The 61,158-nt window shown below is 40.4% G+C and overlaps 4 protein-coding genes and 1 long non-coding RNA gene across 10 annotated transcripts in view; 3 read left to right on the top strand and 2 right to left on the bottom strand.

Moving 5' to 3' along the window:
* Positions 1-2,060: 2,060 nt before the first annotated feature.
* ccdc3b (coiled-coil domain containing 3b) lies at positions 2,061-14,886 on the bottom strand. Of its 2 annotated transcripts, XM_036002553.1 has the most exons (5): positions 14,000-14,886; positions 9,868-10,042; positions 3,122-3,763; positions 2,888-3,009; positions 2,061-2,838 (listed from the first exon to the last, which is right to left on the bottom strand). In XM_036002553.1, exons 1-3 carry the CDS (start codon positions 14,350-14,352, stop codon positions 3,470-3,472), a joined length of 822 nt encoding a protein of 273 aa, XP_035858446.1. In that variant the 5' UTR covers positions 14,353-14,886; the 3' UTR covers positions 2,061-2,838; positions 2,888-3,009; positions 3,122-3,469. The 2 variants fall into 2 exon arrangements, with proteins under 2 accessions (XP_035858446.1, XP_031179434.1); XM_031323574.2 differs by having other exon boundaries at positions 2,061-3,009.
* A 707-nt stretch (positions 14,887-15,593) lies between these two features.
* Positions 15,594-16,519, top strand: LOC116067243. The gene is made up of 3 exons (XR_004109159.2): positions 15,594-15,666; positions 15,762-15,900; positions 16,009-16,519. It is a non-coding gene; the product is annotated as an uncharacterized LOC116067243 (long non-coding RNA).
* A 5,971-nt stretch (positions 16,520-22,490) lies between these two features.
* On the top strand, positions 22,491-34,429 carry vamp3 (vesicle-associated membrane protein 3 (cellubrevin)). The gene is made up of 5 exons (XM_031323603.2): positions 22,491-22,619; positions 29,998-30,076; positions 31,462-31,620; positions 32,639-32,690; positions 32,902-34,429. Coding segments are annotated over exons 1-5 (309 nt in total). The 5' UTR covers positions 22,491-22,617; the 3' UTR covers positions 32,919-34,429.
* Positions 34,430-43,736: 9,307 nt separating this feature from the next.
* per3 (period circadian clock 3) lies at positions 43,737-58,171 on the top strand. Of its 5 annotated transcripts, none has more exons than XM_031323523.2 (21): positions 43,737-44,138; positions 45,769-45,926; positions 46,068-46,186; positions 47,273-47,471; positions 48,048-48,099; positions 48,531-48,679; positions 48,827-48,905; positions 49,004-49,110; positions 49,912-50,068; positions 50,279-50,387; positions 50,664-50,792; positions 50,880-50,985; positions 51,100-51,211; positions 51,341-51,480; positions 51,591-51,752; positions 51,977-52,228; positions 52,337-53,262; positions 53,378-53,564; positions 53,783-53,969; positions 56,386-56,536; positions 57,095-58,171. In XM_031323523.2, exons 1-21 carry the CDS (start codon positions 43,867-43,869, stop codon positions 57,215-57,217), a joined length of 3,876 nt encoding a protein of 1,291 aa, XP_031179383.1. In that variant the 5' UTR covers positions 43,737-43,866; the 3' UTR covers positions 57,218-58,171. The 5 variants fall into 5 exon arrangements, with proteins under 5 accessions (XP_031179383.1, XP_031179390.1, XP_031179375.1 ...); XM_031323530.2 differs by having other exon boundaries at positions 45,766-45,926; positions 52,358-53,262; XM_031323515.2 differs by having other exon boundaries at positions 45,766-45,926.
* Positions 58,172-60,179: 2,008 nt separating this feature from the next.
* Positions 60,180-61,158, bottom strand: part of LOC116067203 (matrix remodeling-associated protein 8-like) — an 8,248-nt gene continuing 7,269 nt past the window's right edge. The window contains exons 8-12 of the mRNA XM_031323561.2: positions 60,973-61,131; positions 60,863-60,887; positions 60,669-60,751; positions 60,520-60,591; positions 60,180-60,384 (exon numbers count right to left, since the gene is read on the bottom strand). Of these exons, the coding sequence (XP_031179421.1) occupies positions 60,362-60,384; positions 60,520-60,591; positions 60,669-60,751; positions 60,863-60,887; positions 60,973-61,131 (362 nt within the window). The 3' untranslated portion in view covers positions 60,180-60,361. The remainder of the gene's footprint in view (positions 60,385-60,519; positions 60,592-60,668; positions 60,752-60,862; positions 60,888-60,972; positions 61,132-61,158) is intronic.

Raw genomic sequence — 61,158 nt, 5'->3', positions numbered from 1 at the left:
TGTTTTCCTTTTTTATCCATCACTTTGGTCTAGTCTGCGTTAGATAGATTGCCTTAGGATCTGTACAAACATTTATGATTTTGACAAAAAAAAAAACTATTTAACATTGATAATCGGAAAAAAGAATGACGCAGAATCATGAACTCTACGCTATGTTAGTATTTAGCTCAAAGCACCACTGTGTTGCCTCAGAGAGCCACTTGCATGGCTGTAGAGTTTAATATAACAGGGTTGACTAATTTAAAACACAAAGAGCTGATGTTCTTTTCTTAAAAGGAAACACCGGCTCTCCATGTGCAGACCCAAGTTATTAGCTCCAGAAATAATGGAGCCAATGACAGGTCATAGAGCTCAAAGTTAGAAACCTCTTTGGGGGATTTCTTTATGCGAAGCGATGACTGACAGACAGAGTCAAAGAATGAGTGTAGCTGCTTGACAAAAATTGAACAGAAAGGGGGGTAAAAAAGAAACAAACACATACTGTATTAACCAATCAGATGCTCTGGGCTTATCAATAAAAAAAAAGAAAAATTGAAACCAGAGCAGCCAGAGAAAGTAACAGCATTTGAAAACATATAACCAGGCTAGATAAAATAAACCATATCCACAGATAGCAGGTCCTCTGGAAGGGACCACCACTGTGCCGTCGTATTGCCTGACATCTGTTTTGCAGCTTGGCTGTGCACGGTGGTTTATGTTGAGAAAGCAGTGTGTGTATATCATCTTTGGCCCAGGTCCATGGGATTTTGACAGTTGGCTGCAGGCAAGGTAGTCTGATGCAAAGGTTTCACGGGGAGAACAAAGAGCTAACGAGGAGACAATAAAAGGAGCTGTTCTCTGCAACACTTTCTCTCTTTGGGACTAATCTCAGTTTCACCAATTTATTTTTGTATGACAAGGCCAGAATAAATTGCTGAATTTGAGATTAGTCAACTTTGTCCTGGAGATCTGTGTGTGTGCTACCTTTTCACCTTTGGGTATTCAATGTTGGAACTTTATACACTTTGGTTTAGCACCACAAACAAATACTGGGAAGGTGCATCTTCTCAAAGACCTACAGCAACTACTTCTTTGCTAAGTAGGTTCAAATGATGCGTAAGAGGGAAAGCTTGTAAATGTCTGCTTCATGTCCAGCTTTACTGCAGAACAATACTGCGAGAGAGTTCCTGACATATAGTAAAACATATTTGAAATGTGTCCATTTTTTTGTTTCTCCTCTTGCCATGCAAACCCTGCCTCTCGCTCCCTTGGTTCATGCGACGCCACCATATGGAAGAAATTTGGTTCAGCTCTCCTCGAAATTGTGTTGAAAATGTCATCTGCCGAGATGATTTTACATCTCGAATGGTCCTGTGTTCCCTCTAAAAGTGCTCCAGACCAAAAACTGGACAACAGCTTGAGAAATTGATGTTGCTTTAAAACTTGTACCAATTCTTTGAAAACCTTTGATTTATTTGCACTAAATCACACTAAACATGTTTTGCATGGCAAAAAGCATTTATCATGTGTGACTTGAATATATATCGAAAGCAGGAAGCGTTTCAATTGAGGTTAGAGAACTTTACTTGAGTTTGTTACTTTGTTCTGGTGTTTGGCTAGACACATTTATTTTAAAGTGTGTTGCGGATGAAAAGAGAGAATTTTTTTTTTTACTGTTGTTTGCACCTAAACCAGGAAAGTGGTTCAAATTGTTGCTTTAAACTGTAGCTGATTGGACAGGTCTTGAAAAGTCAATGAGGCAAATTAAAGATACAAGCATGAACACCAAGACTACAATCTGCATTTCTAGATTGCAACTACAAAAGAGTTTCATCCCTTTTCTCACGGTAGGGATTGTGGTTAAGCACAGGAAGCTAGTTTTCACAATATTTTTTTTTTTGTTTGATTTATATGTTGAGTGCTTTGTAGATGTAGTTGTTATGATGACTCAAGGAGGATCTAATCTGTGGATGTATTACTTCATATTAAAATAGTTAATTTCTATCAAATTCCACCCAGAAAAAGTAACATACAGCACAGCATATTATGAAGACTGTGACAACTAAAAATGACCACATAGGAAGTTTTGTAAAAGTCCATTTATTTATGAAAAAAAAAAAACTACAATACATGTGTTACACACATTATGCTATTGGCAAAGCAAACCATATGTTTATAGTTTAGAGGAAGCAAAATCATAATAGAAGCAAATACAGAAATTATAATAAATGCAAAACTTTCATTTCTGACACAGAAAAAGCCAATCCTGTACCACGCCAGGCTCACTGGCTGGATTTAATGAGTGCTCAGCACTCTGTTTTCAAATACAAAAAAATACACTTTTATTCAATACAATGTGTATGAACAGACTTGCATAAAGGAAGAACTTGGGAAAAAAAGGCACTCTTGGGAAACAATTCACTGAATTTAAAGAATCATACACTTTGGGATAGTTTCTTGGGTATAAATTATGCAAGTAAATGAAAAGCAGGCAAAGGTAGAAAAGTATGATGTGACATAATGTAAGGTCTTGCAGCTTTTTAAACTTTGACACAACTGCTTCTCTGTAACTATACGCTCACATACACAGTCGGAGCATTATGAGAAAGACATTGACATGTTCATATCACCTTGTCCAAGTATGGACCATTAAAAGATGGTTGATTTGGAGCATTTTGATGATAGTATTCCTGATGAGGGAGAAACTAATTCTAATATTTATACAATGCATAATGTGTCCAGCACAGAAAGAAACAACATATTCAATTTTCAATGCTTTAACATTGTCCTCACATTGTTCAACAGTGCATCAGCCAGCTCAGAGCTCGGTCCGATGTTTTGAAAATGTTTGTGCTGCCACTGAATTAAACTAATAAAAGACAAAGGTAAAAGTTGGTTCTGTCTGAACAGTTATTCAGACAGAACTATCATATTGGACTAATAGGGCGAAATAAGAGTTGAGGAGATTTAGATGAAGATTTCTTACTCCTGTGAAACTATTTAAATCATTTATCTCAGAGGCAGTTAATCCTTCACTTTATTTCATCTGGGGACACAAAATAGCTCAAGCCCTGCCCTCCCCCCCCACACAATCACACAATCACACAATCACACACACACACACACACACACACACGCACACACACACACACACACACACACACACACACACACACACACACACACACACACACACACACACACACACACACACACACACAGAGTACTTAGTATACGGATAAGGATGTAAATAGTAGATGTGCTCTCTTTATAGGTGACAGTCTCAATGGCACAATTCAATTTTACCAGGAAATAAAACTGGACAAATAAAATGGCCAAATTTGGTTGTGCAGGTGATGTTTCTTGAAACTTGGTATGTTCCTTTTGAAGTAAGCTTATTACTGTAATTAAGTTGAAGACATGGAGAATGTAATGAAATTACAATTAAGGTCTATGGTGTTACTCTAAATTGATCACCACTGTTTGTACTCTAGTTTTTTAACTTCTTGGAGAGGGCCTTTTTTAGTGGCTGGATCCTCCGGTCCTGGGTAGTGTCCTGATCGGGGTGAGTTTGGGCCGTCTTTGACTCGTAGAGCTGTTTGAGGCTAAGGATCTGCTGCTCCTTTGTTGTTTCTCGTTGGGCCTGGCGTAGCAGACGTTTCATGGTCTTCACCTTTTCCCTCAGGTGGTCGTTGGCTTTCTCCAGGGAGCGCACCTTCTGGGAGAGAGTCCAGACCCTCTCCTCTTCCTCAAACAGAGCCTTCTGCACCGCAGAGCACAACAACTGTGAAGATCAAATACATTTGAAATATCAGGAAAAGCGTGAGGAGCATGTGATTAAGTGTACTGCAGGGAAACGAGACTAACTGTGACCCATTTGAATACTGAACTGTCACATATTGATTAAATACTTTACGTTACTTGTATGAAGAAGGCCAACATCAGCATATATTTTGCAAGATTCCCAACAGATTTTCATCTCCCTCTGCCTTTTGAATGAAATCATATACAGAGTTTCATCCCATAACTGCTCATACTAAATACTAGTGTCATATTTAGTATGTTTTGTTTTAACATTTATGACGTAGCACATGTTTTTGATACTGGATTTCCTTTGCACATGAGAGAACACTTCTGGCATGCTCTTTGGGCTGACAACCAGAGCCAACAGCTAGTAAGTCTTTCAGCATATTTCACTGGTTATGTATAAGTGAGACAAAAAAGTGTTTTTTTTGGCTGCTTGTAGCCTAAAAGTAAAGAAAGGGGAAAGCGAAAAAAGTCTTATTTTAGGTTATACCCGATTTATTCAATTCACTTTAAGAGTTGCCATGTACTGTATGATCTTTATTTACCAGCCAATTAAAATTAGCCAAAGACAACAAACAGTGTTGCTCTAGGTCTAGGGACCAAGATGTCTCTGAGGGAGGAAAATTGGTTACACAACATGCTCTGCCTGTTTCAGCGAGACACCAACTAGAGATGAAACCCAACATGCCTGTGAACATGCAACAGACAACCTTTTCCTAGGTGAAAGAATTAGCTCCAGCTGCCTCTCACTGCATGCTTGTCTGCCTGAGTGTGGATTTCCTCCATAGATCCTAATGCTTCCACATGGGGCCAGCATGAAACACTGATGTATATTCCCTGCCATCAGATAACAACCGCTGAGGGTTTTGAGGAAATGTTAAAAATGTGCTGCTGGCTGCCGGCCCACATCACTGGTTAGTGCATTACTCTCTGCAATATTATCTGTGGATTTTTTCCATGTGCTCTTACTTATGTCCCATAAGGGATTTAAAAGGGCTATGAAACCTTATAATGCAAAAGATGAAGTTCAGGAGCAGAACAATCAAGTTATGTAGAGCAGGGGGCAGTGGCAGACTCAGGCTCTCTGAGGGGCACGTGCAAAAAAATGAAACGGGAACAGCTGCATGTAGTAGGCCACCAGTGTGCAGAAAGTTTTTTTAGCATGTAGGGCAGCCTATATAGCACTGCATCCTGTTTTCTCAATTTTAAGGCCACCCTAGAGGGCACTTCATCATGTTTTCTCCACTTGAAGGCCACCCTAGAGGGCACTTTATCATGTTTGATCAGTTGTTATCATGTCTACCCAGTCATTGCGATCCAGCTAGAATCACAGGATCACATATCACACGAAAATCCATCTTTTCAGGCTTCAAGTAATGTATTTGTGTCTGAACCAGCTTACTGAACCAATCAGCGTCTGGTGAGGAGCTACTGGCAGCTACGGCCGTGGTTTAGGTGAGTGTGATGGCCGCGACGGTTCGTTCAAAACAACAATGGCCAACGTGATAGACAGAAGGTACATCCAATCACCTGCCAGGTATTTTTTTGAAAGTCACTGCCTTTTTTCAGTTTCCAATGACGGCTTCTCCGATGGTTCTGTATTAACAAACCATCTGGCTCGTCAGGTTAGCAGTGTGGACAAATACTTAGGCAATTGCATTTGAAAAAGTCTTGAGCTGAGACTGAAACACAGCAGACACAATAAAATCCTGGCTCTGGTTGGAAGACATATTTTGCTCCTGATAAGCTTTTGTGTTTTATCAATGTGACATTTAAAACAGAAGACTTAGAAAGGTACTGTTGTATTAAACACACACACACACCCACACACACACACACACACACACACACACACACATAGTTCATGTTGTCAGTTCATGTTGTCATGTTGCCACTTGTGCATGTGAACCACCAATGTTCGCACACACATGCATGCACGCACACACAGAAACACACACACACACACACACACACACACACACACACACACACACACACACACACAAACACACATGTACATTCACACACACACACACACACACACACACATCGCTCGCCACTGCGATCTCGCACAATACTGGACCAATTTCAAAGATTTTTGGTCACTTCAGTCTATTAGACCCAAATGCACGGGGAAATGGAGTCCAGGTTGAAAAAAACAGTAGTTACCCTTTAACAGGACAGAATAATATACGAAGATACAAGCTTAATTAAAGCAGTGTAGACTACTGCCCTTACAGGAAAGTAGTCTTTCCTACATTAGTTTGGATATATTGTTTCATAAGCATTAATCAATCATCAGGGTAGGTTAAGTATGGGCCAGAGCATAGATGAGATATGACATGACGATTTTCCAACAAGGGTTTTGTAGATAAATATAGAGTGGTTACTAAGTCTCTCAATAATGGAAGGCACATTGAACTTATTTATCATATAAAGTGCAGCAGTGAGTATTTGAATTACCTCCGGTCATAAAGTTAGGATTTAAAGTTTTAAAAGAATCAAAATGCTTATGAATAGACACAGTCGCATATCCATGAATCATATCTCCATAATGCTTCCTACAACTCATGAGGAAGCATTGTTTTGTTTTTTTGTACAAAAAGTAAAGCTTCTGTCACAGTTTAGCAACAAGATCTTCTATGCGTTATTTGTAAATTTGCCATCATGTCAGATGCTAAGATAATTGATATGAATATTAAAGAGTGTGAAAGGAGAAATGCATCTATACCTCTGTATCCAAAAAACAACATACATTTTGTTTTATTTGCACTACTAATCTAATGTCATTAAAAGCCGTGTATAAAAAGAGAATTGTTATTTCTTAATGGCTGAATCAGAAATCAGGTATATTGTAAAACCATACCACTGGCATAGAGACAATTTGTCAATCAAACACAGAAAAGTATGGTTCAAGTTTCCAAAACACTGATTCCTACATTTCCCACAATGCAACTTTGTTACATAGCGCTTTCGTTAGAGCCCACCGGCGCCTTTCAAACTCAAGATCCCCAGTCTTTGACAGGCTCCAAAATGGATCCATGGGGCACACCCTCGGTACCCAGCAGGATTGTATCCACTCTGATGTCATCCAAACCTAACTGTAACGTGGACAAAACAAATGGGTTTATATACTAAGCTAGACCGAAGCCTTCTCTATGTGTTATTTTCCATCTCAGAGGAGGCATGCTTGACATCTGAGAAAAAGCAGACAAATTTTAGTTGGACCACGTTAACTGAAGCTGAACTCTTCCTTTGTATCCAGCCATCAAGTCAGGGCAGTGTTTGCAGCCCTTCAAAGCTAATATTTCTGCATTAGTGTTGGGACCATAAAACTGTGGGAAACTGCTTAAAATAATATTTTTATTGCTGATACTGTTTGGTGTTACTGTAAATCTGAAAATGACATCATGCCATCTGATTAACTTTGACATTGGATTATGTGATGTCATGATCTGTTCTGATGTGATTTTAAGTTAGTTCCAGTAAAAACAAAGTCTGTTTTTATTTTGTTAGGAGGAAATCTAATCATGAGAATGATTACGATGCAGCATTTATATCTAAATGTTGCTCTGTAATTACAGTCACAGGCTTGACCCAAAAGTTTGCTGTTAATGGAAATACAAACCACATTTTCATTCTCTTTTATCCATGGTGGATTTATGCTTTTATGACTAGTCAGCAAATGATTGGAAACAGAAGAAGACTGACCTAAATCAGGTGGATTAGGCCAAATGTTTAGAGTCATTAAAGGGAATAGCAATGGTGATTGACTGTAAACCATTTATATACTGACATATAGGTTCTGGGACAAGATTCAGGAAACCTACAGTGTCAGGGAGCACCAGGTGTTAGTGTTTGCCAAAAGTGTTTAGGTTAATGAGCTTTCATCAATTAAATAGTGGAGCTGAAGCATATTGATTCAGGTCATTTTGTCATAAGCATTAGAAAGAGTAGTGACCTTTAGATACTCTCACTCATCAATCTGATTCATTAAAGCGTAACTCTCGCCAAAATGCAACCTAGGGTCTTTTTGTGAATGTACCTGAGTCAAACGTTCGTTTAAAAGCATAATTAGGACGGAAACGCCACTTTTAAGATTTACCGTATTCTCGTTTTCAGTCAAATGGCCTTTTGAATGGGAGTGCTAGGGACACTACAATGATCGCATCAAAATCACTATTTTTAAAACACTAAGAAGGCTCGACACAACATGAACCTTTGCTCGAAGTATCACCAGGGGCTCTACACATGAACTTGAGCATTGAGAACATTGTTTGTGTATACAGAGTTTACTAAAAAGAAAGGTTTTGAACGACTTACTTTAGCTGTTGGTGTTTTCGCTACCATCTCGCCAGTCAAAAAGTGCCGATCGCCGAATGCAATGTAACAGGGAGGAGAGTAAAGATGGAAAGCTCCTAAAGCTATAAATGCACGGATAATTTGTTGTTTTGTCGTTAGTGAAAAACAATATTGACCTTGTAGTTGAAAAAGGAGCCTCATATAAGAATGACATTTCCTCCTATGGAGTCCGTTCATTCGCATTCGGAGATCGACACTTTTTGACTGGTGAGATGGTAGCGACCAGAAACAACAACTGCTAAAGTAAGTCGTTCAAAACCTTTCTTTTTACTAAACTCTGTGTACACAATGTTCTCAATGCTGGAGTTCATGTGTAGAGCCCCTGGTGATACCTCGAGCAAAGTTTCATGTTGTGTCGAGCCTTCTTTGTGTTTTAAAAATAGTGATTTTGATGCGATCATAGTAGTGCCCCTAGCACTCCCATTCAAAAGGCCATTTGACCGTAAACGAGAATACGGTAAATCTTAAAAGCGGCGTTTCCGTCCTAATTATGGTTTTAAATGAAAGTTTGACTCGAGTACATTCACAAAAACACCCTAGGTTGCATTTTGGCAAGAGTTACGCTTTAACTTTTATGATGTATCCACTTTCCCTGGTTTTACTTTAGTTAGTGGTTTTCTACATTTCCATAAATTATTTTCAGCATCCCCCAGAGGATGGACATGACATTGTTGCATGCAACATACAAAGGCAGTTGGATTTTCAAAAAAGAAAGTGGTCTGTCTTTACTCAATATTCTTACACTTAGCTTACCTTTCTTTATGCTTCCTTACTAAGTGCAGATAAAAAATATAGGTGGCCCCAGCTGTGTCGGTTAGCGTTACATTGCACAGCTAGAAATGAGTCAAGTTATTGGTTTCATTTGAAGCAGGACATTTTACATCCAAGCACAGTAATGATGTTAACACATAAATCAGACGATACGCAGGCAATTTTGTGATATCCCTGAAGTTGTGGTCTTAACCGGTCTTGAAATAAAATCCAGAGTCCTCTTTATCCAAGACCAAGACAAGGCTGAGTAAAAATATGGTCGATTCAGAGACACGACCGAGACATTCAAAAAGTGGTCTTGACCAACCGACCAAGACCGGTCTTGAGTACTACAACACTGCTTGTGGCTACACTTGTGTGCTAGTCTACACATGTAGACAAATACAAATTGTTGAACATCTGCATAAACTAGCACTTGGTATTTGATTCTGAGGGACTGACACACAGACCTGACTTTTGTGTTTTTTGAGCCATCAAAGACCATTGCAGCTGCACTGGACATGTCACCACATGATGTCACTTCTACATTAGAGCTGTTGTCTTTGGGCATAAGAAAATACTCCATTAAACAACAAAATGGTTTGCCAAAAAGCTGGCAAAAGATTTTTCCTTTAAACATAGTGAGTTATTTGTGTAGCGGTAGCCCAAACCTCAGGAAATGTGTGTTTGGTTTCCCATGCATTAAGAACATATCTCACTTGCCAGTTTCTTCATTGTATTCCTTAGAAAACAACAGGATGTAATATTGAATAATTTTATGTGGGCACTACAGTTTGGGTTATTGTGGTTCAATCCACTCTTTTTCCCAAACCATTTGTGTAACCATTGTAAATAGCCTACACAACAACATAATCAACTTATCATTAACTGAGTGTGAGAAAGGCACTTCAAAAGAGGCAAACAACACTAGGAACCATTGAATGGTGGTAGTTCTGATTGACTACATACCCTACTGTCCTCCTGAGCCTCCCACTCCGGGGCGTAGCTGTGAACCTGGGTACCAGACGTGCAGTTGGCAAATTGGAAAAGGCTGGCAAACATGCGGTGGTTATCTGCAGTGTCGGGGAAGATGGGGTCCTGGAAGTTCACTCCATGAGGGATAATGTTGTAGTTCTCATCCATCCTGCATGGCAGAAAAGGAAACGGTTGTATTGATACACAAAAAATGAACGTATAATTGTGCATGTGTAAAAACAGAAGCAGATGCAGATGCACACAACCAGAAGTCATTAACAACAAGAATATGCAATACTTATTCTTCATGTCATCAGGATTTTAAATTAAAGCACAGGGTTTTTCCTATTCATCCTATAAATAGTAAAAACACAAAAACATCTCTGCATAGTTGTTTGCAGAACCTCGTCTTATGCAAATTCAAGCACTATGTGGATGAGTCAAGCCAGCAAACTACAAGCCAAATGGATTTACTGTGCATGTTTCATATCTTCTCCTACGATGTGAAGTGTGTGAGGGAAGGAAGTCTTGAAGCAGCGTGTTCCCATACATCTGGATTCCATCTTGTATCCCTCGAGGGACATCAAAAGTTTGGTTGTCCTTATCAGAGACTGTGTGTGTGTGTGTGTGTGTGTGTGTGTGTGTGTGTGTGTGTGTGTGTGTGTGTGTGTGTGTGTGTGTGTGTGTGTGGAGGAGGGGGAGGGGGGTGTTGAAAGAGCACAAAGAAAGCTGATGTTTTGCTTCAACAGAAAAGGTCAAAGGTAAGGTGTAAGCACAGTGACCAGGAGGTCAGAAGGAATTGTGGATCCAAAGAACTTGTCTTGAACGATGGAAACATAACTAAACAGAACACAAAAATAAACTGAGCACAACAATAGTGACATAAAACCCCTTTGTATAATGTATTGTGAAAATGTAATACATTTTTTGGTATATGTTACACTGCAGCACAAATGCACTTCAACATATTAAAACCGTTGTAGTACTAGTGTGGCCGGGTTGGCTCAGTGGGTAGATCAGGCGCACATATACTGAGAGGTTTATGCCTCGACGCAGAGGTCCAGGGTTTGAATCCGTCCTGTGACGATTTCCTGCATGTCTTCCCCCTCTCTCTCACCTAGCTGTCCTGTCAAAAATGAAAGGCATCATTTCTTTACAGCGAACTAATGGCTCAAGCAGAACAGTCAATCTGTTTTATTTAGAGGTCCTGAGGGACATCCTTGGTTCTCCATGCTAGGCTCTGATTTGTCCTGTCCTGGGAGATTATACTCATGATGGATTGGAAAGACTATTTTGGTCTGAGATAAGTGTTGTTCTTCTATAACAGGAAATAGACATCCACTGGAGACTGCGATGAGAACTTTTTAGTTTTGGCTTGCTCATACATTTGTCTGGGACTCAGTGTCGCAGAGCTGCCACAACAACACTCCTTTGAAACTCTATACAGGTCTGTTTTAGGTTTATGACGGGGAGTCTAACATTCGCGAGAATGGCTTGGAGCGCATTATTTTTCAACTTTCATGAAAGTTGACATTTACTCTGAATAGTGATACATCTATACGAGGTTTAATACCAGTAGCTTAATAAAAAATTGAAGGAAAAGTTCCGACAGTTTGGGAAATCTTATTTGATTTTCTGAATATGAAGCAAAAACCAGTAGACCGTTAGCTTATCATAAAGACTGGAAACAGGGTAAATAGCTAGCCTGGCTCATCCCAAAGGTAACAAAAAACACCTAGCAGCACCTATAAAGCTCACTAATTAGCATATTGTATCATGTTTGTTTAATCGGTTCAAAACCGTAGGTGCAAAAACGATGTTGGACATTATTTATTACCCATCTGAACGATGTTTTGTTTCCCATAGATCAACATAATAATAATAATAATAATAATAATAATAATAATAATAATAATAATCATTTATACTTTATTAATCCTGCAAGGGAAATCACAATGTTTTGACTGTTGTTAGAACACACATTATACACAGGCCTGAAATACACACACATGCTCAGTACCTATACATGCACCAATGGAGAGATGTCAAAGTGAGGGGGCTGCAGCTGTCGATGGGTAGGCGCCCCGTTGGGGGTTCGGTGCCTTGCTCAAGAGCACCTTGGCAGTGCCCAGGAGGTGAACTGGCACCTCTCCAGCTACCAGTCCACCACCGTACTTTGGTCCATATGGTGGACTGGTAGATGGAGAGTGCTTTGTGGGCTAAAGTATGCTGCAAAGGAAAATGTGCATGAGCGTTCTTGGGGAGTTGATCCCTCCATTATATCCCTGGGAAACCACTGCTTTGGTTTACTGGAGCAATCATTGCTTCTTAATTATCATCAGGTCTGCATTTAAACGCAACTCTGTTGTGACTTTAGCTTCAGGGAGTTTCCGATGGTGGTCGCCAGGCTTATTATGGGGATAAGGTCCGGATGTTTTCGCCATCACAACATGCGGCAGCAACATCATCCCTGGATGTGTAATGAACTAAAACCAATGAAATCATCTTAAAAGTCTTTTAGCCGTCATCGGACATACACAATCACACAATGTGAGTGTGATTCTGTGCATATGATGTGTAACATATGCTATAAAGAATACTATAGTAGTTGGCCCTGCTGCAGACCCTCAGGAATGCTTTTCAGTGCCCCCTCTGAATATCTAACTCTTCATCTGTATGAGACAAAATATATCGGTAAGGCCTGTCGGCACACGTTCCCTTGATCGAGCAGCACACTTGTGTGTTTCTGCAAGACAAAAGGTGGTCCTATACCGACCGGGTTTACCTTCAAGCTGTTGGGAAATGTCTGGCTCTATAATTACACTGGCTGGAATGCAACAGACGTTTCCTGAGTAACAGTGTTGTTTCTGTCCAACACAGACATTTAAGAATTAACCTGCCTCATACTTTTTTGAAATCTGAGTGGAATGTTTGGCAGGTTATTAAATATATTATTAACCTGAAATCAATATGGTACCACATGGACAGATGCTGATTAAAAGAGAATATGTGTGGATAGTGCCAATCCTCTGTTTTTGACTGCTGAATGTTTCCTTATTGGCCAACGATTGATTGAATCCTCCGAGAGTCATTACTTCTTTTTGTAAGAGCTCTGTGCACAGGTTTGAAGACTTTCTGGTTTTCATTGTAGAGACAGGCCATGAGGAGGTGAGATTAAATCCATGGATTTTAAACTTTTTCGTACTTAGAAAATACATTATTGAGAAATGTACTGGAGGACTAGCGTTCAATTCAGTGTCATTCCCCCTCTGGCTCCTCCTATTTTATGCATCCTTTCAACTGTTACTGTCACTATTGAATAACGGCAACAATGCCAGAACAATTTTTGCAATGTAATTTCTTAGAAGAAATGAGAAATATGATTGGATGCATAAGTTGAATCAACTATACTAACTGGATATCTCAAGTTTTCCAGAGAGACTTTACATCACATGCATAAGATTACCTACCCCATTGTTTCACACGTTTATAGAGATTGAAATGTAGTAGGCTATGCAGTTTTCTTTCACAATCGGTTATTATCAAATCATTAACGTTTTGCCATTCATGGATGCAAAATGAATTCCAATAAAAAGGAGGCGGTCCTGTCATCTTTGCTGGCTGAGTTTGAGTTTATAAACTGTCTTCCCAAAACTTGACAAAGCTGATGCCTGCTTTTTAAGCATCCAAAGACATTTATGCAACATTTTTCAAGCTTTATCTTTAAGCTCAAACAGAAAATCTGGAAAAGCAAAGACACACAACTGAAAAAAAGAGGGTTAAAGTGGGTAATGCATGTCCTCTCTGAGCAACAGTCACATTGACAACCTTTTAATATTTTCAGCCCATAACAAATATTAATTTTCAGAAACCTTACCCTGATAGGGTAAGAGTATTTATAGGAGGGCATAGGCTACATCTATGAGATAAAGTGTACCCTAACTGAACAGGTTTATTTGTTTGGAAATGAATCATAAAAAAGTTTATTTTATGTACTGTAGGCCTAACTCTATTGATGCATGAAGTCTATCTACTCATTGTACAATAAAACTAAATGCATCTGTGACAATAAATCTTTTTCATGACTGATTCGATCAATAGGCTATGGGATATCCTGTCTTCTCACCTTAGAAAGAAGTAGTAGTTGTTGTTTTTGGTGACACTGTAGGAGAAGCAGGTGAAGTAGCCCAGGCCGGTGACATTGAACCTGGAGCCGGCGGGGACCTCCAGCATGCTGCCCCACGCCTGGTCGCACAGCAGCTCAATCTCGGCGGAGAAAAGCAGCTCGGTGTCGGACGGCAGGTCGTTATACACATTGTAAGACTCCTTGTGCAGTGCCAACACCTTGGCAAAGACTATGATCTCCGCTAGCTCGGCACGGCACGCTTCTGTCTGCGGTCTCCAGTCGCGGGGCAGCTGACATCCCCAGCTCCTATAAGGACCCGCCGCTGCCAGAATAAACACCCAAATAATCCACATGATCCGACAGAGATGAGACGACTGTGGGTCAGTGAGGCGCACCGACGCGCACGATGCTGCTGATGGATGAAATCACGAAAAAAAAAAAACTGCAGGGCTTTCACTCCATGCACATAGCCCACTTTCAAAAAAGCTGCCTCAACAGATATTTACAGTGAGTAAATAATGTTTTACACAACGAAATAGTACCGATTTCTGACTACGGTCTGACTACGACCGATGATTACTTCTCTGCGGCCCTTGCTTCTTCCTCCAGCCACAATACCTGCGATTAGTGGATCAACCCGTCCACACCAGCATCCCCTGCAAAGAATGTGCCTCTGACCTTTGAAATGAGACCAGGAGGTGTGCAAGTGTGTGCATTCAGGCCTCTGTGTGAATTTTCCAAAGTAAAACTAATAATTTTATATAAAATAGGCTAATAAATAGGCCTACAATTAATAATAGGCTACAACAAATCGTCCAGCTCCAATGTTGTGAGATAAGGTGGCATTTAATGCAACAAAGAAACGTCGTAAAAGTATCTACAGCCAATTATGAAAGACTACATTTGGAATAAGTCAGTGACGCCCTCTAGTGACAGCATGAACACATGCATGCTCAGTGGAGTTGACTTTAGAGATCTTTTCCACACTTATGGCACACTCCAGGGTCTATATGAAAATGTAAATGCGCAGGCCGGCTGTCCCATTATGTTGAGCTGGTGCTCAGGTATGGTAGGTTAATATGTTTATCAGCTGACTCCGATAAAAACCAGACAGAAGAGAAAGTTGAATCCTGTGTGAACCTCAGAACACAAAACACTTTCTATTTCTCTCACTCTATTGAACTCTCATAGTGTGTGTATACTTTGTTAGAGAGGTCACAAGCTTAGGAGGGACATATGTGTGTCATTATATATCATTCTAGTGTTTCGCTGAGAGGCAGAACTGAAATCTGCATTCTGTAGCTACAACAGGATCCTGAGAGTCAAGACACCTTATTCGTCCACTTTCTCATCTTCATTTCTTACCAATCAAACCCAAAGCTCCCTTCCATACCAATCAAACCCAAAGCTCCCTTCCATTATTTGCCAATCAAAGGAGATCTCATAGCCATTTCTTACCAATCACAAAAGTGATTCTTCCCGGTAGTTCACTTCGCTCCGTTGGGCCAGTGGCAGGGCCATGACCGGCTGTGTGTCGAGCAACGGCCAGCGAATGACAGCTCGAATAAGTCCCTAGAAATGGAGCCAATGAGGAGGCGCGTTTCCCTGGAAAGTTTTAGGCAAGTTTCGTTTCTGCAGAGGAAGATAGGAAGATTTCGACTTTGTTGGTAAGTTTGTTTACGTTTTTTTTTACTCTATTGTAAGTGTCATGTTAGCTTAGTGCATTAACAAGACATACATAGACACTGTTTATAACCTGCAGGTTAAGTTCAAAGTTACCGAAGGGTCCCCTCCACCACTTGAAAACGATTGCTCACTCACAGACTGAACTCTGCTTCATTCATAAAGCCTACCATTGATGATAAATCACTGCTAGGACACACCTCCACGGAAATACACTGGTAGGCTACACTTAATTTGTGTCTAAAAAAATCTCATTTGAATTAAAATGTTTTGCATCTACTTACATATAGTTTGATGTGTTTGTTTTATGTTTTTGTGATTTTCAGGTGAGCTCGTTGGGGTGGAGTTAGCCTATTTGTATCACCAGACTAGCCGTGCACTGGAGGACTACAAACGCACACTGGCTGCGTTGGAGACAGATGAGGTGTCTGTGGCCGAGAATGAAGGCTATGTTGAGCCTGAGGTAGAGGAGTAGAGGACTTTACTGTCCCCAACCTGGAACCTCCCCCACTCGCTGGTCCCACTGCCACGGCTGCTGACGGCCTTGACTCGGCGCGGGTTCTGCTGATGTAGCGCCTGCCGCGCAACCCACCAGCCGGTCCCCTGCGTTTGCCGTGCCATCCGGCTGGTCCCCAGCACCTGCCACGCCACTCACAATAGATAACGCGTCTGACTACCGATCAGAAGATTCTAGGTTCGACTCCTAGCTGGCTCGGCTTTAACATTTTAACAATTAGGCTACGTAACGTATAAGATTGTAGCCTGGGAACCAGACGAGAGGAAAAAGAGGAGAAAACTAAATTCTGTGGCACCTCTGTTTCAGTCTTCTGGCATTTTAAAGTCTTTAATAACTATAATATAATTTATTGTTAATTAAAAAAAGTTATTTTTGTGCATTTTTAGAGCAGGAAGACATGTCAGGATCACTGGTTCGAATCTCAACACCGGCAAGGTTGAGTTTTTGAATATGCAGAATAAAAGTGTTTGTGTTGCCCATTTAAACTTAAATTCTATCATATATTTTTTGTATCTCCAATATGTATTTTATTATAGCCTATTTAAAAATATTTTAACGTTTTTGCCAAGTGTTCCTTAAAAAAAAAATGTTTTTTCTGTCAGAGCGGTGTCTATAACTTGCAGTATTGATATTAAAATTTGTCTGCTCTAATTTAATAAAAAGTTAACTTAGGCTGTAGGAAAACTGATGGGAAAAATACAAACTTGTATTCACAATTGAAACAAAAATAATAGAAACAACGCAGAACACATAACAATTGAACAGTCTCTAACATTTACGCTTTATGATAAAACACAACGTGCAATAACATAACTATGTACAGAAATAAAAGAGTCAAGGTTCCCTACCTCTGGTTTGGGGGTGGTGGGAGTGTTGGGAGGTAGGAATAAACAATCATTTGTTTGTTTCTCTTTTAATTTCCTCCAACCACTGCTCCTTGGGAACAGCCTCTACAGAGGGGCAGTAAACAATGCCCCTGTATTGGCTGTGTCCCGTCTCAGCTGTCCTGAACTGCCAGCATTTTTTACATGCGTTAGCCTATGCAGTAGGCTACATGTCGGGTCAGCTTACAGTCAGTCTATGGCAGGTACAGGAGCAGGAACAGGAACTGGAACAGGAACAGGAGGGACAGAGGGCATGCTGACACCCAGGGCCTGTGGAGCTAACAAAGCACGGCCCTGGGAAGTAATTGGGCCCAGCATCACCAGCTGAGGGGCCGTGGGTGGAGCAGCCAGCTGAAAAGCTGGGGGGGGGACCGAGGGTGGGGCAGGTAGAAGCTGGGATCGCTGCTTCACAGCCGGCGGTGTCGCAGCTGTAGGCGCGACCTTCCTTTTTGTTTTCGCCTGCCTCACGGTGCTGCTGGGCAGGTGGTAGTGATGAGTTGGGCCTGTATGAAGAGGTGCAGACGGGAGGGGAAGCATATTAGCAGGGAAAGACCGTGGCGTGGAGTCTGAAGCCCCGGATCTGCAGCAGTCACACCAGTGGCCGAGTCTTAGGCCAAAGCCTGTGCTGCAGCCGGAGACTGAGTGGCAGCTGGCAGGCTGCTAAAAGCTAGGTTTTAAGCTTTGCTCTGGCAGATAACTCGCATTTGCGATTTGGTCTGGCGATGTCAGGCTATAACATCATGGAATGTAGGCTAATTAAAATAAAAAAGTTACATGGCAGTTGAAAATCAATCAAAAAAGAAAAGTTTGGCTGTGTAGGGTTAGGAACCAGTGGTGTACACTGACATCAAATTTAGCATTTGTTGTGTTTCTATATATTTTTATTAGGAAAACATTCTCATATTAAGATAATATAGGCTACTAAAAAAATACTCAAATAACTTGACTCTCTATGCTGAACAGGAATTAGACGTTACTCATGAAGGTTTGAATACTTTAGTAAATGTCGTGTGTGTACACACACACACACACACACACACACACACACACACACATATATATATATATATATATATATATATATATATATATATATATATATATACACCTCTAGGTGGCAGCAACATCAAGCATACACGTTTTGCTTTTTTCACTTAACTGGACAATCACATAGAAGGCATGATTTGCAGACCATTCAACACAAGTACAGGCACTGAATACATTTTTCACACGAGGATATTCTGATAATTATTTCATTGTTTAAAGCTCCATTACTTGAACTCTGAAATTATCCACTGTACTTGAATACAACTGTGGTAGTTACATTTTTTCTCTATTGCTCTTACGCCCTGTCAGTGAATCATAGTGAATCATAACACATCATGCAAGAAAAGTTACTCACCACAGCAAATAAAAATGCTGAACATTTGAAATACATCTTTAAAATGTTAAACTCTTTCCAAACCAAAATCTATTCTGGGGACTTTGCACTCTTCAAACACACACACACACACACACACACACACACACACACACACACACACACACACACACACACACTACAGATATTATGTGCGTTCTCCACACATTCACACATTTGTTCCCTTCCCACTGCTGACTTGTAATACAGTACAAATCCATCCAATGTCTGTTGTCCCCATGGAAGTGAAGCTAGGAGGGTGGTGGGCATAGGGATTTCTCAGGTGACAAACACAAAGTGCCAGGAGCTGCAAGGGGGCACAACATTCAAGTGTGTGAGAGATGAAGAGTCTGCATGAGGAGATGGCTGCAACACTGCTGACTATGATGCTCATGATCCCCTACATCTGCCAGGGAGGTGAGATGTTTTTATTACACAGCATGACTGAAAGCTCATAAGAAAATGCAACCTCTCGGCTATTATCTGATGGGAAATTAATGCATCTGTGTGTCACCTGTTTATGCGATAGCGCTGCTGAGAAAATCGACAGCGACGGACTTCCTACAAAAAATAAGAGATAAGCGTGAATCCGAGTGTTTTCCTGGAGGCTGCAGCTCAGAGGTCAGCGAGGCTGGAGAACTGATGGAAGCAGAAGATGTAGGATATGTAAGTTATTTGGTCTGTCTTTTACATTTGATGTCAATAGATGGTTCTGTATAACAAACATTTACCTGAAAATAGATTTTTACATATGTTTTTTTGTTTGTTTTTTTGTAAATCCTTCAACCAGCAGCTGAGGATGCATAGCTGTCACTCTGATAAACCAGGGTTTAGTCATTGTTATTTTCCAGGTTAAAAACCTGGAATTGCTACATAATAGATATTATCTTATATTATTTTTGGGACAAGTGGAAAGTAGTGAATTTCATTTGTCTTTAGGTTTGGGAGGAACACAATTATGTTTACAAATTATATCTCTGTAATGTAACTCATTACATACTTTGTACAAAACCAGAATCAGCTACAGTGAAGTTTAAATACAGTCCTATTCTAGCCCTCACTAACATACTTTTTATTCTTTCTATTAATTTATCTCAATGTTACCTTTCAAACTTACTCAGGTCAAGCTTTTTACTAAAACACAGTAAAAAAACCAGTAAATTTCAAAGCACAATTTGATTATTTTAGAAGTATTCAGACTGAAAATCTTTAGAATTACTCTCTGCAAGTTCTCATTTTTCAAAACAAGTAGAATTCATTAACTATAGACGATGTCAACAGGAAGGTTTCAATTACAGTAAAAGGGGGCCGTCACTCTGTTTGAATAGCTGAGTCTCTGCACAGAGGGAGATTCTAGCCAAATGAAATGAATAAAGACCATGTCCAGAACTTTGACTCAAGGGTTTAGAAGCACTCCTCTGTTCGACAGGGATAAGGTGTAACTCAATCATGCAAATCACTCAGGCGTTTACCATTACTGTGTTCCTACATACCAGGCTTGCAATGAGAAGACAGAGTGAAGGCAGGCCATTAACATCAACTTTGTTACTTAGTGCACCTGCTGCAAATATCAAGTAACCAGCATAAAAGCCAGTAGAGAGGTGGAATGTGATCGAGGAGGATTTCTGTCATGTTGCAGGACTTTTATGTTGTTCCTTTGTTTCACATAAAGTCATGCCATAAACCAATTTAGTTTTTTAAGAGAGACCTCATGGATATTATCAGCAATCACAGCTTGGTATTGTTGTGTATTATGTACTTTGTTTAAAAAAAATAAAAAAATAAAACAACTTCTTTATAGGAGGAGAGTTCCAGCCTGCTGTATAATGGAGGTGCTGCTCACAAAGAAATAAACCATGTAAGATGTAGTTTGGCTTTGAATCTAAACTTAATTTCATTTTTTTTTTTTTTTTTTTTTGTAAGTCATATTACAAAAAGATGTTTATGAATGAAGCCATTACAACACCTATGCCTTAAAAACACTTTTGTCTTGTAGCAGAGCCCTGGAGGGGAAGCCGTAGTGGATGAAGGATCTGGGATGTAGCCAAGAGGGAGAGCACAAGACGACATGTTGTTGTTGGGTCGAGGGAAGCTCGGCTTTCCCAAAAGCATCCTGGTACCAAGGGAAACTATGATTGATTGTATATCAATGAAAAACATTACAATTACCAATACACTATCAATATAAAATATAAAGTACTAATATTAACCTTTGAACAAAGGAATTATTCAATTAAGATGATTTGTTTCAAGGATTAACTTGCATGCTTATTTTTCTTTTGTTTAAGTTATAATATTAAAAACTGTGATAAAGATTGTTTTATACGTTACCTCTAGTTGTTATTGTTTTAGGTTCAGTACTTGATACTGTTACTTGTTACAGCTCAGTAACTGTGACTTTTGAGTTGGAAATAGAAAAAAAAAGTAGGTGTCCAGTATGTAAGAACATTTAATTGAGAATTTCTTGTAAACTCTGTTTCAATTTTGTACAACTTGTACAATTTTAAAAAGAGTTTAAAGTTGTAAGATTTTAAAAAGTACATCAATATTAAATTAATTTAGTAGTATGTTATAACTAACATTTAAAAATCTATTCGACCTACCATGACACTTCTGTGCACGTTAAGTAAAAACTATACATTTTCAACAGGAAGCTTTATATGGACATTTAAATTAATGTAGGCCTATGCATGTTGGCTCATTTTGTCTCATTTTGTAGTAAATGATATGGCTGGGTAATTTAAGGACTGTAACATTAAGGGTCTTCGTAAGATTGGGCCACAATGAACAGCTTCAATGCTCTTATAACTCATTTTAATCACTGTTCACTGTAATCACTTGCTAATGCTGTCACATAGTGTGTACAAAATTAATCATGGGAGTTTACATTTTTTTTCAGAGGGTTGTAAACAAGTTTGTCATCTCTTCTGCAATGTGGACCTGTGTGTCTTGTATGTTTTGTTATTGTTATAATGTTGGTATTAGTAGTCCATCTAATTAAAACAATCCAGGGAATTAGCACTAACCCACTGATTAATGGCTTTAACAACTCACTCACTGCCAGGAAAATAGCTCAGATCGTGTCCTGACCTGCAACCTGTAGCATTTATTTCATGTTCTGTGAAACAAAGAATATCATTGTCCTCTGTGTTGTTTCTATTTATAAGTCGGAGGAATGCACACAATCAAGAACAGTGGTCCAGCAGTGTGTTTCTTTCTCCATGTAGTCTATTTCACATTTGAAGAACTAAATCTACAGAAATATGTTTTGCCCATGTGGACTATTTAAAATAACGAAGTGTTCCTCTATTGCAGTTGTGAAATACGTGTCGAGGAATGCTCCTAACTTTAAAAATGTACAATGTAAAGTTTTTGTTCCCATCAGGTTCCTATGTCACATGATGATCACGGGCTTTGATGGTCGCTTTTTCCTCGCTCGCATATCTACTGGACAGTTGACCAATAGAATGAATAGAAGCACACTAGACATATTTAAACCGTTACTCTTCTATTTTAATGACAAATCTTATATATTTCCATATCTTCAAGTAAAAGCTCCCTTTGATGTTGATGTTTTGAATTTAATGTTCTGCGTTGACAAGGGCGACAGACTAGCCTACTGCCTCTTTAATGCTGCCTTCAGTTCTCACCGTAAGCTTACCCTTGTACACTTCAAGTAGTACATGTTAATACTTTCTAATCTAATAACAAAACGGACCAGATAACATGAGCCGGTTATTTTATGATATTTTATTTAGTAGCACAGTGTTACATTGTGCATGATTACACGGTGAATAAGGAATAATACAATCAGAAATAGGCTTAAAATTAATTTTTTGTATATTAATTGTGCTAAAAGTTATTCTATGGACTTTATTATCATAATATAAATTGCCATCACATCTTGATACAATGAGTAAAAAAGAAAATTCTCACTTTACTGGTTTTATTTAGTACATTACTCATCGGTCGTTTGCATACGTATGACTTTTCCCATTTCCGATAGCACGGGAAGGCAGCAAACCACGGCAGTAACTGTTACGGCTTGACACTTTAGCTTTAGCTTACAGACAAGAAACAGCGTCGTTGTCGTTCAAAGACATTTCATTTCACAATGTAAGTCTATCACGTTTATACTATACGTTTTTAAAAATCAAATGTTACTCGGTCAAACCTGCCTAACATACCAGCCTCCGGGTACTTTGGTGACACTGGATCACAGAAAAAAAGCAACGCCCAAAACTTTGCAACTAGCTAGCACGCAACAAGTGCTAGCACGGGTTGAGATTTAGCAAAGCTAGCTAGCTATCGCAGCGTTACATTAGAGCTTGGTAACTTTGGCCAACACAAACTGTTAACGTCCACATTTGCTAACTTTAATTAAGTAGACAATTAAAGGAAGCATGCTGCTGTAGATGACAGACTTGTATGACGTCCGCAGTTGAATATTAGTGTTAGCCAATGAGCTTTAACGCTATGCTAGTTTAGCCTTTCCTCTGTTTTGTTGACCTCATAGATATAACGTTAGTTAGCTATATTAATGGGTTGAGAGAGAACTAACTACGTGTATACCATAAATATCTGTCCATGCGTGTATACATTCAGTCAAATTTCGTAGTTCAGCTGTGGTTTTAAATAGTTCAACTGTAATTGGGCTTAACTACAATTTGAGCAAAGTAACGTTACAAGTAATTAGTGGTAACATGTCAATTTAACAGTAGGAAATGTATTTATGACTTACGTACATTTTGCTATCAGTACGTTAGTCAATAATTGTATAAATAAGAGGGTACCGTTTATTAAAGTGGTGTAACTAGGACTCCGTGATGTTTATTTTTTTCATTTATTGTTTATCGAACTTTGGTCATGTTACAATGCCACAGCGCAAGCCAAATCAAATTCCCTTATTTCCATATTTTCCATCAAGGAATATTAGGAAGGAGGAGGAGTCATGTACCAGTGCGAGTTCTGAAGTTAATAGGGCGGGCATGGCAAGTCCCACTATAGCATCATATCTGTGTTGTTTCACCTTTGACTAAAAAACGTTTCCACAAAATAAATGAAAACGTAATACGTTTTTTATCTAAATCCTTCTTTTTAAATGCATTTTGTGTTTAGTTTAATTGTTGTCTGGAATGTAAGTGAGCTATCTTTCACTTTTATGCTATATTTAAACGGGCGCACCTGCAGTCGCGTCTGAAATACTGACAGATGTTTGTCTATCTCTAACTGATCTGTGATGTTTACACTCTCTCTCAGCCACTCTGCTCTGTGGCAGCCAGGTTGTATGATCAACCGGCTGTTGGTCAAATAGGTTTGTTTCCTGACCTTGTAGGCGGCAGTGTACGTCAGGATTGTTAACATATAGTGTTTTTTATTTTTAAGATTATTGTTTTGGGTATTTTTAGGCCTTTATTTCCAGAGGACAGATGAAGACATGAAAGGAAAGACAGGGGGAATGACATGCAGCAAAGGGTCGCAGGTCAGAGTCGAACCCGCAGCCGCTGCGTCAAGGAGTAAACCTCTATATATGTGTGCCTGCTCTACCGACTGAGCTAACCCGGCCACAACACATTGATTCTAAACCAAAGCGCTGATGGTATGCTTGCTCTGGCCCATAAGGCTTGGGTAGTTTGGAGAGAGTGGATGGAGTAATTGGCTTGAATATATGGAAATACATCCTTTATTATTGCTGCACTCTGCTTCCTTATATTCATAAACATATTTAATGGTGTAATCTTGAAACTAAGAAGGCCCCTCTTTCTGTAATACCAGGAGAAATGAGAAAGATGATGTGAGGATTGGTACTGCTTGTCATCAGGGTCTTTGGCCCTTTTTAGCTCTCACTTTTGTTTCATTCCTTGATTAAATATAAATCAGATATTTTAAAGGGGTGATAGAATGATTATATAGGGTATTTTACACTGTTCCTTAAGGTCTCCTAATAGGGTATGTAACATTGGTTGGGCTGAAAATTGCCCGAATGCTATTTTATTAGGCCCTTAACTACCCTGTGAATATGGCTCTATTTGGAACAAGAGCTTTTCTTCCAAATATGGTATGCTCATGAATATTTAGATGAGCTGCACACTGATTGGTTTGAGCGAACCACATAGAAACACATTGGAGACGAGACAGCAGGTCTCATATTTCAGACACTGCAAAGTTATACATTGTTTGTCGGGCTATTTCGTTATTAAATTCACTTCTGAGACTTTTTAAGCGAGAAATCAACTATATAAAGCTCAAATATGGGCCGTTTTACGAAAATTGATGGCTAATTGCAAATTTGGTAAGACGTGTCGGACTTTAGCCACACAGTCTGACGAGAAAGCGGCAACCTCCATACCCAGTGAAAGTCACCGTTTCCCTGGGTACTGGACTACTGGAATACTCGGGGTTGGCTGCCAGCTGCCGACACAACTAGAGTAGCTATATTTCGTCACGCCACTTACATAACATCTACCCCAAGGTCTTATAAAGCTAACAATGGTGTCCGATTTCAATTTAATGAATTTTTGTGAATTTCAGAGGAATTCTAAGAGGAGGCTAGCTAGCTCTCATTGATAGAGCTCCATCCAGCCGCAGGCTCTATCAATGAGACTCGTGGACAAGAGGCGTTTATTTCCCCGATCGTTTGTTTAAATAACTCAACACATTATAATTACACACATTGTAAGATTAACTGGAACCTGCGGTAAGAGATTGCTGGCGTAACAAGCTCGCTGACCGCGCTGTCACTCACACACACCGGCCATTTAGCAGGAAGAGAGGAGCTGCAGGCCCTGGAGCTCTGTCAGGGCAGCGGCGTTTGGTAGTCCATTAACCCAAAAAACGGTGACTTTGCGCGGGTATGGAGTGCCGTGGGCTGCCAGCCGTGACGGAGCTCCATCTACCTCACAGCAGGCCGGGGTCTGTGAAGGAAGGCAGGCCGGGCAGCGAGGCAGCAACACAGGCAGCACCGGCCGCTGAACTCTGACACACAGTCTGACAAAATTTGCAATTAGCCATCAATTTTCTTAAAACGGCCCATATTTGACCTCTACATAGTTGATTTCTCGCATAAAAAAGTCTCAGAAGTGAATTTAGTGGTAAAATAGCAGATGAACAATGTATACAATTTCTGAGATCTGCGCGACCTATTCAGAAGACTACCTGATCTCAGATCAGTGGTGTGGCCTATGGAAATGTTTGGGCGTGACAAAGATAGAGACTAGAGCCAAATGAGGAGGAGCCGCCGAGTTGACGTCAACTAGGCGGCTCGTTGAGATTTGCCCGTTTTCAGAGGCAGTTTCAAATTGTGAGATTTGCAGAGGAAAGAGGTGTCAATGGGATTTTGAGGTTCTATGTATGTCCTAGTTACCCACTAAACTGTCATTATTCAACTATGACAAGGTAAAATCGGTTTTGCATTCTATCACCCCTTTTAATTTTTGTACCAAGAAGCAATTTAATTTATAGCTTTGTTTGCCGCAAGGGATGATAAGGGATCTTTTAAAAGGTTTTGCGGACCTTGTGTTTGTATTTTAGTATGCATGGGTGTGCCTGCTTGCTATTTACAATAGCCTAATTGTTTTGCATAATGTAGAGCAAGCAAGTCATTACTGCAAATTAAACTCTGACAAGGTGTTGCAGGTCTTGAATCATCCTGAAGGGGTTTAATTTATAACCCAACAAATATGGGATTTATGAGACCGATACCAGTTTTACAGGGGGAAAATTCACTGATTACTGATACAGCAGCCATATATATATATATATATATATATATACACACACACACACAGTCATGTGAACAAATTAGGACACCCATGCTAAAGTTGACTAAAGAGAGGAATAAAAAAAATCATCTTTTGCAAATTGATCTTAATGCCTTAATTAAAAAAATCCAATCTTTAAGGACACCAATTTTCTTTGTGAATGAATAATGTATCGTAAATAAATAAATGTTCTTCCTTAAAATACAGGGGGCATAAGTAAGTACACCCCTATGTTAAATTCCCATAGAGGCAGGCAGATTTTTATTTTTAAAGGCCAGTTATTTCATGGATCCAGGATACTACACATCCTGATAAAGTTCCCTTGGCCTTTGGAATTAAAATAGCCCCACACCATCACATACCCTTCACCATATCTAGAGATTGGCATGGTTTTATGTCGGTTAGCCTGATAGCTGGTTTGATTTGCATTGAGAGATGATCTTATGGAAAGTAGCCTACATGCCAATCTCTAGGTATGGTGAAGGGGATGTGATGATGTGGGGCTATTTTAATTCCAAAGGCCAATTATTAGCTGGGATGGAAATGTGGATTGTGCACCGTTATGACTACGCAAAGGTACTCGGAAGTAGGTCTGTCGCGATAGTCAATAAATCAATTAATCGCACGATTAAAAAAAAATCTCTCTCTCTCTCTCTCTCTCTCTCTCTCTCTCTCTCTCTACCAAAGAGACTGGATGACCACTCTCTGTTCCTTAGTGTAACGAGGAGTGAACCCTCTTGTCAGTCGCATGGTCTTTGTGTGTGGAGGCGGGACTCCTGGCGGAGAGAGAGAGAGAGACAGAGAAAACGCTAGTTGTTGGAGCAGGGTTTCCCACAGCACTTTGCAGTTAAAGCGCCGTCAAAAAAATAAAAGTTATGAGCGATATCCGGCGTGTTACTCGGCGTCCTGTTTTCTCCCTTTCATTCCAAAGCACACAGTTGACAACCTGCAGGTGGAGGCGGTGGAGACAGGCTCGGACATACACACCACTGTGGACTTGTCAGTCTCGCAAGCGGTTTCAGGAAAGTGGCTGCATGTGTCCGACAATGCACAGAACATTAACCGGTACAAGCCTACAGCTGTCCGCGGACACGGAGTGCGGAAAGTGTGTCAGAGGCTCCCAGATGGTGAACTGAGACTCCGTTACCTGCTTGTCGGTCAACGGTTAATGATCGGTTATTTAATTTCATTGTGCTTTCTTTTGGAAGGCTGGCTGCCAAAAATCGCCACTTACTAGCTAATTAATTAGCCTGAGGTAAACAATAGCTATCAGTAAACAGAAGTGACGTGGTGGCTGGCGTCTGGTGTGTGCACCAGTTTTTGTGTGTGCGCCAGTGTTTGGGTGTGGGTGTGGGTGTGGGTGTGGGCGTTGCCCGCCCCCGCGAAGCTCCGACCTGCAGACAGCAGAGGAGCAGAAGAAAGTAGCTGCACCTTCACCAAAATGAAGACTGAAAAACAGAACTATTTTGATACAAACATTTACTTGCCATGTGGCAGATAGTCACATATAGATAGATATCATTTATTAATTATATATTATTTAAATGTAATATTTAGTGTTTAATAAATTATTGTTAAATGTAGTACAGAGTCTGTAGTCTATTGCACAAACACTCGACGAATGCTGCAAACATTTGACAGCCAGTACGAATTGCCTGGGAGAACAAATGGCAATTGCACAACTGTACAACAGCGTGAAAGACGACATACTAAAGGAGATCAAAGACATATTGTGGTTATTTAAAATGTCTTCCAGTTCAGTGTTAAATATTCTTTAGAAATAAAAGTTTATTGATCTTTGAAAAGGTGTCCCTGCATTATTATGCCATTATCATTATATTAGATGAAAATGGTCTCAGAACGACAATATTATCGTTTATCGCAATAATTTCTGGGACAATTTATTGTCCAGCAAAATTTGTTATCGTGACAGGCCTACTCGGAAGGCTGCTTTCTTAAACAATTGACTTTTGAAAGAATATTTAACATTATTATTAGAGCCCGACCGATATATCGGCGGGCCGATATTAGACATTTTCCAAACTATCGGTATCGGCATTTATAATAAATGAATATTTAAAAAATAAAATAAAAACGGATGAAACCATGTTACGAGTGTTGGTGTTGCATAGTTTGTCCACAAGAGGGCGCTCTACAACGTCTCTGTTGGCAACACTCGTGTTTAACCCTTTGAGTTTCATATCTTAAGTTTGTATTATTATACATTTTATTTATCAGAACGTTAATATATATTTTGATATTCCTCTGTTCTCTTGTGACAATAAAACAAACAGGTTAATTTCTAAACTGCATTATCATATTATTTTAGTGAGGACTCATAAATAACTAATGTTAGGGAAATCTGTTTAGGTTTTGTTACGCGTTTCTGGATTTTTAAAAAAATATATATATCGGCTGATATATATCGGAATATCGGATTTTTAAATCACCAAATATTTGTATTGATATCGGCCTTAAAAATCCTTTATCGGTCGGGCTCTAATTATTATACATAACCAGAAATGAACACTGACAAAATAAAGATTAAATAAAAATAAATAGCTAAATAAACATCAGTACTGTATGTTCAGTATCCGTCAATTGCTGACCACGCTCTGCTGGACAAACAACCTAATGACACCAATTCCTAATCACTCCCAAGCATACGTTCTGTAAAAAAAAAACTTTCATATCCAACAACATATACGATGTAACCAATATGTCTATGATAGGCCAATATTGACCCGCTCGCTTTTCATTATCCTGCTTATTGCACGGCTACTTACTGAAGACATCAATAATTTAACACAAAATTGTGATTTTAAAAATGATTTTCTTGATTTAAAATGGTGTTCCAGAGTCTATGATCAGAACTTGCAACGGTTCGTTATTCATAGCAGCGGGCTGCCATTCAGAAATAACAGATCGTAGAATGTTGTAATTGACCAATCAGAATCAAGTGATCCATCTGCAGCTGTTTTGGCTGTCTTTTAGAGTCTAAGCAGGTGGTGTAAATTGCCACACTTGTCTCTTTTACTGAGGCATTATAAATCCTGAATAATCCCTACAGTTTGGTGTAAACGCCTTCAACCCATCCTCCCACTTTCAGTTAGCTATTGTCTTTGTTAAGAAAAGTGTGATCATTGCAGAGCAATACTGTCTCATGCCAGATGGTGGCAGTAGGTAACCACTGTAAAAAGGTTTGTAGGGACCAAGGAAAATAGGGACAAGGATACATATCAAATCTAAAACCCATAAATAAATAAATAAAGCAAACAGTATAATTTCCTTGTTCCAGTTACCATGGTTTATATGTTTGTCCTTGTTTAGAAACAATCTTCCCAAGTTGTTATGACAGAACAAGCTTCAGGAAATTAAGAATTCAGAGGCATGTTTGCGGTTTGAGAGGGGTTGGGTGCATGACGTCATGTTACTCTTAAACGGGTTTCATGCTTCTAGTGTTCAGCGTGGTCTTTGGCGGTGCGGACGGCACGCATGGTCGCCGCGAACCGTCTGGTCAATCATACTGATTGCGGTCACAGTGGTTTGACTGTGTTCAGGGATTATATAGCTATGGGATAGACCAGTTTGCTTCCGCTTATCACCAGCTGTTATTAGTCATATGTGTCTTAATAGTTTAGGTGCAGATTAAGTAACATGATATGCAAAATCTTTTTTTTGTGTAATCTCACAGAAGGCTAATATCTACACTTAATTTTCATCATTTTCACCAGGTCAGCAGCCGGTCCAGAAGGTTCTGGTGCAGCGTCAGGCAACAGGCGCTTGCAGCAGACCCAGGCCCAGGTGGATGAGGTATGATACGTCTCTGATTATTGCCTTCTCTCGCTCCATCTCCAGCCGCTCTGTGTAAAGGCCCTGACACACCAAGCTGACGGCCACGAAGTAGTGGCGACGCAGGCCGACTGTGGCGTCGCCTTATGTCGCCGTACGTGGCCTTTGTCTTGGCCAAAAAATTTGTGCTTGAACACACCGCGAAGACTAAAACTGACGGCCAACTACCACCTATGTTCTGCGCCTGCGTGACAGGAAATAACTCTCCATACCAGCAGGCAGCGGTAATCTACTGTATGTCATTCTAAAAGGAAATTAGGTCAGGATTGATCAGATGAGATGAAAAATGAGAAGAGCCTTCTGAGTGCGCTCTTCAGTCGTTTTTTTTGCTTTCTTCACTACCGTTTTTCAAGCGGAACAGCCAATCAGATCTGTTACAACATCTGATTGGCTATTCGGCCGACGAAAAGGCAGACGAAAGCCGACGTGTGGCGACGGTGCGGGACACGCCGCAAAAACTAGGGCTCACGGTCGCTCACAGTCCCAATTTGGACCGACAGCCGACGGTCTCCTTGTTGTGTCAGTGCCTTAACTCCCTTTTTCCTTAATGTCTGTCTGGAGCAGAGATTGCATAACCCCTGGCAGCAGTGTCATGAGTCACCACAATGTGCTCCTCCTCCACATGTCAGCTCACATGCCAGAGAAAATTGATATTCAAAACTACGTCAGTGACGCAATCAGGAAAAAGTGGCTGCTAAGTCTCACTCCCCCTGTGGTTTCGTTCTTAATCGTTACTGTTCTCTTTCTCATTTGTGGCCCTCTTCATGTTAGCCCCTCCTAAACAGAACTTTCCTCTTACCATGTCACACACAAAGCCTCCGATTGGCTGCCAGAGAATTATATAATCACTGCTACCATGGTTATGTAAGACCTGCATGGGCCTGCACACTTCTCTCCACCAGCTGCCAGTCTGTCTGAGAGGAGGGGCAATTGTGAGATTTGTGGATCAGTGGAACATATGGGTTATGTGTAGTTTGCAATACTGTCTGTGCACACGCACATGCATGCCTGTCTGGTTCTAACTGTCATTAAGAAGAAGTGTGTATTACCTTTTTTTTACCTTTTACAGTGAGGTGTGATCTCCCTATATATGTTGTTTTTTTGTTAGGTAACATTGTTCGAGGTTACTCAAGCATCTATTTACAGCATCGATGTCATCATTCTGAATGTACAGTATATATGTGCATTTCCAATGTATTAATTCTAAAATAGCTAATTAAGGCAGTGCTTGATCTTCAACGAGGACTAGTAAGGATTACCTAACATTCAGATACAGTACACCAAGGGACAGTCTTTTAAAAAGTACTGACAATAAACCAAATCTTTTGTTCTGTGTGTGTGAGTAGGTGGTGGATATTATGCGTGTTAACGTGGACAAAGTGCTGGAACGTGACCAGAAGCTGTCTGAACTGGATGACAGAGCCGACGCACTGCAGGCTGGAGCCTCCCAGTTTGAAACCAGTGCTGCTAAGCTGAAAAGGAAGTACTGGTGGAAGAACTGCAAGGTGCCTAAACACAGTTTGGTCCCAAAAAAAACCCACACCCCTTTTGCCACTGGAAAGACAAATTATTAACTGATCTAAAATGAACTCCATACTAGAAGTCTCCAGACTGGAAGTAGTCCAGTAACTTATATTGGCCTTGAAAAAAACCCTCTTCTTAAATGGCGTGTCAATACGACACAAAGTTACAGACAGGCACGACATTCATACAATGACAAAATAGGACACAAGTCATTAAGTGAAAAGTGCAAAAGTGCCAAAGTGGTAGTTTAAAACTTAGACTTAGAAAACTTTGAATGTCCCCGAGAGGCAATTTGTTGTACAGTACAGGCATATTGACACATAATCCATCTAAATATCTAATATCTAAATAGAATACAGTAAAAAGGAGTATGTTACACTTCCCTAAAAGGCCTAATGTCATAAATAAATGAAACTACTGCATAGTACTTCACATATATTCCTCCTCCAGTCATACCCCTCCCCACATCTTATTTAATTGGGTTATTGCCATGGGAATGAATGAGTTTTTTGCTTGGTTGGTTCTTACGTTAGGGTATCTATATCTACAACCAGATGGGAGCGGCTTGAACTCCACTGACAGTGGATGGGTTGTATCCATGCAAACCTTGTCTGCCTTCTGTGCCAATCTGGTCAGATATAGTTCGTTCAGGTCTACCTGTTGCTTACCAATGATTTTTCCACAGGTTTTAACAATCTTCCCCTATTTATTCCTATGGGTGATTTTTGAATGTCCATACCAGACATTACATACAATAGGAGAGAATACTCTCGATAAATGACTTCAATCCTATCCTACCAACATTTTCACCCAATTAATAGTTTAATTTGACTACACAACATACATTATGTACACATACCACTTATAATAGTGAACTAAAGTGAAACAAACAAAAATGATATCGTTAAACAAAAGGTTTTACAAATGATGACAGACTTCTGTCAGTCATAGAAGTTAATGTGTGTGGCACTGAATTTGCTGTACCATTACCCCTTGCAGATGTGGGCCATTCTGATAGCTGTCATAGTGATCATCATCATCATCATTGTTAGTGAGTATCAAGCCTGTGGTAGGACAAGCTTCTCGTTTCAGTTTGTGTTATTTCAGATGCTCAAAACAATCTCTGATTTTCAATTAATTACTGCTCATTGCCCTTACTTTAAAGTGTAATTATAATTATTTTACAGAGATTTCAGTTTGATCTGGATTGTTGATGTTAATAAGTCTTTTATCTAAAAAGTTCCTCCCTTCTTCATTCACAGTTTGGAATTACTCCTAAAACAGCAACAAGAGGAGGAGTGAAGGAAACGATGAAGAAGAGGAGAGGAGCAACATACATAATTAATATTTCCAAGGAAGATGTCACGTGATTTCTGGCTACTGTGCTTCACAATGTTTTTCTCCTGGCAGGGGTCTTCATTCCTTGGCCTGGTTTGCCCTGTGTGTGTGCGTGTGTGTGTGTGGGTGGGTGTGGGTGGGTGTGGGTGGGTGTTCTGAGTAAAGGATTGTCACAATACCAGAGTTTTACCCTGCATTACTAAATCATACCAGACATCTTTACACTTACTAGAATTCCATTGCACTTGCCAAAGAAAACAGAAACATACATAAAGAAACTGGTTGACAATTTAACTCAATCTCAACCAAAACATATTTAAAAGTTTAAATGAATCCTCTTAGAATGTGTGACAAAGCACACATACACACACACACACACACACACACACACACACACACACACACACACGCGCACGCGCACGCACACGCGCGCGCGTACATGTACATACATACATCAACCTCAGGACATAACGTGAAGAATGTTGTTGTAAACTCTCCTCAATTGATATTGACTTTTTTATGTTTTATTAATAGCCATTGATTTTGTGTGCCAGCCTAAAAGAAGTGCCTTTGAGGATATGCTGTTCTGTGTTAGCTAACATAGTATTAGTAACCCTGCATATAATTGAAGAGATGCCCCTTTCCAACACATTGAATTAAGAGGAATTTCATTGGTCACCCGGCAACAAATAAGCTAACCAGTAACACACTGTTGAACCACCTGATCATACCTGTCATTGTCCATCTTCCTTTCAGGTAGGACAGTAAAAACTAGTATAAACTTGTGTTTAGATAAGTGCCTTTATGTTAAGACCTACAGCCTTACAACTACGTAAGGCTAGAGAAACTGCTACGAAGTTTACTACACTTTGTGCTACACTGGGTTGTGGCATATTGTTTCAAGCAGGTGTTCTCAAGGACGTGCTACAAAGTTTGCCTTTTTGTGATATATTCAAGCACAAAAAAATAAGAAAATGTAGTATTAGACAGATGCCTTAATAGGTTTCTCCAATGGAGAACAGCCAAAATACAGCCACGCCTTATTGATCATATATACCAGCCAGTAAAAGTAGTGCCTTCTGAATGCTCCAACTGTCCAAACAAATACTATATTGCTTGCTTATTCAGCTGAACTCATTAGCCTTTAATAAACTCTTCTGTTTAGTCATACTGTCATTTGTCCCACTTGATTGATGCAAAGTACTTCTCACATGTGATATTTTAGTTTTATTATGCCTCTAACAATAGCTTTTTGTAATATATGTAGATCTAACCTTAAGGAGACTGTATAGTATTTTTTGTTTTGGAGATCACTGCTGCTCAGCATCATGCGTTCTTGAGTGTAGAGAAAAACTTTGTTGGGCAATGACAGTGTTATATACCAACACTGGATGATTGCATTCTGTTGCCTCCAACTCTATTAAAATAAATGTATTTTAATGAGATAAACAATTTGGGATTACTTTGTACATTCATTTCACTTTGTCTGGAATTTCATAGCTGAAATTACAACTGTTTATGTTGCATGTTTCAGTAGTTTTTAAGGCATTAGCTGTTATTTGACCTTCACAATGCTTATGTCTACCCACAGGGAATGCATTTGGAAATGTGCAATTCTATTCTTTGGCCCTAAGTTCCTTTTGCTTGAATAAAACAGAGTTAACTTACAAAGCCTTGTCTGAGTTTTTTTTTATCCGTGACAATAAATGTCAGTGTTTACTCTTCCCAAAAGCAGCTCAGGGACTTGCTGTCTCACAGCTTGGTCCAGCCTCTCCCTTAGCCTTAAGATGCAGATGACATGTTAGTGGTGGTCCCTGGGTTCATGTGTAGTGAAACGTCATATGAGCGTCAGGTTTGTTTTGAGTGGGATCAGGTCGTGGGCTGTTGAAGCTTTTCTTTTTCTAGTCGATGGAAGCATGTAAAACTGGTATCATGATGACTTTAAATCGTCTTTCATATCAGTGATTTTTATTTGTGTATGTTTACTTAATGATGATCTTGGTTATTAATGTAACAAAGTTATAGGTGCACTTACAGGCTCACTATACTACTTCTGGCTGCATCTACCTCAATTCAAAAAAATGGAACTTGTCATAGGTCAGTCAGCCCATTTTCACCTAAATCTTCCTAAGTACGGTTTCTACCCTTATGAAACAAAGGTTAACATTGAGGTGTAGAAAGACCACATTTACATTTTGCTAGTCTGTGAAGATCATTTTATGTTATCTCATAACCGAATGTTACACTGGGGATGTATATCCTGTTCGGCTTTTACTTCCATATTTGCAGGGCTTTTGTGTGTATTGGTGTTGTGTGTTTACATGCAAGTATGGCTCAACTGGGTTTCATTCACAGTTTGGAATTACTTCTAAAACAGCAACAAGAGGAGGAGTGAAGGTAACAATAAAGAAGAGGAGAGGAGCAACATACATAATATCTCAAAGGAAGATGTCACGATTTCTGGCTACTGTGCTTCACAACGTTTTTCTCCTGGCAGGGGTCTTCATTCCTTGCCCTGGTTTGCGTGTGTGTGTGTGGGTGTGTGTAGGATTATCACAATACCAGAGTTTTACCCTACGTTACTACACCATACCAGACAACTATAGACTTGTATTAGAGTTCTATTGAACTTGCAGGTTGACAATTGCACTCAATCTCAACCAAAAATGTAAAAGTGTAAATGTATCCTCTGGCTATATTGTCCTTGATTCCTCTGTGATTCAAAGATCCAGTGGGGCATCCACTGCTGAGCACCTGACTGTCACAGACACCAAAAAAGAAATTGTAAGAAAACCAAGTGTCATCAAATGTTATGTCATTACTCAGAACTTTCCATAGAAAAGGGGTTTTGGTCTACAAGCACCAACTCTTACCTCAGTAGTATTCTGGGGCAGTTGCCTGCTTTGCCCAATAAGTAGGCCTAATCTAGCCTTGCCATGTTAAAGACATAGACATCACTGTATCGACCTATTTTTTCAAGTTTGAATTTAAGTTTAATTGCGATACCAAATGGCCAAATGAAAATGTTTTTTTCAAAACCAGATTGTAAAACTAGATGTCTTGTTTTCCACTTGGCAATTTAAAGCCATGCTTAATGAACAAATCGTTGTTGAATGTAATTGTTATTGTAATTGTGTTGTGTTTCTGTATTTTTAAATGATACTGGACACAGAGCTCAGCTGTGAAAGAGACCTTTGTCTCAGTCTGATCTTTCCCTCTATAAATAATGGTGAAAAAAACTAACTAAACCAAATAGGGCTGCAACTATTGTTTTAAGTTTCCAAGCAATCAATCAACTAAGTTTGGTTTATAAAATGTCAGAAAATAGTGAACAATGTCATCACAATTTCTGAGTGCCCAAGGTGGCATGTGTTTTTTGTTTGACCAATACTCCAAAATCCAAAGATATTATCCATCACAGGCCAAGGCTGACTAAATTCAAAATGACTACCATCAAAATCAATCATTAATTACGCCCATCTCCTTGTGATTCTTCCCATGTGATTCAACAAAAACATTGTTAATATGTCAGATAGCTGACAATGCAAACATTAATGTAATTTCTTGTCAAAGGCATCAAGATGTGTGAAGTTGATCAGCTGGACCATAGGTTCATCCATTTATACATGCCGTAATAGAGGGATAGCAGGGGCTTGTACTGAGCATAGACAGTTAAAGAAACTGAGTTGGTGCTTTGGCAGCTTACAGGGTCCCTCTGTTGTGAAACGTGGGGATCCATGTGAAACGCCAGACCGCTGTGTTAGACACGCCCACTCCTAAGTGCTATGTCCAATCACATGATAGATGCAATATTCGCCTGTCCAATCATCTTGGAGTGGGCGGAGTTATATTGCTCCGGCCTCACGTTGCACAAATGTGTCAAGTGCTTTGGAATAGAAGACGATTTAGCTAGCTAACGTAAGTGACTGGAAATTAAAATAATACTTTTAATGCGGCCCGGCGATCAATTTGATAGAATTTTATTTTTCGGATATTGAAGTGGAAACATACGTGGAGTGGAAAAGGTAAATATTCCATCAGAAGATTTGAGGTGTCTTAGCGAGTTGGCCAAACAGACTAAGCTAACCTCCTCGCCCAAGGCACCAACCAGAGAACAGAGGATGTAAACAAATGAAATGTAGTCGTTATCTTTGTGGTGATACTTCACATTTCCAAACAATACGGTATGACTTGGCTGTAAGCAGTGGTCAATGTGTATTGCTAGTATGTTAACTGAATAACATGTCTGCCATAATCAGGGAGCTGCAGTGCCATTTAGTGAGTAACGTTAAGTAACTAAACTGCTCTGATGTTGCTCCGACAAGCTTACATTGCATCAATAACAAGTGCAGTTATACACCAACGTTAGCAGACTGCGGTAAAGTTGGAAAGACATTCACAGATTCGAACTTCCGGGATCGATAACTTAAATCACAAACGACGCATCTTTCCTACCGTAGTAAGGTAAACAACGAGCTACAAACTCATTTTCATCAAAACGAGCCGTCCTCCAACCTGGAGAAATAACATTGGTCTCTACGAGCACCCAGCGGTGAGACAGGAGTAAGACGAGTGCTTAGGGACCGTCTACAAACTACAACACTGAAAAGAGAGACAACAACAATATTTATTAATTTAATGATTAAATAAGGAAGTGTCTCCAAACTTACCTCAGTTATAACTTGTCTCCTGCTAGTTGTACTACAGCACTTACTTTTCAAAAATAATCATATGCATAATTTTATTTTTTGCTAAAAACATTTAATACTTTAATAATTACAAAGACAAGTGTTTCCATACTTACCTCTCTATAACTGCTCACCTAATGGTTGAACTATGACTATTACTTTTCAAAAATAATTTTTGGGTATATTTATCGCAAGAAATATGTTATAATTACATAGAGAAATGTCTCACAAAATACTCCAGAGAAGGTGGTTGTACTACAACAAATACTTAAAGTGTAATATATATATATATATATATATATATATATATATATATATATAGAAGTCATGGTTCGGTTCATACCTCGGTTCAGACATCACGGTTCGGTTCAATACAATGGAGGGAAAAGCATAACAAAAATGCAGAAGGCAATTTTTTTTTTATTGTGTATGTCTCAGGCTGTACCGCCTAGTGTCATCCAGTCTCTCCCCTGAGCTAGCTGCAACAGCCTTTAGTGTATAAAGTAAGATCTAACAGGAAACCGTAAAGAGTACCCCACATCATCTACAGACTCCATCTGTAACTTGTAAACAAAATAAGACAATCAGCTATAAAACTGGAAATACAGCATCTCTTATTTATGAAAGTGCAAATTACATATATAAACAATAATAACAACAACAACAAATTACATATATAAACAATAATAACAACAACAAATATGTGGACAGGATGGCATGTTGTAACGAGGTTCGAGCACATGCAGCAAATACTTGCCCTATTTGTATTTGTATTTAAAGGCTGGTTAAGCACTGTAGGGAGGAGAAGTTGGACAGTTTTTTATTGTCTCGTTCCAGCGATTGGTACAGCTGGGTGATGGCGTCGGATATGCGTTAGCATGTTAAATGTATTTCCACTTACATACCCAACCACTGATGAACAACGCCGACACACAGTCCTCGTCTTATCCGCCACTCTCTCGTCTGTACTACTGTAACTGACCCGAAGACCGAAGTTTTCGAGGCCGTGAACGCACCAGGCGGGAAGGCATGACACAGGAGGCTCCAGGCTTCATCCATACAGAAGTTTTCCCAAACTTGCGATCTTAAGAGATCTTAACAGGTCCTCTAACTCTTGTGGGTCGCCACCACTCGCCATACTCGTCCTTTAGTGCTGCTATCTCTGACTCACTCACTGGACCGTCGACCTGCAAAAAACTGCTTGTAGGCGGAGCTCGGCTAGCTTCAGAGCTAAGGCAGGGCTACAGATTAGGTGTCCCTAGAACCCGCGTATCTAACAGTAGTTCCGCATTACATTAATTAATTTGCACGCAAGTTTTATTTATTTTTATACTGTGTATTCTCCGTGTAAATTCATGTACCGAACCGAGACGCCCGTACCGTTATGGTTCAATACGAATACATGTACCGTTCCACCCCTAATATATATATATATATATATATATATATAAATGTTGTTGCCTTAAACTGAAACAAAAAGGTGGCAGAACTAACTTAAATATCAATATCACACATTCATTCATAATGAACACATCCACAATGTTAATTTTCACATAGAAAATAATTTCAGCTCTCTATTAATAATGCGAATAATGGAAAAACACAAATTAAATAAAAAATGTCTAGCTTTTGTTTACTTTTCTGGGTGGGGTTAATGTTCCCTTATATGCAGTTTGTGTACAATTACCATCGTGGCAGTAGTTGAAATTTTGGATCCTTTAGTTATCCAGACCTACAAACTCACTTACAGCCTCTTTAGCTAGGGCTGTTACACAACACACAATCCCAAGGGGTATTTTTGTTTGGTATTTGTGCTGCTGTCATTCCAAGGCACCGCGTGTGAAACCATCTTGTGCAAGTTCCACACTGAATCCACACATATATTAAAGGTCCCATGGCATGAACATTTCACTTTATGAGGTTTTTTAACATTAATGTGAGTTCCCCCAGCCTGCCTATGGTCCCCCAGTGGCTAGAAATGATGATAGGTGTAAACCGAGCCCTGGGTATCCTGCTCTGCCTTTGAGAAAATGAAAGCTCAGATGGGCTGATCTGGAATCTCCTCCTCATGACGTCATAAGGAGGAAGGTTACCTCCCCTTTCTCTGCTTTGCCCGCCCAGAGAATTTGGAGAGATGAGAAAGAGAGAGACATCATGGCTTGAAAACAAGCGAAGCATGGCAGTTGGTCAAGGCCACACCCCCACCCTCCACCTTGCCCCCCCTCTCTCCTCCTCAATAGCATTTAAAGCTACAGACACAGAAATGGCACATCCTAAGGAAAGCTCATTGTGGGACTGGCTCTAGTGTCTGTAATTCTGCACCAAGGCTGAATTTCGGGAAAGAGACTTCAGATACAGTATTAGGGGACCACTAAGGCCTATATAAAAGAGACTTCAGATACAGTATTAGGGGACCACTAAGGCCTATATAAAAGAGACTTCAGATACAGTATTAGGGGACCACTAAGACCTATATAAAAGAGACTTCAGATACAGTATTAGGGGACCACTAAGGCCTATATAAAAGAGACTTCAGATACAGTATTAGGGGACCACTGAGGTCTATATAAAAGAGACTTCAGATACAGTATTAGGGGACCACTGAGGTCTATATAAAAGAGACTTCAGATACAGTATTAGGGGACCACTAAGGCCTATATAAAAGCATCCAAAAAGCAGCATGTCATAGGACCTTTAAATGTTTTTGGCAAAAAATATTCCCCAAAATTATGCATATGCTTATTTTTGAAAGGTAAGTGCTTTAGTACAACCAGCAGGGGGCCTTCTATGTGTGGAGTCATTTTTGAGACATGACTCTGTAATTATGACATATATTAAAAACATTTGGCAAAAAATATTTACCAAAATTATGAATATGCTTTTTTTTTTTTTTAAGTTAATGCTGTAGTACAACTAGGAGGAGACAAGTTATAATTGAGGTACGTTTGGAGACACTACCTTATTTATTCATTAAATTAATAAATATTGTTGTTGTCTCTCTTTTCAGTGTTGTAGTTTGTAGACGGTCCCTAAGCACTCGTCTTACTCCTGTCTCACCGCTGGGTGCTCGTAGAGACCAATGTTATTTCTCCAGGTTGGAGGACGGCTCGTTTTGATGAAAATGAGTTTGTAGCTCGTTGTTTACCTTACTACGGTAGGAAAGATGCGTCGTTTGTGATTTAATAACACTTCGCTATAGAGTAATTGATCCTGGAAGACAGTAATAATTGAAACGGTAACTTACTTACAGTCTTACTAGAACAACCAGCATTTACTAATGTTCACATTCTATATTTATATTTTAATTTGTCACAAAATGTAATTTGTAGATGCAGATGTGTGGCAATATACACAATAATGTAATTTGAATAATGGCGGTTGTGCGTTAGTTTTCGGTGGAGTAGTGGCTGCCTGTGTCGACCTATGTTGTGGTCCCTGGGTTCATTGAGGTTAGGTTACTGGGTTCATGTGTAGTGAAACGTCATATGATTGCCAGGTTTGTTTTGAGTGGGATCAGGTCGTGGGCTGTTGAAGCTTTTCTTTTTCTAGTCGATGGAAGCATGTAAAACTGGTATCATGATGACTTTATATCAATGTTTTTTAGTTGTGTGTTGTGCTGTTGTATGTTTACTTAATGATAATCTTGGTTATTGGCGTAACATAGGTGCACTTACAGGCTCACTATACTACTTCTCGCTGCATGTACCTTAACTCAGAAACATTTAACTTGTTGTCATAGGTCAGTCAGCCCATTTTTACCTAATTCTTCCTAAGTACGGTATTTTCCCTTATTAAACAAATGTTAACATTGAGGTGTAGAAATAGGCTACCTACATTTACATGTTTGCCCATCTGTGAATATTATTTTATAATGTTATTTCATAATAACCACATGTTACGCTGGGGATGTATATCCCGCTCGGCTTTTTCTTCCATATTTGCAGGACTTTTGTGTGTATTGGTGTTGTGTGTGCAAGTATGGCTCAACTGCGTTTCATTCACCAGAAATGGTTCAAATCATGACATTTCATTGTGTCTGAGAAGCTCTTTGACATAACAAGCTAGGGTCCTTAATTGCTTGTCATCTGTGTTGTTGCATCCATTTACACATAAAGTCGACAGCGTCAAAGAGGACATATTAAGTTATCACGCAAGCAAATATTTAAGATAAATTTGGAGACGGACAAGACATTGAGGAGACACAATTCAGTTGACACAGACACCGCATGGTTCATGACCTGGCATTTCAGTGGAGCAGGTGTTGCAAATTCACATTTGGCCGTAATTATGAATATTAATCCTATGTCTACAAACATTACTGATGGTTGATCAATTTGGGAGTGATAGTATGTTCCAATCACCAATTTTAGTGGTGTGACTACACTTTTGTTTACATTTGGATCACAATGTTGTTTGAACAACAATTCAAACTCACACTTATTTCCCCTCTGAGAAGTGGGGTAGAAAAGTACATATTACTATCAGCACCTTGACTTTAGCCTTCTCAGGTCTGTTTGTGTACTGTAAAATTAAGGGAAGGCCAGAGCATTATCTCTACACCACAGTAATCACAGGTTTGTGTCTGTACGTTGTACGCACACAGTACAGATATAAGGTTTCAAACAACAGGGTGGCTTATACGCTCCAAACTGAGCAAGGCGATTATGTAATCCTGCAGTGACGACCTGCTTAAAGACGCAGGCTATTTTCACAGGCTCCTGTTTTTATCTCTGTGTGTTTTATTTATAACTGATATAATGATGGCTGAAGAAAACTGGCAAAGAGAAGATGACTGAAGAAGGCAAATGCATTACCTTACCTCTGTTTTCTTTGTAATGTTTGAGTTTGATTTCCGAAAAAATACAGTTGTACCTGGTGTTTGCAGTATTGATGTATGAAATGTGCCCATGTGTGAATCGTAGATGATGGGAGTGAGTCAGAAAGCAGTGAGCCAGTTTGATAGTCATATGGTCCAATAGTATTAGATAACAAGGCAGATTGTGTTTGTTCACATTAGAGAAATGAAAAACATAGTCTTGTTGCACAGAACATTATATGTTTGTTTTCCTTGCTTTTACATTTGGAGCTTTTGCCCCATCAGACTTGGCACAAGTTTTTGGCATATATTCCACCACGAGCACACAGCGACAAACACAAATCAGCAGACTAACAGTGCTCGGTTAGCACAATGACATCATGTTAGAAAGCGCAGCCTAAATGATTTATCATAAAGTAAAGTAACAACAGTGTTAGCCACGATGCTAACGGCATTGATAACTAAGCCAAACGGTGCTGCCACTACTATTTTAGTGATTTATAAGCAACCTGTTTCCTGCAGATTGTCACGTTACTGAGAATGCAGCTGTTAGAAGGTAATGTACGAAGTCGATGCTAACTCTGACAGCTGTAGGGCAGCTAACATTAACTTTAGCTGTCTCCATGGAGCTCCCAGCTAAGCTCCTATAACTCGCGACGCAGTTAGGAAACCAGAACGAGCTAACTATTGATAACATAAGCATTTTGGCTCGGTGGATGTCGATTTTAAAGTCATGTTAAAACTATTTCCCACCCTTCTTCCGATTTCCAGCCGCAGCCTGTCACTCCCCCCGTACTAACTTTACTCGATACGTAACATTAGCTCACAATGCCTTGGGTTTCTCACTCCCGTAACTTTTTGTTCATCAGACGTGACATGAGAAGACGGAGATTAGTTAATGTTAGCCAACCTATTTATAAAAAGAAATCACATTCAAATAGTAATCTCAGCATTCAAATAGTATTGATTTTTATTTTACTATTCAAATTATATTCGACTTTTGGAATTCGTTCCAACAGCCCTAATGCCCACACCTAAATAGCAATCATTAATGTTATTAATTACACCTGTGCTTTTTCCTGCTGTGAAATGATACTTTAGCATCATAGCTGTGTCCCAGTTTCATACGGCATACTCTCAGAAAGACATTTTTTAAGAAATTAGTAATTCATTCTTCCATGTTGTGAATACAATCTTGCAAACTTTGTTCTGATACTGTTTCTTATCATCTCTCTTAATTTCGTTTATCTTACAGTGTTAAAGGCAGATCCTCACATCTTACACTCAGCACTCATTGAAATAATAATTTATTTTCACCACATGGAACCCATTCCCTTTGTTGAACATATGAAGACCCCTACTGACCACTGTAATTGGACAAATTGATGTGTGACCAAAGCGAAGAGATGCCTGGGGATGGGGAGGAGCCTGCGTTACCGTCAGCAACAGGAGGAGGTGGAGAGGAGGCGAGGATGTCGTCAGGGCAGCAGGACGGAGGGGGGCAGTCAGAGCGCCCCAAGGGGGGGGAGAGTGGAGTTTCAGGTGGAGAAGTAGGGCAGGAAGATGATGAGATGACTAGCGGATCGCATGACCTCTCTTCCTCGGCCAATCACAGCCCTGGTAGTGTCACAGGATCCACCTCAGCTTCAACCAAGAGGTATTTGCCTGATTGTGTGTGCCCTGACTACTTGGCCTATATCCACATCATACACAGTGATCAAGTTGATGTCATGTCTCTTCATTCATCTCAGAACAAGTTTTAAAATGCACCACAACATACCATAGCAGTGGCTTTGCTTCTGTGAATATCAACTCGCATTCTTGTGAAAATATTGACTTCTTTTTTCAACAGTACATAACAAATAAGCATAATAAAGTTTAGTCCAACTTGGGTTTTATTTTTGTAGCTCTGGCCTTAGGTTCTGTTTGTTATAACGTTGTACTCACCAAACTAATAGCTGAAAACTCCAATGGAGCAAGGCAAGACACACAACTTCACGATTACTTACCATTTATTTTGGAAGTAAAAACAAAAGTCAGCACAACCATAATGTTGCTAAGTAATTGCGCAGTGAAACCATGAGTGCAAATGGCTACGGCAAGAAGGGAAGGTCAAAGTTGAACCAGAAATTTTGTCTGTTAAATGTGATGAATATTTACAAACAACACTATGGGTTGTAATTTCGCCCGTTTGTCAAAGAACTGTATTTAAAATACTACTGTTAGTTTGTAATTAAAGCACTAAATTGTTTTAGGCCAAAATACATTAACAATCTCCTATGCCGTTATGAAATGTCTAGACTCCAGACCTCTCAGATCGTCTGGGACAGGTCTGCTTCCTGTTCCCAGAGTCAACATTTAAACAGAGAAGCAGCATTCAGTTTTTATGCACCACATCCAGTGCCTTGCAAAAGTATTCACCCCCTTGGTGTTTTTCCTATTTTGTTGCACTACAACCTGTAATTTAAATTGATTTTTGCAATGAAGTATGCAATGGACACAAAATAGTAAAAATTGGTTAAGTGAAATGAAAAAAATGTATAAAACAATTGAAATGTAGTGCATGCATATGTATTCAACCTTTGCTATGAAGCCCCTAAATAAGATCTGGTGCTACCAATTACCTTCAGAAGTCACATAGTATGTTCTAAAAGGCCCCAGAGTCTGCAACAACACTAAGTAAGGTGCACCATGAAGACCAAGGAGCAGGGACAAAGTTCTGGAGAAGTACAGATCAGGGTTGGGTTCTAAAAAAATATCCGAAACTTTGAACATCCCACGAAGCAACATTAAATCAATTATTACAAAATGGAAAAAATATGGCACCACAACAAACCTGCCAAGAGGGACACCCACAAAAACTCCCGGACCAGGCAAGGATGGCATTAATCAGAGAGGCAACAAAGAGACCAAAGATAACCCTTAGTGACCTGGAAAGAGAAAGGAGTATCTGTCCATAGGACTATTTTTAGCCGCACTCTCTTCAGAGCTGGGCTTTTTGGAAAAGTGACCAAAAAAGCCACTGCTTACAGAAAAAAATGATTTGTCTCTGGAGTGTAGGGCTTGAAGTGGTCCTATGGACAGATACATTACAGGTTGCAATGCAACAAAATAGGAAAAACGCCAAGGGGGGTAGTACTTTTGCAAGGCACTGTATCTGGAACAAACTCCCAGAAAACTTGAGATCTGCTCCAGCATTCTGCTGCTTTTTAAGTCTTTTAAATCAGGGCTTAAAATGTTTCTGTGCCACTGCATTTTATTAAGTTAAATGAATGTGTGTGTAGCAGTGAAAATACAGATGGTAGCAGAGGGCAGGCCCACAGAGAGGTGATGGTCACTGTGGCTGAGATGAAGAAGAGGATTCCATCAGACAAACGCAGTCGCAGCAAAGCCAGCACTGTGGAGGCCTTACATTACGCACTCAACTGTGTCAAACAAGTGCAAGGTAACCTGGAAACCTTTGTTACGCTTGGGAACAGTTTTGTTTTTCTTTGAAATCAGAGTAGTTTTTTTTCTCTCTCTCCAACAAGCCTGATATCATTTAGTCTTGTTTCAAAGCACCATGTGTGTTTGTGTTCCTCTTTAGCCAATAGCGAATACTACAAACTGCTGATGCGAAATGGCCAGGATGAGAGGAGAGATGCCACTGTTTGCACTCTGGAAGAGTTGGAGAGGGTCACATCTGAACACACCCTTAAAAACACGGTATAAACACACTCACACACTTACACTTGCATACATACTTGCACATCAATTTGCCTCCCACCTGGGCGTGTGTATGTGTGTTTACTGCCTTTGAGTGCTGTGACCAGTGTTGGGGAGTAACGGAATACATGTACCGGCGTTACGTATTCAGAATACAAATTATGAGTAACTGTATTCCGTTACAGTTACAATTTAAATAGTTGGTATTTAGAATACAGTTACATTGTTGAAATCAATGGATTACATGACAATACTTCTCTGTTTCACGAGTTTATTCATTGTCTGAATAAATTAAGGCAACTCCATGCATTTCCCAGAAGCCCCAATATGAAAATGGAAAAATTAGCTATTTGCTTGATCAGTCACAATGGAGTTGGAACCGGCACAACAGAGCCAGGGCAGGAATGCGTTTCTATCTTGGAAATTCAAACAGCATTTCACATTAAAGAAAGAGAAGGGAGAGCGAAATATAACTGTGCAGTGCAACCTCTGCTTGCCAGTAACCAACCTCCTTTCAGCGTCCAAATTACTCCACCTTCAACCTGAAGAATCTCTTAAAGTAAGTTATTTCTTTTAATTAGCCAAGGGTCTGCTGTAGTTTTACTGGTCACCTTGCTATTTTATAGTTGACGTGCGACTTTACATTCTCCTACGTGCTGATTTACTAGCCCCAGAGTCGCTGAAAGACTGACTAGCCCCGTTTGACATGCTAGCTAACGTTAGACAAAATTAGCTCATGGTAGATTAGACTGCGGTTAGATTTTTGTAGTATGCAGTTCGGGACTACAAATACAAAAGTCTATCTGCTTGTTCAGGTACACATTCAGCCAGTTGGAACAGAAGAACACACCAGAATAGGCCTGTTTAGTAAGCTGTATGTGATGGCCGCATTCCTACACTTATAAAATGCAATTCAATGTGGAAATAATCCAAGTATTCAGAATACGTTACGTTACAAATTAAATTTTTGGGCATGTATTCTGTAACGGAATACGTTTTGAAAGTATCCATCCCAACGCTGGCTGTGACTTGGCTCGTCTGTGTGTGTGTGTTTGTGCATGTGTGTGTGTACGTGTCTGTGTGTAGGACTCCTTCGTGGTGGTTTTCTCCCTGTCGAGTGGCTGCGTGCTGTATGCGTCGGAGCAGGCTCCCAGCATCCTGTGCTGCAAGAGGAAGTTCCTGAAGTCGGCCAAGTTTGTGGAGCTGCTCTTCCACCAAGATGTTAATGTCTTCTACTCGCACACGGCTCAGCCACATCTGCCACCCTGGAGCAACTCACATACAGGTTGTGGTGTTTTGGACCACATTTATTATATTTTAAATATGGTTTTCAGTTTTATATGGCTTTCTGTTTTTGATTTAATTTCAGTTTCATTTTAGCACGTATTAGATAGATTTAGCTTTTTGTTTGTTTTCTTTATTTATTACAGTAATACTACAACTACAGTTATAGTTTAAGTGCATAGTTTACCTAGGTAAGGTATTTTTTACAGGAAAACACGATTAAAAACGCTATGAGATTCAGCAGCAATCAGAAAATGTTAACGTCAATCCTGATGGCGGCTGTAACTTTGACGTAAATAATTAAATAAATACAACACAAAACAAGTATATACCTTGCACATATTTTAATTGTATTTTGTCTTGTACTTTAAAAGTAAACAACATACAGCATACATTGGTTATGTTTTACCTTATTCTATTTAAATTGACTATATATTTGATTTCACAGCAGTGTTTGTAAAATATATTTTCTGTCTTAATTTGAAATTGTTTGTACATAATTGTGAATCATTGCAGATAACAAGGAATGAAAAGAACTGTCAGATAACCAAGTTTTCTCTGTTCTTTGTCCCTGCAGCGGGGGTTCTGTTTGACTGTGCCCAGGTCAAGTCTTTCTTCTGCAGAATCAGGTCAGTATCTTCATTCTGTTGAGGATCTTTCCTCACCAGGCCTTCCATACATCTGTGATTTTACAATAATAGAATCTCTCTGGGAAAATCGGATGTGCTCAGAAAATATGAATCCCACAGATTCTGTCAGAACATTATCTCAGATACACACAGTTACCAATCTTTACCAACAGATATCAGTAAAAACACAGCTGAAAGTGACGTTTTTAAAGCTCCTCATACATCCTGCCAACCCATAGGACTTTGTGAGTCATGCAGCTAAAGACCAAACAAGTTAGCGTACTTTGTTGTAACCGATTTATTTTGTTGACAAAAAGAATGTAGACATTTGTTTAAATCATCTCCAGTTTGACATAATTGTTATCAGTATTTAATATTCGTTAAATAATCATAAATCATAGTAGAAATTAAAATTTCAATTTATGTTTTAGGGGTGGGAAGGACCATGAGGGTGAGATGCGTTACAACCCGTTTCGGGTAACACCCTACCTGCTGACGGTGCAGGGAACAGGAAGCAGTGGGGAAGGCGAGGAGCCGTGTTGCCTGGCGCTGGCTGAACGCATCATCTCTGGATATGAGGGTACAATTATTAGCACCATAAGCTGCGCACAATTTAAACAGCCTTTCCCAATAAATAGTAAACATCAATTTATTTTAATTTTTTTTATGTACGTGGTTCCTTTTTTTCTAATGGAGAATATTTGTCAAACTTGCTCCGTTCATGTAGCGCCTCGAATCCCCATGGACAAGCGCATCTTCACCACCACACACTCAGCCGGCTGTGTGTTCCTGGAAGTGGATGACAGGTCAGTACACACACAAACGTGTGCACACTCAGAGTTTACATTGAGCTTTAAAAATGGCGGTGTGTTGATGCAGCTAATTTGATGGTCATAATTCACAGGGCTGTGCCGTTGCTAGGATACCTTCCCCAGGATCTGATTGGCACGTCGTTGCTGACTTGCATTCACCCAGACGACCGCCCCCTCATGCTGTCTGTGCACCGGAAAGGTAAGTGTTTAAGGACGACGTTTGAAAACACAAGTTATTAGTATATGGAGATGAGATTTCTTTTTTTTTTTTTTTTTTTTTATACACTGAACATGCTAAACAATTAATTGTTTTAATTTATGGAAACAATAATTGGTAGATTAACCAATAACACAAATACTTAGTTGTTCTCATTATTCAGTCAGTCAATCAACCAATCAATCAATCAAATTATTTTCACGTGAAATCACATAAAATACAATTCCAGTGAAATGTAACCCTGTCAATTCCTACAATGTATGCAGTACATTAAAGCATTACTGCATTAAACAGTAACAATAATAGATATATATGTATATAGGATGAGGGGGTGGGGGCAGTCTTAAGCAGGGTCCTCGTTTAGGATCCTAGTGGCCTGAGGGTAGAAGCTCCTCCTGAGCTTCTGGTGTATCCAGTACCTCCTTCCCTCAACAGGGAGAAGAGGCTCTTACCCTGGTGGTTGGGATCTCATAGCTAGAGCTAGGGCTGGGCGATATGGAGAAAATCAAATATCACAATATAGTTGGTGGAAGTAATTACACATGAATGAGAACATATTTGTGAAAGATCATAGGGGTTTTTGCTAAGAATCAACTCAAAAAATTACACAATATAGGTTTAAATAAAATTTTTGCGGAACCGACAGAGAGGCGACTGGAGAGGTCCTCGCCTTCTAGAGATCCACCCAAGGTTCCACACAGTGGATCAGTGATATAGTCTACTACAGCTTCACCCCTCTCTTGTTGTTGTTTTTTTAACTCAAACTCTTCATGCCATGTGTAGTGTTGAAGTATGCGGGCCAGTCTCCGTTCGAGCACTCTCCGGTGCGCCTGCGCTGTCAGAATGGAGACCACATTACATTGGACACCAGCTGGTCCAGCTTCATCAACCCTTGGAGCCGCAAGGTGGCCTTCATCATTGGACGGCATAAAGTCAGGACGTGAGTGGCAACAGCACAAAATGAAACAATTTAAAGTGCTATATTCACTAATAAAGTCTCAATGCTGTCTATGTGCTCAGACGGAGGGTTTGGTATTTTTTTCTGTCTTGTAATCCACCTGTTTTATGAGAAGGTGCTGTAGCAGCACTGTTGTTGCAAAAGACTTATTAAATGAAATGACATCACTGTGCTGTCATCATTTGTCACCAGGAGTCCACTGAATGAGGATGTGTTTGCTGCTCCGACTACAATGGATGCCCCAGTCACCCATGAGGAAATAAAAGAACTGCAAGCAAAGATCTATAAGCTTTTCCTGCAGGTCATTATTTCAGTGCAGTTCATTCAAATATTTATCATAATTTATCATTTGATAAAAAATAATAATGAATTTGACAGCCATTTTTTATGGCCTAACTGTATAATTGATATATTAATTGATAGTGAAAGCAAATTGCAGCCCTAGACCACACACATGTCCATAGAGTACACCCTTACTAACACACACACACACACACACACACACCGAGAGAGCTCTTACTTTATCTCTATCAGAGTTTCTCCAGTACCTTCACTTCTTTGTGTCTCTTCTCCACAGCCGGTCCATAACAATGGTTCCAGTGGTTACGGCAGTTTGGGGAGTAACGGCTCCCATGAGCACTACATCAGCATGGCTTCTTCAAGTGACAGCAATGGTAACCTGTGGGAGGACTCACACCGGGAACCGGTGAGACGTCAACGTGACATCACAAGCCAGTGGTAAAGCTGCTGCAAAGGTTAATCATGCTGATACATCGTATGTGTGTTATTGCAGATGACTTTGCAGCAGATCTGTGCTGATGTTAATAGAGTCAAGAGTTGGGGCCAGCAGCCATATCTAGGTTCCAACCACAAAAATGCTTTTTACAAACCAGCCACAGGTAATGCATTCCCAGATACAAAGAAAAGAATATATATATATATATATATATATATACTGAATTAAAATGTGCACATATTTTAATATTGGCTTAAATTACCCTTTATTCCTTCAGCACGTCTGCCCCCTGCAGTCTCCAACCCTGAGGTCAGAGATCATGAAGAAGGCAGGAAGCAAACGCACATTCCCTCCTATCAGCAGATCAACTGTGTGGACAACATCATCAGGTGTGTGGTCGTTGCATCATCATGCAACTCTTGGATCGTTTCAGTGTATAACGTACAAAAGCACCTTATTCCTGTCACACTAACTAATTAACTACATTAATTGTGTACAAAATTAATTTTGTGTTCCAGATATTTGGAGAGCTGTACAGGCCCAGCCCTTAAGCGGAAGAGTGACTCTTATTCCCTGGCCACCTCCTCTTCCTCATCTTCTACCTCTGAAGACAACAAGCCTGCTGGAGCCACTGACACAGCACAGGCCAGCTCAGATGGTATAAAAACACTACATACACCACATCATTGTTATCATTTGAGTATTATTTTGTAATATTCTTTGCCAAATCAACATTCACTGTTCTACTTGTTTCTCCTCACATTGCAGTGGTGTTGGACAGCGCGGCGTCCGTGGCCCCAACGGCAGCAGCAGTTGTTGGAGCGCCTCTGACAGACATCACGATGTCCACAAAGGCCATGAGTGTAGTCTCTGTCACCAGCCAGTGTTCATACAGCAGCACCATTGTCCATGTGCCACAGCCTGAATCAGGTACATAAACATACCCTTACATCTGTGTGTCAGATCAGGGGGTTCACTCAGATGCTCTTTTCCAGCTGTTTTGTGGCTCTTACATTTAAATACACTGCATATGGGAGTTCAGTCTTTATTTAGAAATGCCTTGTATGGCTCTCTTGTGTTTTTTGTTTTTTTAAGGGAGGTAAGGCCTGTAAAGTATCTACTGAACATGTTTTTTCCTAAATGTTCTCCCATAGAGGCCACAGCTTTGGAGGACGCTCCGATGGGCAGTGAGCCTACTGATGCTGCTTTGACCCCTCTCTGTCCCGCCCCGAGCCCGGCCACAGAGGAACGAAGGTTCATAGGTCTCACCAAGGAGGTGCTGTCAGCTCACACCCAGAAGGAGGAGCAAGAGTTTGTGGATCGATTCCGCCATCGAATCCTCCAGAGCCCCTACAGCTCCTATCTGCAGCTGGACAACAGCTCTATGGCTCACTCCCATCACCCAGGTATGTATTTCCTTATAAATGTGACTAACAGCATGCATGGATTTAGTGACTACTGAATATAATTTTAAAAGGGAGACTTCGGCACCTTCAGTCAAACTTATTCTGCAGCCTGTGTCCATCTCACCACAGGCGACTACCTACATCCAGTGAGCGCTGGTGGGTTAAACCGCTCTAGGAGGGGAAAGCCCAGACACAAGCGCCCTAAACCCCAGGGTTCCTCAGACAGCTACACTTCCCCAGTTGGCCCTCCTTGCCGTGTCCCAGACTCCTCCTGGCCCTCCTCAGAGTCCTCCCAGCCCCAGATGGTTGCAAGCCTTCAGCCAGGTGGTTACAGGGCGCCCTACAGCCAAACATCCCCACTACAGGCGCCATTCTTCCCCATGATGGCAACCCAGCCTGGCCCGGCGCAACCGCCTATACCACAACAGCTGCCTTTAGCAACCCCCGTGGTGCTGCAGCCTTCTGACCAACCCCAGCTCAGCTACAACTTCAACATCATGCAGTCTCCTCAGAGTCTGCCAGGCATGCAACCAATTCAGATGGAGCCCTTTCAGAATCTGCAGAATATCCAGAACTTTCACAACCTTCAGCCGATGGCTCCAGCTCAGGGCATCCATCCTTACATGACTCCTGTCATGGCTGTCATCCTGCCCAGCTACCCAACTCCCGGTTACCCGTCCATTTACCCACCATCAATTTACCCTCTGTCCACTCCTTCCATGCTGCCCCAGGCACCCATCACCATGTCAGGCTTTGCTTCTGGCAGTGTCCCCTTCCCCCAGCCCCAGTTCCAAGTCCAGCCTGTCCCCCACACTCAGACCAGCCTGGGCCCTCTGCTTTGCTCACCCAGAGCCAGCTCCTCTGTCGGGGAAGAGGAGGAGGCAGCTGGGCCTCAGGCTCTTTTTTCCAGCTCTCGCTCAAGTTCTCCACTGCAGCTGAACTTGCTGCAGGAGGAGTTGCCAAAGCCGAGTGAAGGGCAGAGCAGCATCGGGCACAACCACGCCGAGAGCCTCCATGAACAACATGCCAACCAGGTCAGTCTGCCATGCATACCCAGTGTCTGTTGCTATACAGTACATAGCTCTCCCAATTGTATTTGCAGCATATGTGGTTAGCTACATTCTGACTGTAAACCTTTGCCTTGATCAGGGTGATAACCCCAGAGAGTCTGGGAACCACGATGCCCAGTCTACATCCAGTGAACTGATTGACCTGCTGCTGCAGGAGGATGCCAGGTCAGGGACTGGCTCCAATGCCTCAGGGTCTGGATCAGGGGAGTCTGGAGGCTCTCTGGGATCTGGTTCTGGCTCCAACGGAACCTCCACCTCACACACTGGTAAGAGGGAAAACACACATGCATACAATACACACATCAACAAACCCATTCATAGTTGAAACAATCTGCATAAAATTAATGAAAATACATTTTACGGAACATTGCAAACGAGTAAAACAATCCAATTTAACAGTTGAGGACAATGCCAGACAGAAGAACAAGAGTTTCACTTATTAGTAGGGTGAAGTGACTTATGCAGAGCATTCCCTGGCTTACAGGCAGCAGCAACAGCAGCAAATACTTTGCAAGTAATGATTCATCGGACACATCACGGAAAGCCCGTAAGAGCCAGGAGGCGCCGGCAGAGCACCAGCACAGCTTCGACACTCCAGTGGAGAACCCACTGTGGAGCAGGATCCAGCACACACCTGAGCGTGTCATGATGACGTACCAGATCCACACTAGGTACAGACCCACAACCACTCTTACCGTTTCTATTTCAGTCATGATGAGCAAAAACCAAATGCTTTTGCTGAGGCATCACACATTGAAATGTGGCCATGAAAGCAACATTTCAACCCGAGCAGAGCATCAATGTGATTTGCATTTGAAATCACCATCATTTGGGGGAATAATATATTTTAAAAGCAATACTCAAATTATATTCTATTTAGATTATACTGATTATACAATGGCATTGCCCTTTTTGCAATATGTGTTTCCTACAAAATTAGCCTATTTCTGGTGTTGGTGGCTGAAGTTATATTTTCTTTTATTTTGATATTTTTAGCATTCTTATTTATTTTTCCAATAAAAACTGTCACTGTTAAGGGTTTGAAGGGAGGGGACAGGGAGAGCGTAATTTACATGTAATCTGGAGAAAACATCAGTCCACAGGGCCACTCAGAAGCCTGGCATCACCACACAGCTAGTCTCACATTGCCAGATCTATCTCCACAGCGCTGTGTTAGCGCAGCTAGCAAATGGTTATGTCTTCCATAAGTTCACCTGGAACTCTCTCTGCTGCTGTGTTTTTACACAGAACCAGGCTGGTTAAAGTGAATTTAAAGGGACAATGTTCCATTTTTTTTTGTATAACAAAATAGAACATTTAGTGTGCCTATAGATTATTTTCTGTTTACAGACATACTATAAAGTCCAACCGGGCTCTATAGAGAAGCATTGGTAGTCCCTTTTTCTCAAATAAAAACAGCTAGATGTATATTTTCTAAATCAGCATTACTGAGTGTGAGATTTTCCCCTGTTACCTGAATGCTTGGATTGTTTGGATCACTAGCCCAGGTAACAAATGTACATGTTAGGAAATGTAGTCTGCCACATTGTTATGATCTGAATTACGATAGCTTTTTCACTTTTATGCCCACACACAGTACAGCATTTTAAGAAATCATGTTCCAGGACATTTCCAGGAGTTTTTCTTGACAATACAGGACAGCACTTGTACAAAACAGTCATATCATTTACTGGTAGGCCTAGTATTGACACATTTAACCCCAGTTAATGAGCCTTTTTTAATGATGCAGGGTTCATGATAAAGTGCCCCAGGTTCATTACCGGTGATGGCTACACATCACTTCTAACTGTACAAAAAGGGCGTCTGGCCTCCTCTTTTTGTTAGATGTGATCAGCACTGGTATGTATTTTTTTTTACTTACAAAGCTCTCATCAACAAACAAAGAAACACCTTGTTTGTTTTCTATGTTACACCTAACCGAAATGTGGCAGTTACAATGCTCACTTCAAGCACTGGCTTATACTCCAGGAGCCTCATACAAACTTCAAACTTAGACAGAAATTGACAATGTAACTACTGTAAGGTGTGTGTTATTGTCAAAGCATTGTTTAACAGGTGGTATTGTAATACAGTAGGTTGTTACATGCACCCCTCGTAGCCTATATCTGTAAGGGTCAAAGCTCAAACCCAAAATGTCCGATGGGTTTAAAGATACAGTCACCATGTTGCGTGCCAGGAGAGGGCAGCACACACATATATATTTATAATGTCCATTTTATTTATTATTTCTATAGCACTAGCTTGATGAGCAGGAACAGCTAAATGTAATTATATGTATACAATAATTGTATATATTGTATGTAATAAATTTCCAGATGTTTTCATGACTGGAAAACTAGTTTGGGAGTTCCAGGAAACTCGTGAAAGTTGTTGCCGTAAAATGCATTTCTTACTTATCTTTTTTCTGTGTCTTGTCAAACCCTTTTAAGGAGCTGGTTTTAGTTTAGCATTTTTAAAACTTCTAATTTGTATGTCCTTTTATGCTTGCCATCATTTTAATGATATTCTGTGATACTGTGTGTTCTTGTTTTATGCTTATGTGTTGTATTTTTGTAGCTGATCTAATTCTTTTAAGCCATCAACCTGCTAGAGACCCCAGATGAAAATTAGCCTGCATGGCTAAATCTGGTCCATTTACATGTTGGACTCTGCTCATGTTGATTAATGTGCGTTGTTCCTTTTTAAATAAAGAAATCTAAACAAATAAAATCTAAAAAAAATATGGCTGCTTGACAGTTGTTTGATGACTCTGCTGCTCTAATTCCCTTGATCTTACTCCTCAAACCTGGTTTTAATATGGCAAACTGTTGAGACACTGTTGAGACACGTATTGTTCTAGACAGTCACTCATCATCTAGTGAGGTAGCTGCTTAATGCAGAGGTGAAATTTATCTTTACAGGTGCCCTCTGCTGATTTGATTGTGTAATGACAGTATCTAATCCTTGGATGTAAGACAAGCCCACCTTTTCAAGTATAATTTCCAGAAAAAATGTATTGTCTTATATGTGTAAGATGACATTTAACCCTTCATCCTTGCCTTGTATCTTGTCTTTTCTCTCCTCCAGGGACCAGAATGAGGTGTTGGCAGAGGACAGGGAGAAGCTCCGGGTGCTGCAGTCCCTCCAACCCTGGTTCAGCCAGGAGCAGAGAGAGGAGCTGTTTGAGGTCCATCCCTGGATCCAACAGCACACTATTCCACGGGGGATAGACACACAGGTGAGGATCTCCGATCATACTCACCACAAACATATTAATCTTTCTGCTCACCTGAACACATGTTTGATAATTCTTTGTGTGAAGAGACACTGGTGAGCCTTCCTAGTCTAGCATTGCCAGACCTATCTCCACAGCACTGTGGAGTAAGGTCTGGCTACACCACACATACATTCTAGGATAGGAGAAGAAAACCCGCTCAAACAACTTAGCAGCGCTAAGTTCCGGACACAGCGAAGGTGGCTGTATAAAATAGTCTCGGGAAGGAACCTGTTTTGGTGGAACATTTGTGCCTCACAAAAGAAAACGCCAAATACAATATTAAATGAAGTTAACTGTTCACAACACTGTAGCATGAGCTATTTAAATTAGCTGGATACATGCTTAAACATAATTTGCTCTTACCATGGTATTGCCGTGTGTACTTCGTCCATAGCAATTCCGCCAATCAGTCCCAAAACGTCACAGTTAGAAAGTAAATGCCGTAAACATACTGTATGCCTGCCTTATTGCACGATCCAAATATTCTTCCGTTGATTCCAACTACTTTGTGTCTCACAGGGTTGTGTGAGTTGCAACTCGGGACCAGAGGTCACCCACTCCCCTCACCCTACAGCCCCCGATAGCTCGTCCCCTCTAGAGATCCCCCCGCAGGACTCCATCGGACCTGCGGTGGACACTTGAGAGACCTGGACCCCAGAACAACCAACCACCCAACTCACATTGAACCAGCCCTGCCAGAAACCTTAATAACTCCCACCATGCATCTCTTCTGACCAATCCGGAGGAGTCGGTCCCTATGCTTTAGTTTGACGTTTAACATGTTTTGTTAATGTATCGGAGGCGGGGCAAGGCTCTGAGGAACAGAGGAGGCAAAAGAGACAGGCATTTTCTCATTTTCTCTATCTGCCTTTATCTGCCCATACATATTATACCTCTCTTCTTGTTGTGTTCATAGACCCCTGTAGGGGTTTAGTTTGTATTTAAGGCTGACCAGTATTTGGGACCATGAACCACTTGACACTCAATATAAGAAGATGGCCCCTGAACATGCCTCTGAACATGAGCACTGTGTGCACTGCACACCTCCCAGTCTGTCCTATTGGTGTGACTGGGTGACAAAGACAAAGACGGTGCTGGCCCAGTTTGAGTATCAGAACACACGCCAGACTCTTCTCTGCAGGTTGTACAGTACGTCGACCACATCAACTCCTTGAGCTGCATAGTAACTTAACCATGGTTGACGCATGGTAAATTTTTTTGATTGACATGAAGATGACGCATTAGCTGCTCTCTGTTTATAATGTTCGTAGTCTTGTCTACTCTGGTCTAAAATGATTGTTATTAGAGTATATTCTCTTATTCCATTGGTTGGTTTCCTCTTGCCTAAAAACATCCGTTTTTATGTTAATCTGACACATGAACAACAGCAAACATGATGATCATTTCAAATTGAATTTAGTGCTACAAAACAAGTCCACCTCAATGTCCAAAACGTCATGTTGCGAGTCCTTTCTCCACTCAGTATCCTAGTTATCGCCCTACAGTACCTGTAGCTTACCTTTTAATTATACAGAGACAGCGTGGCCCCGAATGTCCCCTGATCCTGGGTTTACGAACGGTGTGTGTGTGTGTGTGTGTGTGTGTGTGTGTGTGTGTGTGTGTGTGTGTGTGTGTGAGAGAGAGAGTGTGTGTGTGTGTGTGACCGATTGAGATACAGTTGTCCAACAGTGCAAGACAGACCAGGGTTTTCTACCATTTTTAGATTGAAGTTACATTACAGTACCATGTTTCTTATAAAACAAGGACACAAACTTCACAAAGAGTAGAAAACCATTTGTCTTGAATTCAGGGAATGTTTGTATGCGACACAAAGGAATAAATAAATGAACTATGTATGTAACGTGTACTTAGGTGTGACTGTCTGTTAAGCACAATACAATACACAAAAATCACAAAATCACAGGGAGGCTTTTTAAAGCTGTTTTTATTTATATTTGTGGCAAAACAACAAACAAAAGACATGATTATTTTCTAAAGTTGACAGACATAACGCTTGTGACACATTAGCCGCGAAGAGCCGCGGGCCGCGAAGCGCCGCTAAAGGCTGATTTATACTTCTGTGTAAAATCTACGCCGTTGCTATGTATGTAGGTACGTAAAGACACAAACCTACGTAGGACCCTACGCCGTAGCCTGACGTGCACCTCTCAAAAATGTAACTGCATGTCGCTCGGCCGTGGCTTGATAGCGTTGCATTTCCCCCGACTCATTTCCTGGTTCTCCTTCTCTAGAAACAACATGAAATCAAGGAAAGCGATAACTTTTCCTGCCACCTTGGTCATAAAGAACAGGGGAGACAGGAGGAAGAGGAGGAGGAGGAGTTTCTCTCACTATGACTCTAGAGTCTGTACTCTCTCCAAAGCTAATCGCGTCACTCTTATCACTTCTCCCTCGCTCTACCACACACTCCCCACACACACACACACACACACACACACACACACACACACACACACGCCGGCTCGACGCACACAAGTATAAACATCAGGCCACTTACGTAGGCTAAGGCGAAAGCTCTGCGTGGAGCCTCCGCAGAACTGTAAAACAGGCTTTACATAGGCTACGGGGGGAATGCAACGCTTCCAAGGCTAACATGATAGATTCCTGCATTACATGGCTTAATTGCTGGAAAAGAGGCTTAATCGTATGTGTTCCACCTGTGCTTTTCCTGTGAAGTGAAAATAAATGTGCAAAAGGTCTATGAATCTGGCTCATTTGGGAATAATAAGAAACAAAAGAGACATCAGTCAAAGTCATCAGTCAAATCCAAAATATGAAGCTTATCTTGTTTTCAAATTCCAAATGATGCAATGAAAAATAGTTTGGGAACCACTACATGTAAGTTAATGTAGGCCTACATTTTACTTGTCACAGTAGGAAAAGCGCAGGTTAAATATTAAGTAGTAAAATTATTGACGGCTGAATTCCATTTAGCTTCAGTTTCAGGGTTCAGGTATTGTGCATACTGGCTCACTGTCACACTGTCATGGCTTATTGGGACACTTGAATAGAGCAGAGCCATTGTTGATGGTTTTAGTAAGGTGCTTTTCCTAGCCTATTACCAAACATTTATTTTGTCCACATTCAAACAAAAAGACGTTATCTCCTTGAACAAATCACAAATAACAGACTTCATTCAAAAATCTGCCTCAAACATTGAATTTTAATAAATGTAAAAAAGGAACATTCCAAAAAAAATACAGTCTGAGCATCAAAATATTTTTTTTTGCATACACTGCTTCATTAGTCAGTTAGCATACAATCATATAGCCTACAGGAAGCAGTACACACTGATAGTAGCGCTTCAGTGGTGCGTAAAACAGAGAAGAACAAAGTGAAAATATATTTTTTTAAACTTGAGGAATACTGATCAAAGCTGTAATAACTGATAATTCAAATTCACTCAATCACAACTTTATTCAATTTATGACCTCATTGCTCCTGCATTTAACCGTCAAGGCTGGGATTAGACTCCCCTCACGGTGACGCTATTGTGCCGTACACAGTGGTCCAAGTCCAGTCTTTTTAGTTTGATCAAGTACAAATAAAGAAAACAGTTTTCCTTTGTCTCTAATACTGACAATTTATAAACACAAGGCCTCAATGTGAGCTGTTTTTTTTTGTTAATGGTTTTCTGCATTTCACAACATTTTCTCCCTTGCTTTCTCTCCTGCCTGGACAGAAGGCAGTGTGGAGGTGTTTAGTTTGGAGCGCAGCCTCTGGACCAGCCAGTGACTCCAGTTTCACTTTTTATTTGTCTTTTCCTCACTTGGAAAATTTCTGCATTTCTGCAAAGATAAAACAGAAGTTGAGGAGGATGAAAATTAGACAATTCATGATAGCTGAATGTGTGTGTGTGTGTGTGTGTGTGTGTGTGTGTGTGTGTGTGTGTGTGTGTGAGTGAGAGAGTGTGTGTGTTATACCTTTGTCAAGATCAATGACTTTAGGCTGAGTGTTCATGTGGACCTTCTCTCTTAGCAGGTTGTTCTTGTAGTCTAAAATCACACAGGATAAAGTCAAAACAGACACAGTCTAGACAAAAGCCACTTTCTTTCTCTTTCTTCTGACTTACCAAATCTCTCCTCCCGACTGCACACATTCACTTCAGTAACGTCCATCTCAAACTCTTCTGAGCTGCTGTGACTTCTGCTGGACCTATCGCAGCAATAAAGAAAAGTCTGAGTGTGTGTTTAAGAATAAGACAGTGTGTGTGTGTGTGTGTGTGTGTGTGTGTGTGTGTGTGTGTGTGTGTGTGTCTCTGTTCACCTCATGGATGTCTGCGGATAAAACTCTGAAAACACAAGAAAATTAGATGAGATTCAGAAATGTAAATTTAATGTAAATGTACAGTCAGACAGAAGTACTGCAGGTCAGACCTTTGGGTCTACGTCTGCATGTGATGAGGATGATGATGAGGATAATGAATGCCAGGAGCAGGAAGGAGGTGAGAACGTAGCCCAGCGGCAGGAGAAAGTGGTGTCTCTGGTCGGGCAGAATGACATTGATGACTCGCGGTGATTCAACCTTAGTGGTGTCTGCGTAAAACAGAAATCACAACAGTC

Source organism: Sander lucioperca, chromosome 6, assembly GCF_008315115.2.
Source record: "Sander lucioperca isolate FBNREF2018 chromosome 6, SLUC_FBN_1.2, whole genome shotgun sequence".
In the NCBI taxonomy this organism is placed as follows: Eukaryota; Metazoa; Chordata; class Actinopteri; order Perciformes; family Percidae; genus Sander; species Sander lucioperca.
Note: the sequence above shows the minus strand (reverse complement) of the source record. Positions and strands in the feature narration are given on the sequence as shown.

Excerpts from the sequence above, each read along its gene's own strand:
- ccdc3b (XM_031323574.2), bottom strand. The coding sequence starts at position 14,352 with ATGTGGATTATTTGGGTGTTTATTCTGGCAGCGGCGGGTCCTTATAGG. Across the intron at positions 10,043-13,999 it reads AACTACTACTTCTTTCTAAG|GATGGATGAGAACTACAACA; the intron begins GTGAGAAGACAG and ends TCTGCCATGCAG. Across the intron at positions 3,764-9,867 it reads AGGCTCAGGAGGACAGTAGG|TTGTTGTGCTCTGCGGTGCA; the intron begins GTATGTAGTCAA and ends TGATCTTCACAG.
- vamp3 (XM_031323603.2), top strand. Across the intron at positions 30,077-31,461 it reads CCCAGGCCCAGGTGGATGAG|GTGGTGGATATTATGCGTGT; the intron begins GTATGATACGTC and ends GTGTGTGAGTAG. Across the intron at positions 31,621-32,638 it reads ACTGGTGGAAGAACTGCAAG|ATGTGGGCCATTCTGATAGC; the intron begins GTGCCTAAACAC and ends TACCCCTTGCAG.
- per3 (XM_031323515.2), top strand. The coding sequence starts at position 43,867 with ATGTGTGACCAAAGCGAAGAGATGCCTGGGGATGGGGAGGAGCCTGCG. Across the intron at positions 50,793-50,879 it reads AGGACTCACACCGGGAACCG|ATGACTTTGCAGCAGATCTG; the intron begins GTGAGACGTCAA and ends GTGTTATTGCAG. Across the intron at positions 53,970-56,385 it reads ACGTACCAGATCCACACTAG|GGACCAGAATGAGGTGTTGG; the intron begins GTACAGACCCAC and ends TCTCTCCTCCAG.